The sequence below is a fragment of the Helianthus annuus genome, chromosome 1 (genome assembly GCF_002127325.2).
Source record: "Helianthus annuus cultivar XRQ/B chromosome 1, HanXRQr2.0-SUNRISE, whole genome shotgun sequence".
Taxonomy (NCBI): domain Eukaryota; kingdom Viridiplantae; phylum Streptophyta; class Magnoliopsida; order Asterales; family Asteraceae; genus Helianthus; species Helianthus annuus.
In genome coordinates, this window is record NC_035433.2 from 11,394,040 (window position 1) to 11,466,128 (window position 72,089).

The 72,089-nt window shown below is 36.7% G+C and overlaps 4 protein-coding genes and 1 long non-coding RNA gene across 6 annotated transcripts; 4 read left to right on the top strand and 1 right to left on the bottom strand.

Moving 5' to 3' along the window:
- The first annotated feature begins 3,148 nt into the window (after nt 1-3,148).
- Nucleotides 3,149-13,414, top strand: LOC110884568. Its single transcript, XM_035982210.1, has 4 exons — nt 3,149-3,343; nt 5,547-5,719; nt 12,669-12,859; nt 12,954-13,414. The coding sequence occupies exons 1-4, from the start codon at nt 3,149-3,151 to the stop codon at nt 13,247-13,249; spliced, it is 855 nt and encodes a 284-aa protein (XP_035838103.1). The 3' UTR covers nt 13,250-13,414.
- Nucleotides 13,415-17,915: 4,501 nt separating this feature from the next.
- Nucleotides 17,916-18,737, top strand: LOC110865677. 2 transcript variants are annotated; one of them, XR_004868759.1, is made up of 2 exons: nt 17,916-18,175; nt 18,377-18,737. It is a non-coding gene; the product is annotated as an uncharacterized LOC110865677 (long non-coding RNA). The 2 variants fall into 2 exon arrangements; XR_002550878.2 differs by lacking the exon at nt 17,916-18,175 and adding an exon at nt 18,182-18,282.
- A 10,275-nt stretch (nt 18,738-29,012) lies between these two features.
- On the top strand, nt 29,013-29,708 carry LOC118482708 (proteinase inhibitor-like). Its single transcript, XM_035978334.1, has 2 exons — nt 29,013-29,177; nt 29,272-29,708. The coding sequence occupies exons 1-2, from the start codon at nt 29,084-29,086 to the stop codon at nt 29,550-29,552; spliced, it is 375 nt and encodes a 124-aa protein (XP_035834227.1). The 5' UTR covers nt 29,013-29,083; the 3' UTR covers nt 29,553-29,708.
- Nucleotides 29,709-34,748: 5,040 nt separating this feature from the next.
- LOC110884499 lies at nt 34,749-35,546 on the bottom strand. Its single transcript, XM_022132240.1, has one exon. The coding sequence runs from the start codon at nt 35,544-35,546 to the stop codon at nt 34,749-34,751; it is 798 nt and encodes a 265-aa protein (XP_021987932.1).
- Nucleotides 35,547-53,353: 17,807 nt separating this feature from the next.
- Nucleotides 53,354-53,960, top strand: LOC110865666 (glu S.griseus protease inhibitor). Its single transcript, XM_022114995.2, has 2 exons — nt 53,354-53,454; nt 53,539-53,960. Exons 1-2 carry the CDS (start codon nt 53,409-53,411, stop codon nt 53,730-53,732), a joined length of 240 nt encoding a protein of 79 aa, XP_021970687.1. The 5' UTR covers nt 53,354-53,408; the 3' UTR covers nt 53,733-53,960.
- Nucleotides 53,961-72,089: the final 18,129 nt, after the last annotated feature.

Consider the following 72,089-nt stretch of genomic DNA (forward strand, 5'->3'; position numbering starts at 1 on the left):
ACGTCACCATGATAGTGACATCTAACGACCTAACAAACTATAAATACTGTTCTATACAAACTACTGACATGCAACATCTGATAAGTAACAAAATGTAAAGCTAAGGAAAACTACTACTTCACGTTCCACTATTGTAGCCTTAGTACAGATGTTGAGTCTTCAGTGCTTTCTTCAAAGGTGATCAGTCTTTGGGAGGGCAGTGCTTGAGTCTTCAGCAGTACTTAGGAAACAGCAGTAGATAGAGCAGTAGTGTTTGTCTTCAGCAGTCTTTAAGGTATCATCAGTGTTTGGTTCATCAGTTGTTGTAGTTTGAGCAGCACTTAAGATTCATCAGCTGTTAGAAAACCACTGTCAAGGGGAGAGCATAGGGTAAACTGCTGCTTATTGATGGTCCACTGATGAGATCCGGTTTTGGCTTTACATTATCTGTTCCTCTGTTAGGGTTCAATCCCAACATGCACCATCACCTACCGGCCACCGCTAACCACTACCTGCCAACACCACCCACCACCCTACTAACCATCTGCTCCTCCTCATTCGGCTACTCAACAACTGAAACCCAATAACTTCGAACACAGACAAATCAAAACCTACCTTATAATTCACCAAACATAACTCCTTTAAATTAGGAAAACAAGAAAACAAAACAGGGACATGGCTTGTATGCACAAAATAACAAGTCCCTTCAATTGTTCTTCTTCCTGCAAACCCCCATTAAACAAGAAGCAAGAACTGAATCAAAATGTGGCATTACCGCCGTCCATTTCAATTTCAAAAAGGTCATCATGAGCAACAACAACAATTCTGATATTAGTGACCCTAATTTCAAACCCTCAACAGTCGGTGATCAGAGAAAGACGCAGCAGAAAGGCCAACCCCTTGAAGACGAAATGACAAGGAGCAAAACGGAACCCTAGCCGCCGCCACTTACCCCTTTTCAGTTCTGAACCGATTTATGTTCTAGTTTGAAGATTGAAGATGAAACGAGAGAGATAAGAGGTTTGAGACAGAGGGCAAGAAAGCATACTCGGATTACGAATTGAAAAATGGTGGAAAAGTTATGGATATTATTCACACCTCTCTGTTGCAGCCTTTAATCACGCTCAATCCTGAGTTGAAAACCCCTAATTTTGGTCGAAGGAGGTGGCTGTGTTGGCGGTCATAGGAGGTTACTGTAATGGCGGTTGTAGGAGGTGGGGTGGTGATCAGTGGTCAGTGTTGGTGGTTGCTGATGGGGAAGAAAGAGATAGATTATGTACAGAGAGAAAAGAGAGTGTCTGTATTATATGTATGTGAATTTTGAAATTTTGAAATACTAATAAGTTATTAAATCTTTATATATAAAATTACTAAAACACCCTTACTTTTATACTTGAAGTTACCAAAATACCCTTTCAGATAACAGACAATTTGGATGGAGTTAGAGGCGGGGAGCAAAATAGATATAGGTTAAGGGGTTGTTTGGCAACATCTGAACCAATAAGTGCTGAATGAATAAGAGGTCTGAATGGGTAAGAGGCTCTGAACCAGTAAGTGCTGAACCAGTAAAGTGTTGTTTGGTTGCACCTCTGAATGACTGTGTAAAATGACAATTTTACCCCTCTAAACTACTTTAGGCTGAATAAAATACAAACCTGTTCATACCATCATACCATGAATCTTTTCATACAACCACTTCTCAAATAATAGCATTATTATACTTTCACAACAAAACAAAATTGAACTTAATTCCATACAAACAAACACAATCTATTTATAATAGAGTTGTTCACATCAATTGACATATGTACATATATAAAGCACAATGCATTATAATAACACAATTAAAGTTTGAATCAATATAGCAGATCACGTTCATATATATGCAATTTTCATACTTTCATGGTAGAAGATTCCACACATATTCAAATTAGGTTAAAACATATAGAATTATAAAAACAGAAATTTAAGAAAAGGCAAACAGTTCACGATTAATTACCTGTGGAGATGGAGGCTGTGGAGGGTCGGTGTGAGGAGAACGGAGGCTGTAAAAGGCGCTGCGATGGAGGACTGCTGCAACGTGGAGGACGGCAGAGTAGTGGAAGGCGGCAAAGGAGAACAAAGGATGTGTAGGGCGCTGCGATGGAGGACTGTGGCGGAGTGGTGGAGGGCGGCGGAGTGGTGGAGGAGAGGAGAGGAGAGGAGGGGAGGAGATGATGGCGTCTGTCTATTGAGGAGATGATGTGCGGTTGTTTGTATTGTTAGGTCAAGGGGCATGAGTGTCAAATATCTCATTCAGCGTATAAAAGTAGCTGAACCATTCAGCTCTGAATGGTTCCATTAAGAGGAGAACTTTTTGTGAGCCAAACAGCCCATGCCTCTGACCGATTCAGAGGTAGGCTCTGAATGAATCCATTCAGATGCAAACAAACAGGCCCTAAATAGACCAGGGAGAAAAATGACTATTTTTAAAGGTTTGGGGCAAAACCGTTAAAGTGACCAAACCACAGGGAGCAAAATGGAAGTTTACTCTAAATTGAATTTGGAAATTTATTCATTTATGTTTTTAAACGGTAACTTGTATTTGGGGGGCGTGCTTTTTTGTCTTCACATGACCCGTCTTAAACGTCTAGGGGAGGACGGTCAAGACGGAGATGGTCCGGGCGGCATGGTGATTGGGCCGACGCCGTTGCTGGACTATCCGGGGACGGTCCCCATACGCAGTAGCCTAAAAGAGTCGACCCAAGCATGACACGGTTTTAAGTGGGCATGGCACGGAACAACATGAATAAGTACATGATTCGGCGGGTTAGGGTTAAAGAATTAAACTCTAAACCCAAACCTATCAATCCGACATGACTGACACCCCTACCGCTAATGATTTCTTATAAATCCCTAATTTCAGACATTTCACTTATGGAAGTCCTGGAAGCTTCTTGAACATCTTGGCTAACATCTTCAATGCCTGAATAGGTTGATGAATCTGTAAATTTATTTTTTTTTGGATCTCAACCTCTCCGGCCTCAACCTCATCGGAACTCTCTCCTCCGACATCCACCACCTTCATAGCCTCGTCAACGTCTCCCTCGCCTCCAACAACTTCGGCGGCCCTATTCCGCCGGAGATCTCGTTCATTTCCGGTCTCATTCATGAAACAATTGTTACAGTGATGGTCACTGACGTCACCTACCTTTACTCAGTTTTGAACCAACAACAATCGATTATGAATGAATCTAAATCAACGGCTCTGATCACTCGTGATTTACTCGGTGGCGGTGGTGGTGGTTGCGATCTCGATTCGTCTAAGGAATTAGACCTTGACTTACATGTTCCTTCTGGATTTGAAAAACGTCTCGATTTTAAGGTAAATCGATAATGTCCATACACAATTCGGTTTTATGATTCTGTTTTTTCAAAGTTTTAGTTTGTTTTGTGTTTTGATTGTTGATATTTGTTATATTTATCTTGTTAATTTCACTATTTTGTATGATAATTGTGATGGAAATGATCAATTCTTCTCGCCTGATTTGTTCTTGTTCATGATGTGTGTTGAAGATGATGATGTTTTGTTGAAGATTTGGTTCAGAAGAAGATGATGGCGTGCAATGATAATTATAGTTTTATTTTTTATAAAGTCAGTAAAAGTAAAGGGGATGGGAAATTACCAATTTACCCATCATGTGCATATCATGTGACTAATAATTAACCAGGGTTTGGGGTTTAGTTAGACTCAGGGCCAAAATAGTTAGTTATAGAGACCATAGGGGCACATATGTTAAAAAATCTTATTTTTTGCTAATATAGTAAAAGTGATATAACCACAGGGGGCCAAAAACGTAATTCACTCTATTTAAAATGATATAAAAGGGATTTTGAAAGTTTTCATAGAAACGTTTTACATTTTTTTTTTTTGAAAGGCGAACTTCATAAAACACCAAAAACGACCGGAAATCTCCAAGACGGAGACACCCAAAACAAAAGTTACATTACATCAAAAGAGAAATTCTTCCAATCCATCCAACCCACCAATCCCTTTTTATACCTTCTAGAAAACCATAAGAAACCCAAAGCTTTAATGTCCGCCACAATATCAACAACGGTCTGTGTTGGAGCACTTGTGTCTGTACTTTGTCTGTATTCAGTCACGATGTAAACGATGTCCTTGTCAGTCCTGTAAGTTGACCAAGTCAACCGTCCTCCTGGTTTGACTTGGCCAAACAGTTAGAGTTATAGTTGTAATTGTCTGTCTCGAAGGATGAGAGATCGAAGGATGATGTAGATCCTTCGATCTCCTCGAAAGATATGCTTCGATTGATGGACCTCGAAAGATCATCCTTCGAGGTCCCTGTGAATCCTTCGATGGCTTTGTGATCGATAGATGATCCTTCGACCATCTATCGGATCCTTCGGACAAGACAATCTGTGCTGGGTATATATATACCCATGCATTGTGTGTTCACAAGTAAGATAAGAGATCAGATAGACAGAAGATAGATACACTCACTTGAGAGCATTCTGTCCAGGAACACACACACACTTTGAGAGTTTGCAAAACTGATTTGTAAACATTGTGCTTGTAACCGGAACCTTTCATTCGCATTAATACAAGTGGTGTTAATCGGTGAATCTTTGTGTGTTTGTGTTTGTGCTTGTTTCATTCCGGTTTGCTCACTAGCTTGGATTCCGCACTTGCTAGTGGGTTAGTATAACAAGGTTAAGGTTGAACCTCATCCTCCGAGAGGGACCTACAAGTGGTATCAGAGCCGTGGCTCTTTACCTTGTTTAAAACCGGGTTTGTTCAAGTTCTTGGTGTGTTTGAACACTTGGTTTAGATCCCATTTTTAGTGTTTTTCTTGGATTTCTTGGCATAAAAACGTGTTCTAAACCAACCGGGTGTGTTTAAAAACGGGTTGGGTAACTTAAAACTTGTTTTTAAGGAACTTGGTGATTTCCGGCCAAATTCCGGTCATAATTCCGGTGACTGGTTTCTGGATAAGGTTGTCCATTTTGGGTAATATTTTATTTGAAAATTCAAGTTGGTAGAAAGGTACATTCTGACCATACCCTTTTGCCGAAAGTTGACTTCACCAACCCATCACCTTTTCACCAACCTATTACATCAGTGTCAGTGTGTCAGAAGCATTCGAAGGATATCCTTCGACATCGAAAGACCATCTTTCGATCAAGGAAGCTTCGATAGATATACATCTTTCGACTCATCCTTCGAAGTCAGAATCTTATCCTTCGAACCAGGAATCTATTCGAAGGATATTCATTCGAAAGATAAGGACCTATATTCGAAAGATAAGGATCTTTCAAATTGTGAATCTTTCGAGTTTGTGAATCTTTCGAAATCATTGTTCGAGATTCAACAGTGATCTTTCGAACACTGTTGATCCTTCGAACAAGTGTTGATCTTTCGAACAAGCATTTATCTTTCGAAGCCTAGTCTGCTTGGATTTAACAAGTTTGTGTTTTCAGCTTGTCTTTTGATCAGGGATCCTTCGGGTGGCTGTCATCTTTCGAGATATTCATATAGAAGTCATTTTTCTTATCAAACATAAAAGATGACTCCAAGTTGGTGGGGAACTCCGGCTCCAGATAGTGGAAAGTACACATGTACAAGCTTATCTCCATCATGGGCCGAATCTCCCACACCACCTCGAATTACTGCAGAAATGTGGGCATCTGTTACAAATCAGAAGCAAAGTGAACCGAAAATGACAATTACAACAGATTGGTTTGGCAATCCAATACAAGTTCCTGTAAAGCCAGCTCCAACCACAGACTTGTATGGAAATCCATTACCCCCAGTTGGTTTACAGCACCACCGTTCTACTGTAGAACCGTCATCTCTTGATACAAAGAACAGTAGTCAGACAAAGTCGGCGTTGTATGCTAAAATTGTCAAAGATGCAAGCAATGGTGAATCCTCGGGAAATGATGACAGTTCTGAACATGACAGAAGTTCAGATGAAGATGTTTCAACTTCAGTTGAGGGTGATACAACTTCAAGTTCAAGCGAGGAGGGATCTGAATGTGAATCATCAAGGGAGGTTATTAATTCTGATGCAGAAAGGCTAACACCTGAGAATGATTCCAGTCAGGTATGTGTCGATAAACCCACTGCTGTAGATTGTGATAATTGTGCTAGATTAAGAGTTAAGTGTGCTGATCTAGAAGAAAACATGTCTGAGTTGCAAGGCAAACATGATGCTTTACAAGCTAGTTTGTTTGACTTGCAAGACAAACATGTTTCATCGAATGCCAAGTGGTGTGAATTGCAAAGCAAACACGAAGCTTTGCAAGAGAAATATGATGTGACATTTATCCACAACCAGAAGTTGACCGTGGATCTTTCAAAATGCACTGAAGCCAACATGTTTTATGAGAACCATGAAAAAGAGTTTAATTCGGTAATTGAGAACTTGAAGAAAGATAAAACCGAATTAACAAAAATGGTTTCCAGAAAACAAACTGACATAAATTTGTATATATCTCGGCTTGAGATTATGCAAAAAGAGATGGCTTGTGTGAAAACCGAAAGTGAGGCGATCCAACTTAAGCTAGACAGTTATTTGAGCTCTAGCTATGTGTTGGATCACATCATTGACGTTCAGAAAGAAAAACGGGATGTCACATGCATAGGCTACAAGAAATGTCCACCACCAGTGAGACACAATTATGATGCATTGCCTGACGAGGAGGATAGAGTGTTCTTTGAACCATCTGTTCCTCTAGATGTAAAGGAGTTTGCAACAGGACTCGGATATAAGAAAGATGTGTCATCCAATTCAGATGTATCAGCAGATACATGTGTGTCTTCTGCTGAACTGAATCAGGATTCTCCAGTCATTACTGAGGATGCTGATTCTTCTGATGATGAATCTGATGATGCTGTCCCTGCAAAGTCTGATGCGGAAGTCAAAGATGGGGACATACCTCTCGAGAATTACATTCTATGTGATCCTCCTGCAAAATCCGCTAAGACTGTTGCAATCGAGTCCTCGTCTGAACAAGAGTCGGAGGGTGTGAACTTGCTATACACTCTTGTTGGTGAAGATAAAATTTACTCAGACAAAGATTTTCCGATTAAGAATGTTAATCAATCATTAATCAGTGAAGTCTTTCAAAATTCGACAAGTAAGTTTTTGGGAAAGACAGGATCACGTGTTACAGTTACACAGTGTCCTCCTATTCCAAAGGCTGAAATTCGAAAACAATATGGCAATCAGAAATTACCAACAGAGAAGAGGCAGCCAAATCATACCAAACCTAAAAGAAAAGCACCGACTCAGGGTCAGAAGAAACAGACCCAAAAGAAAAACAAGAATGTGAACTTTGTGAAATCTAAGGGAACGGACAAAATCGAAACTTTTGAGAACAAATCTAACTTAGATTTTGTTAAACAAGCAACAGTGTTGAAAAGAAATGATCCAAACTGTTCAAAACCTAGTACCTCGGGATCACAAAGTTCATCATCGTTGGCAAGACGATCACATGATGCTTCGGGGATTGTTGAACGAAGATATTGTTTTGAATGTGGTACAATTGGACATATAATTCGAAATTGTCCATATCTTCATAAGTTGAAAGCAAAGGTTGATGATCCCCGTGAACAAAATCATGCCGCCCAAGAGAATAGAAAAGGCAAACAGGGCGAAAACAAGAAAAAGGATCGGAAGATAAATTTCGTGAAATCAAGAGGGACTGATAAAATTGATACTTTCAAAAACAAATCCAACAAGGATTCTGTTAAACAAAGTAAAATTTTGAAAAGAAACAGTCAAAACAACTATACACAACAAACAAACGGTTGTGATGTAGGACCAAGTACCTCAAGATCACGAAGTTCATCATCCAGCTATTGCAGTTATGATACTCCGAGGTTTGTTGAGCGGAGATCATGCTTTGAATGCTGTGAGTATGGACACATCATTAAAAATTGTCCATATCTCACCAAGGGAAAGTCAAAAGTTGATGCCCCCCATGGTAATAATTACCATAAACGATCTGTTTCACCAAAACAGGACCCTCGTTTTGTTAAACAACGAGAAAAGAAACAGAAAAAGAAACAAAGAAAAGAAGTTGAAAAAGTTTTAAAATCGGAGGTCATCCAAACAAAATCTGTTAAATCGGATGTTAAACATGAAAAACAGAAACAGATTTGGATACCAAAACCGGTAACTGTTTTAGGGGGAGCTGCATCAATTCCGAATCATCGGGAAATGGATGTTACAATTCTCGATGATGAAGGACGACCCAAGTCTGTGAAGGCTTGGGTCCCCCTCTCCAACTAATCTCTGAATGAGTATGCAGGATGTTCCAGGAGGAACTATTGATAGTCTTAGGATTGTTGATAGTGGAGCGTCCATGCACAAGATTGGCGACATAAGGCTCCGAAATATTGTTATATCTAGGAGAATGTTGTTGTCATTAATGGAGAGGAAGGAAAAAGAAAAGAAGACAAAAATGTCTGATGAAAGAATGTGGCTGAATGAAGTTGCAAAATTCGACCAAATGAAGAACGTGCCATAATTTGGTTGTTATGGTCTTTGATCGGGTCCTCAGGAAAGATTCCAATGAAATGTACGCACCTGCACAACGTCTGAAGTTCAAAATCAACAAAATGTACGTGTAGTATACATTTCTTCGTGGTGTGATTGAAGAAAATGTGTGACTTGGCGTGGATTGAACATCCGCACACTAATTCTCAAAGAGAAAGACAAAGGCCTTCGCTGGTACAATGTGTAAGACCAGCCGGAACCAAAGGTTTTTGATCTTGTTGCTGTGAAGAGATTTCTCAGTAGCTACAAAATCGACCTTGAAGTCCACACCGGGTGGATATCCAGTTTGGGAGAGTGCTCAGATTCCTTGCAATGCACGAAGCAGTTGCAGGATACGGTTTTTTAAAATTTCTAATCTCTCCTATACTTGTTGATTTTTAAGCTGCTTTATGAATTATATCATCTCATACAGCACTCTTTGGCCTGACACGTTGATCTCGAATATCACCTCACACGTGATTGTTTCTTTATGAATCTCGTCAATGTTGTTAAGGTCCACACCGATGACCAACGTGCCGACCTTTTTACCAAAGCCTTTGACAAATCAAGATTTGACTTTTTTTTTATTGGTAAACGGCATTAAGGTCAAGCAAGAGTAAAACCAACATCGGAAAATCATTTTTGTAAATACCTTTGTGTTTTAAATTTGTCTTAGTTTATTGATTTTAGGGGGAGTAAATCCAAAAATCTGAAAATCCAAAAACATCGAAAAATTTCAAAAACACAAAAACAATAGAAAAACAAAAATGAGTTTCCTGGCGAGCAAAAGAGAAAATGATAGTACATCAGTGGTCTATCCAAACCTCTTTTAACCTTAAATGAAAAACGATAAGCAGCTCTATATAAGATGTATCGGTAGGCTCACAATCATTTTAAAGTGTGCAGGGTGATATAAATCTTAAATAGACTGAAGACCAGGTGGGAACCATTCATTGGCATATGGTCTTAGTACCGAAATTTCGTTTGATAGATTACCGAGGTTCTGAGATATTCGGTCTTTATGTTGTTTATCATCTGTGTATCATGGTTGTATCTTTTACCGAAAAATAATGGGGACGCAAGTCTAGATCTTCCATGATACTATACTTACGTGTACATATTACATACTGCATTCGACCTCAATAAGTGATAAACAATCACATGTCCAAATCAAATAAGTGATAAAATATCACATTTATCCGGGAGTCAAGTTCGTCTCTCTGCTGTACTAAAGTACTGACCTGTTCACGGACTTGCTCCTGTGCCCTCATGCATATGAAAATCAAGTTCCTCTTCAATAAGTGATTATATCACATAGGGCTTGTTTTCAAATCAAAAATAAGTGAGAATCTCACATCATATACGGTCAAACAGATGATAATCGGTATACTCACCGGTAAGATGAATTCTCGTGCATACCTTGATACGGGAATGTGTCGTGATGTGGATGAACACCGGTCGGTAAGTATAAATCATACCTTAACGTATCCCCTCGCCATGATTACATCTGATAAGTTGAGCTTAAGTGGACAACAATACCGATAATTGTTATAGGATGCTTATCTTAATGTTAACTAACTGAACAACAAGAGCGTTTTGACGTGACCGTACACTGATATGATTCTCTTACCCTCGAAACTCGCAAAAAGAATGTCTGTATATATTTATTTACTGCTTTCAGTCTTTACAGTTCAAATATTAAAAATACCAAAAAGATTTTAGGTGTGTTTTAATATAAACTTTATAAAATACCAAAAAGATTTTATTTCTACTTTATTTTCGATCGTACGATGTTGGAACTCTAGTCTTCGTTACCTGAAACCTGAACGAAAACCGAATTGACTAAATCTTCATAAACGGTCGAAATTTGCAAATTTTGAAAGTTAGAATTTAAAATTGACAAATTTATTAAACTTTCAAACTGTCGGACGATGTTTGATTGAAACATGGTTATACGTGTGTTAGTTATTTATGTTAACTATTCCAAGCTGTTGTTCTCATTACGCGTTTAGATTTCTTGCATGTGCAGATTCTAAAGGCAAGGAGAACATAGTCGACGACAAGCTTCGGAATGAAGACACGACGTGAAGGCACTCAAAAGATGAAGATGTTCGAGTTGCCGCTGACCATCATCAACACCACAAGGATCTTAAGCTTTGAAGATCAAGTCATTCACGAGCATAACTCAAGGGGGAGCTTATGTTAAGGGGGAGTTTGTCAACACACTTCCTACATGATACGGGTAGTTTGTTGATACACTCTCTACTTTCAAGATGTGAAGACTTTGAAGATCCTCCGACATTGAAGACTTGAAAGGACATCAGAGTCTTGAAGACATGAAGATCAAAGATGATCAAGATCGAGACAAATCTGCAAACATCGAAGATCGAGACAAAGCTACAGCCAAGGGGGAGTTTGTTGGTGCACTTGTGTCTGTACTTTGTCTGTATTCAGTCACGATGTAAACGATGTCCTTGTCAGTCCTGTAAGTTGACCAAGTCAACCGTCCTCCTGGTTTGACTTGGCCAAACAGTTAGAGTTATAGTTGTAATTGTCTGTCTCGAAGGATGAAGGATGGATGAGAGATCGAAGGATGATGTAGATCCTTCGATCTCCTCGAAAGATATGCTTCGATTGATGGACCTCGAAAGATCATCCTTCGAGGTCCCTGTGAATCCTTTGATGGCCTTGTGATCGATAGATGATCCTTCGACCATCTATCGGATCCTTCGGACAAGACAATCTGTGCTGTGTATATATATACCCATGCATTGTGTGTTCACAAGTAAGATAAGAGATCAGATAGACAGAAGATAGATACACTCACTTGAGAGCATTCTGTCCAGGAACACACACACACTTTGAGAGTTTGCAAAACTGATTTGTAAACATTGTGCTTGTAACCGGAACCTTTCATTCGCATTAATACAAGTGGTGTTAATCGGTGAATCTTTGTGTGTTTGTGTTTGTGCTTGTTTCATTCCGGTTTGCTCACTAGCTTGGATTCCGCACTTGCTAGTGGGTTAGTATAACAAGGTTAAGGTTGAACCTCATCCTCCGAGAGGGACCTACAGTCCGCCTTTGGTTCTTGAATATCCTCTCATTCCTAGTCCTCCATATCCTCCAACAAGAAACGTTTTACATGCCTGATAGAAACATGTGGCTAAAAACCAATGAGAATACTGGATAACATAGGCCCCGGTGATGCTCCTCACAAACAATCTGACAATGGATTTAAAATGTTATGGAAGTGAAGTTTTTTGAAAACACATTAAACATGTGGTGTTTAAAACCCAATGAGGATCCTGGATATTATTTAAATTGCTCTAATTTTTTTTTTTTGTATACCACTATATTTTATACAAGCTAAATCCTGCATAAAACCGTTGAAATATGGAAATTCACTATTAACGACACATTTTACATGGTATATATGCTTATTAACTAACCATGGGGTGTCAGCCCAGTAGCCACCGGCACCTATCTAAAACCGGTTCAGGAGTCCAAAGTGGCGCGGGTTCGAATCCTGCTTGCAGGCTCTTCGCTCCCCTCGAACTCGGCTAGGTATTCACCGCCAGGCAGCGTTGCCAGGTCGCTAGCTTGGGAAGGAAGATCCCTTCCGCGGTCAGAGGTACCGTGCAATTACCCTTTATATGCTTAATAACTTATCATACATAGAGGTTACATTCCCTAAAACGTAAAAGCTATGCATGTTTTGCAATATTAACGATATAAAGAACGGTGCCTATTCACATACATGTGGGACTTTTATATACGCCTTGTACAGGCATGTATGTGACGTGTAGAGTTTTTTTCTCTAACCAGATACCAAAAATGAGACCCCTATATATGTCACTTACAAACCTGTACGCAACGTATAGGGTTTATGTCTATAACCAGGGGTGAAACCTAGTACAATGTCAAATCAGGCACATATACGACATATACAGGCCTGTACAAGGCTTTCTATATTCCGCTTACAGGTCTGTACAGTGCTATACTAGGCGTATCCATATACAAACCAAATATCTCATTACGATGTAGCTATGCCATGCGACGTGGAGTGAAACCATTGGTCATGTAAAGTTTTCAATTTATGTGGTTGAATAAATAAAATATAATAATTTTAATAAACCATTCAAGTCTATATATAGCACAAACCGAACCCCTTTACTTTCAACAACAATCTCCATTTTTAAAGCTTCAAGTTCTTGCAACTCTAGTGAAGAAGAAGAAGAAGATGGCATCCATCTCCACCTCCCTTCCAATCTCATCACCCTCCTTGTCTCTGCTCCAAAAGCCAACGATCACTGCCCGCAGTTCTCCAGTTCTTCGTATGTTTCAAATAAACAAATCATACATATAATGAGTCAAATATATATACATGTAGTTACACATATTTTAACGAAAGTTGTTAATCATGATCAGGATTGCCATCGATGAGCAAGATGGGTAAAGTGAGATGTTCCGTGGAAGGTAAGCCCGATGTCATATCCAACGACAGTGTACCCGATTTCATTGTACCAGGAAAGAATTCATGGCCAGAGCTTGTAGGGGAAAAAGGAGAAGTGGCAAAAGCGATAATTGAGAAAGAAAATCCACTTGTCAATGCTATCATAATATCTGGAAATTCTCCCACCACGGATATGATGTTTGTGTCCAACCGTGTGAGGGTTGTGGTGAATGCTGAGGGATTGGTGACTAAAACACCCATCATTGGTTAGTTTATTAGGTGTGCTTTTGTAGTATCAAAATTTTATAAATAAACGATGTGTACTTGTTGTATCTTAGGATTGTTGTTGTTTTAAATAATATTGTCAGGTAAGAACTGTATGTTGTTAGAATATTGTTTTAGTAAATAAAATGCAACTGTAGCATGTATATGAGTATATCTATCACTTATTTAATAATTCGCTTCTTTTATGATTTTGCGTTTTTAGATGTTAACTGGCCGGTGTAAAACAAATAACTCAAATGAGAGTGTAATTTAGCTTGGTTAGTTAAATGCGATTAAATATTCTACAACGTTAATTTATATGATATTTTTAGGTATGTGGCTCTCAAAATTGGATATCATATCAAAATTGTATGTGCAGTAAGCATATCATATCAAAATTGGATAACTAACTCATGTATTATGTACGTATGCATTGGTAAATAAAATATGTAATATTTGAGCTTCATATCTATAGTTATGTAGTGAAGCCGTTTGTGTTAACTGTTGAGATGTTCCATGTTAATTACCGTATTTTACTTGAAATTTGAGTGTTCATTAAGCTGGAGGAGTTAAATTAGATTTGGCCGTAAAATCTGGTGAAGATTGATTTGCTCGTGAAATCGGACCAGCTAATAATATCTTTGACATTAGATCCAAATGTACAGATCATGACTAACTAATGCCTTATCTGATTCGGGTTGTGTTGATCTGATCATCTTCAGTTTGGATCCTGAATCAGAAGACTGGTTTAACGCGATTGATGATGAAAGCAGGTTTTGATGGCTCGCCTATGTAGGCTATAAGGGGTTGTATGTAGCAATGCCAACTTAGTTTTGGGAATTGGGATGGATAGGTGGTGCCTCAACAAAATTAAAGTCTCATTTTTGTACCTAGTATAATTCAGTTGTTCAACTATTTCGAGGGCCAGACAAGTGACGTAAAACCACAATGACCGCCTCATTTATTAATTGTTAAATTGGGGGCTCTTTCTTAATTTGTCTTTTGATGATCACAGAACCTAAAGTTAGCAATTATAAATTACATAACCTAAACAAGTCTCACCCAAGTTAGCATTGTTGCTACCCAAATCTGCATCGGTGTGGGTGGGGGACTAGAGAAACACCAAGATCCGATTTAGGTCCCTCATCCTGTTGTTATGATGTCGGCTCCTCTTGTTAAGATGAAATACAAACAATTACGATAAAGTTTTGAAGTAGCACAATGATAATTACTTTAGTTCAAGCATAGTAACTTTAGTTATTGGTAACATACGCACGTTAAATTGTTTCTCACCCGAAATTTTAATTTTTTACTTTCCTTTAACAATTAACTTCTAAAGGTGAAATAAATTTTCTTTTGAAGTGTTTCGGCAGCTCTTCACTTTCAAAAAATTTCATTTATTAGTTCAAACCACCCAATTATAAACTCAAGGTTGTTAGCTCGGAATGAGAGATAAATAAAGGAAAGCAATTAAAAGGACACCAATGAACATAAAAGGAAGTAATTAGTTTAAATTTTTACTAAAGTCACGTGCCATTACTTATATTAACCAACGAACATAAGGCTACATGGTATGGTGCCCGTCCTTCCTTGCAGGATGATCCGCCACCTAGGCGTCACATCATAGTTCTCTCAAGGATGATCCATTCTCCGAATTAGTGGAAATGGGAGGATGATTCTAGATGATCCTACCCAATCACTTTTTTATTTTTTATTTTTTTAATCTTCCACTTTTTTTAACATTTAACAAATAAATTAAGAAAATATTTTCAATAATATTAAAAAACATTACATAAACTTAAAAAATCCTAGTAAATTAAAAAAAATAAACTTAAAAAAAATTAACCAGTTTGATGCTTCTTCATGATGTCGTTTTGTAGTTTTATCAAAGTCGAACGGTTCAGCTCGGGATAATTATCAACATCCATCGTTAATATTTCCCATTCCTTGAGCCGAATCTTTTCATCGGACAATCGAATTTTTTCTCCCGCCACGCGTAACTTATCTCCCGCTAGGCAGGACTTTTCTTCGATGGCCCGCTCCTTTTCTTTTGGGCCGTGATCTCGGTGCACGTTTTAAATTGTGTCATAAACTCGTCCATCTTCTTTGATCGTTCGGGTTGCGTCGGGTGATCGTTCGGGTTGCATCGGGTTTGGTTCGGGTTGAAAGGGTTGCGTCGGGTTGAGATGGTTGAATATTAAAAGCACCCCGCATCATCAATTGTTGTAGGGCTTGAGTTTATTGCGGTTGAGCAAAAATGTTCGGTGCGTTTTGGAACGCGGCAAAGGCGTTTGAGGAATATTGAGAGAATTGGTTCGGTTCTATCATCGGATAGTATCCCGGAACCGAGAAAACATTCGGGATGTTCGGTTGGGTTGGGTTGTTGGGGTTTTCAGGTTTTTGGGGTTGTTCGGGTTGTTCAAGGGATGGTAGAATATAATTTTATAAAAGTGGAAGATGTTTATAAAAATGAGAGAGATGAGTTGTGGTAGATGAAAAGTGAGATAATTGGTCTAAAAAATGAGGGTTTTATATAGTTTTAGGGGATATTTTGGTAAAAATTAAAAATATTACTGTCAGTTTTTAAATTGAAGAGTAAACAAACAGGCCCTAAATAGACCAGGGAGAAAAATAGGGAGAAAAATGACTATTTTTAAAGGTTTGGGGCGTTAAAGTGACCAAACCACAGGGACCAAATCGGAAGTTTACTCTAAATTGAATTTGGAAATTTATTTATTTATTTTTTTTAAACGGTAACTTGTATTTGGGGGGCGTGCTTTTTTGTCTTCACATGGCCGGTCTTAAGCGTCTAGGGGAGGACGGTCAAGACGGAGATGGTCCGGGCGGCATGGTGATTGGGCCGACGCTGTTGCTGGACTATCCGGGGACGGTCCCCATACCCAGTAGCCTAAAAGAGTCGACCTAAGCACGACACGGTTTTAAGTGGGCATGGCACGGAACAACATGAATAAGTACATGATTCGGCGGGTTAGGGTTAAAGAATTAAACTCTAAACCCAAACCTATCAATCCGACATGACTGACACCCCTACCGCTAATGATTTCTTATAAATCCCTAATTTCAGACATTTCCCCTCCCCTTCTTCCTGATTTCTTCTAAATCCCTAGAAGAAATCTTGGCTATGGAACTCCTGGTTAATTAATTTCAGACATTTCACCTATGGAAGTCCTGGAAGCTTCTTGAACATCTTGGCTAACATCTTCAATGCCTGAATAGGTTGATGAATCTGTAAATTTATTCTTTTTTGGATCTCAACCTCTCCGGCCTCAACCTCATCGGAACTCTCTCCTCCGACATCCACCACCTTCAGAGCCTCGTCAACCTCTCCCTCGCCTCCAACAACTTCGGCGGCCCTATTCCGCCGGAGATCTCGTTCATTTCCGGTCTCATTCATGAAACAATTGTTACAGTGATGGTCATCACTGACGTCACCTACCTTTACTCAGTTTTGAACCAACAACAATCGATTATGAATGAATCTAAATCAACGGCTCTGATTACTCGTGATTTACTCGGTGGCGGTGGTGGTGGTTGCGATCTCGATTCGTCTAAGGAATTAGACTTGACTTACATGTTCCTTCTGGATTTGAAAAACGTCTCGATTTTAAGGTAAATCGATAATGTCCATACACAATTCGGTTTTATGATTCTGTTTTTTCAAAGTTTTAGTTTGTTTTGTGTTTTGATTGTTGATATTTGTTATATTTATCTTGTTAATTTCACTATTTTGTATGATAATTGTAATGGAAATGATCAATTCTTCTCGCCTGATTTGTTCTTGTTCATGATGTGTGTTGAAGATGATGATGTTTTGTTGAAGATTTGGTTCAGAAGAAGGAAGATGATGGCGTGCAATGATAATTATAGTTTTATTTTTTATAAAGTCAGTAAAAGTAAAGGGGATGGGAAATTACCAATTTACCCATCATGTGCATATCATGTGACTAATAATTAACCAGGGTTTGGGGTTTAGTTAGACTCAGGGTCAAAATAGTTAGTTATAGAGACCATAGGGGCACATATGTTAAAAAATCTTATTTTTTGCTAATATAGTAAAAGTGATATAACCACAGGGGCCAAAAACGTAATTCACTCTATTTAAAATGATATAAAAGGGATTTTGAAAGTTTTCATAGAAACGTTTTACATTTTTTTTTTTTTTTGAAAGGCGAACTTCATAAAACACCAAAAACGACCGGAAATCTCCAAGACGGAGACACCCAAAACCAAAGTTACATTACATCAAAAGAGAAATTCTTCCAATCCATCCAACCCACCAATCCCTTTTTATACCTTCTAGAAAACCATAAGAAACCCAAAGCTTTAATGTCCGCCACAATATCAACAACGGTCCGCCTTTGGTTCTTGAATATCCTCTCATTCCTAGCCCTCCATATCCTCTAACAAGAAACGTTTTACATGCCTGATAGAAACATATGGCTAAAAACCAATGAGAATACTGGATAACATAGGCCCCGGTGATGGTCCTCACAAACAATCTGACAATGGATTTAAAATGTTATGGAAGTGAAGTTTTTTGAAAACACATTAAACATGTGGTGTTTAAAAACCAATGAGGATCCTGGATATTATTTAAATTGCTCTAATTTTTTTTTTTTTTTGTATACCACTATATTTTATACAAGCTAAGATCCTGCATAAAACCATTGAAATATGGAAATTCACTATTAAGGACACATTTTACATGGTATATATGCTTATTAACTAACCATGGAGTGTCAGCCCAGTAGCCACCGGCACCTATCTAAAACCGGTTCAGGAGTCCAAAGTGGTGCGGGTTCGAATCCCGCATGCATGCTCTTCGCTCCCCTCGAACTCGGCTAGGTATTCACCGCCAGGCAGCGTTGCCAGGTCGCTAGCTTGGGAAGGGAGATCCCTTCCGCGGTCAGAGGTACCGTGCAATTACCCTTTATATGCTTAATAACTTATCATACATAGAGGTTACATTCCCTAAAACGTAAAAGCCAACGATCACTGCCCGCAGTTCTCCAGTTCTTCGTATGTTTCAAATAAACAAATCATACATATAATGAGTCAAATATATATACATGTAGTTACACATATTTTAACGAAAGTTGTTAATCATGATCAGGATTGCCATCGATGAGCAAGATGGGTAAAGTGAGATGTTCCGTGGAGGTAAGCCCGATGTCATATCCAACGACAGTGTACCCGATTTCATTGTACCAGGAAAGAATTCATGGCCAGAGCTTGTAGGGGAAAAAGGAGAAGTGGCAAAAGCGATAATTGAGAAAGAAAATCCACTAGTCAATGCTATCATAATATCTGGAAATTCTCCCACCACGGATATGATGTTTGTGTCCAACCGTGTGAGGGTTGTGGTGAATGCTGAGGGATTGGTGACTAAAACACCCATCATTGGCTAGTTTATTAGGTGTGCTTTTGTAGTATCAAAATTTTATAAATAAACGATGTGTACTTGTTGTATCTTAGGATTGTTGTTGTTTTTAATAATATGGTCAGGTAAGAACTGTATGTTGTTAGAATATTGTTTTAGTAAATAAAATGCAACTGTAGCATGTATATGAGTATATCTATCACTTATTTAATAATTCGCTTTGTAGGTCCCTTTTCGCGGAGGATGACGAACCTAAACCTTGTTATACAAACCTACTAGCGAGTGCGGAATCCAAGCTAGCAAGCAAACCGAGTTAGTAGCAAGTAGAGAAACAAACACACAAAGATTCACCGATTAACACTAGTCGTATTAATGCAATGAGGGTTCGGTTACAAGCTCAATGTTTACAAATCTAACATGTAAACTCTCAAGTGTGTGTGTGTGTGAGTTCTGGACAGAATGCTCTCAACACTCTCTATCTCTCGGTGCAAAATGGCAGAACTTCAAAACTCTCAACACATGCATGGGTATATATACCCAGCTCAGCAGGTCTGCTCGAAGGATTCGACAGATGGTCCGAAGGATCATCTGTCGACCACATGTTACACGAAAGATCAGCGTGGACCTCGAAGGATCATCCTTCGAGGTCTAATGGTCGAACCATGGTCGAACCATATCTTTCGATCACCTCGAAGGATCAGGTGTATCCTTCGAGGCTATCCTTCGATCAGAACATCTTTCAAATGTTGTCCAAGTCAAACCGGAGGATGGTTGACTTGGTCAACTTACAGACTACTAAGGACATCGTTTACATACAGACCCAATACAGACAAAGTACAGACACAAGTGCACCAACAAACTCCCCCTTGGCTGTAGCTTTGTCTTTGATCTTTAAGCTTTGTCTTGTTCTTCTAAAGGTGTAGACTCGTCTTGAACTTCGACGGTCTTTGGTCTTCAGGTCTTCAAGACTCTGATGTCCTTTCAAGTCTTCAATGTCGGAGGATCTTCAAAGTCTTCACGTCTTGAAAGTAGAGAGTGTATCAACAAACTACCCGTATCATGTAGGAAGTGTGTTGACAAACTCCCCCTTAACATAAGCTCCCCCTTGAGTTATGCTCGTGAAAAGACTTTAACTTTATGAAGTAAGATCCTTGAGGTGATGATGATGGCCAGCGGCAACTCGATCATCTTCATTCATTGAGTGCCTTCGTGTCTTCATTCCAAAGCTCGTCAACGACCATGTTCTCCTAGCCTTTAGAATCTGCACATGCAAGAAAACTAAACGCGTAATGAGAACAATTGCTTGGAATATAGTATAAACAAATGACACACGAATGACCATGTCATAATCAAACACCGTCCGACAGTTTGAAAGTTTAATAAAATTTGTCAATTTTAGTTTTTAACTTTCAAAACATGCAAATTTCGACCGTTTATGAAGATTTAGTCAGTTCGGTTTTCAGTCAGGTTTCAGGTAACGAAGACTTGAGCTCCAACATCGTACGATCGAAAATAAAGCAGAAATAAAATCTTTTTGGCTTTTATAAAGTTTATATTAAAACACGCCTAAAATCTTTTTGGTATTTTTGAAATTAAAAGACAACAATTTAAAATCCTTTGAGTGTTATCAAACGACATCACCGCTAATGTCGTGCTGATATGCACCAAACGACGAAACTGTTTAAAAGAAATAATAAAAGTTAAACAGTAAATAAATAAATATATACAAACATTCTTTTTGCGAGTTTCGAGGGTAAGAGAATCATATCAGTGTACGGTCATGCCAAAACACTCTTGTTGTTCAGTTAGTTAACATTAAGATAAGCATCCTATAACAATTATCGGTATTGTTGTCCACTTAAGCTCAACTTATCAGATGTAATCATGTTTAGAGGATACGTTAAGGTATGATTTATACTTACCGACCGGTGTTCATCCACATCACGACACATTCCCGTATCAAGGTATGCACGAGAGTTCATCTTACCGGTGAGTATACCGATTATCATCTGTTTGACCGTATAAATTGTGAGATACTCACTTATTTTGATTTGAAAACAAGTCCTATGTGATATAATCACTTATTGATGAGGAACTTGATTTTCGTATGCATGAGGGCACAGGTGCAAGTCCGTGAACAGGTCAGTACTTCCGTACAGCAGAGAGACGAACTTGACACCCGGAAAAATGTGATATTTTATCACTTATTTGATTTGGACATGTGATTGTTTATCACTTATTGAGGTCGAATGCAGTATGCAATGTGTACACGTATGTATAGTATCATGGAAGATCTAGACTTGCGTCCCCGTTATTTTTCGGTAAAAGATACAACCATGATACCCAGATGATAAGCAGCATAAAGACCGAATATCTCAGAACCTCGGCAATCTATCAAACGAAATTTCGGTACTAAGACCATATGCCAATGAATGGTTCCCACCTGGTCTTCAGTCGATTAAGATTTATATCACCCTGCACACTTTAAAATGATTGTGAGCCTACCGATACATCTTATATAGAGCTGCTTATCGTTTTTCATTTAAGGTTTAAAGAGGTTTGGATAGACCACTGATGTACTATCATTTTCTCTTTTGCTCGCCAGGAAACTCATTTTTGTTTTTCTATTGTTTTTGTGTTTTTGAATTTTTCGATGTTTTTGGATTTTCCGATTTTTGGATTTACTCCCCCTAAAATCAATAAACTAAGACAAATTTAAAAAAAACAAAGGTATTTACAAAAATGATTTTCCGATGTTGGTTTACTCCTGTGCTTGACCTTAATGCCGTTTACCAAAATTAAGTTTTATCAGAAAAGATTTAACAAATTTTGGAAAAGTGAGTTGGCATGTCGGTAAGCGGTGCGGACCATGACAACATTGATGAATTTCATATTGAAACAATCACGTGTGAGGTGATATTCGAGATCAATGTGTCAGGTCAAAGAGTGCTGTTCGAGATAATAATAATTCACAAAGTAGCTTAAATATCGACAAGTATAGGAGAGATTAAGAATTTAAAGGCGTATCCTGCAACTGTTCCGTGCATTGCAAGGAATCTAAGCACTCTCCCAACTGGATATCCATCCGGTGTGGACTTCAAGGTCGAATTTGCAACTACTGAAAAATCTCTTGACAGCAACAAGCTCATAAACCTCCGGGTCCGGCTGGTCTTCCACATTTCACCAGCGAAGGTCTTTGACTTTCTCTTTCAGAAATGGTGTGCGGATGTTCAATGCACTCCAAGGCATCGACACACATTTCACTTCATTCGTCCCTGTGGACCCGATCAAAAACCATAATGACCAAATTTTTGGCACGTTCTTCATTTGGTCGAATTTTGCAACTTCATTCAGCCACATTTTCTTATCCTTTCCTCTCTCTCCATCAAAGGCAACAATTTCTTCTGTCGCCTATCTTGTGCAAGGACATTCCACTATCAACAATCTTAAGACTATCAATAGTTCCTCCTGGAACTTCCTGCACACTCACTCAGAGATTAGTTGGAGAGGGGGACCCAAGCCTTCACAGACTTGGGTCGTCCGTCATCATCGAGAATTGTAACATCCATTTCCCGATGATTCGGAATTGATGTAGCTCCCCCTGAAACAGTTACCGGTTTTGGTATCCAAATCTCTTTCTGTTTTTCATGTTTAACATCCAATTTAACAGATTTTGTTTGGATAATCTCCGGTTTTAAAATCTTTTCAACTTCTTTTCTTTGTTTCTTTTTCTGTTTCTTTGCTCGCTGTTTAACAAGACGAGGGTCCTGTTTTGATGAAACAGATCTTTTATGGTAATTGTTACCATGGGGGACATCAATTTTTGTCTTTCTATTGGTGAGATATGGACAATTCTTAATGATGTGCCCATACTCACAGCATTCAAAGCATGATCTCCGCTCAACAAACCTCGGAGTATCATAACTGCAATAGCCGGATGACGAACTTCGTGATCTTGAGGTACTTGGTCCTACATCACAACCGTTTGTGTGTTGTGTATAGTTGTTTTGACTGTTTCTTTTCAAAATTTTACTTTGTTTAACAAAATCCTTATTGGATTTGTTTTTGGAAGTATCAATTTTATCAGTCCCTCTTGATTTCACGAGGTTTATCTTCCGAACCTTTTTCTTGTTTTCGCCCTGTTTGCCTTTTCTATTCTCTTTGGCGGCATGATGTTGTTCATGGGGATCATCAACCTTTGCTTTCAACTTATGAAGATATGGACAATTCCGAATGATATGTCCAATTGTTCCACACTCAAAACAATATCTTCGTTCAATAATCCCCGAAGCATCATGTGAGCGTCTTGCCGACGCTGATGAACTTTGTGATCCCGAGGTACTAGGTTTTGAACAGTTTGGATCATTTCTTTTCAACACTGTTGCTTGTTTAACAAAATCTAAGTTAGATTTGTTCTCAAAAGTTTCGATTTTGTCCGTTCCCTTAGATTTCACAAAGTTCACATTCTTGTTTTTCTTTTGGGTCTGTTTCTTCTGACCCTGAGTCGGTGCCTTTCCTTTAGGTTTGGCGTGATTTTGCTGTTTTTGTACTGTTGGTAATTTCTTATTCCCAAATTGTTTTCGAATTTCGGCCTTTGGAATAGGAGGACACTGTGTAACTGTAACACGTGGTCCTGTCTTTCCCAAAAACTTACTTGTCGAATCTTCAAAGACTTTACTTATTAAAGATTGATTAACATTTTTAATAGGAAAATCTTTGTCAGAGTAGATTTTATCATCACCAACGAGAGTGTACAGCAAGTTCACACCCTCCGACTCTTTTGCACACAAGGACTCGATTGCAACAGTCTTAGCGGGTTTTGCAGGAGGATCACATAGGATGTAATTCTCGAGAGGTATGTCCCCATCTTTGACTTCCGCATCAGACTTTGCTGGACTGGTATCATCAGATTCATCATCAGAAGAATCAGCATCCTCAATGATGACTGGAGGATCCTGATTCAGTTCAGCAGAAGACACACATGCATCTGCTGAAGTATCTGAGTCTGGTGATACATCTTTCTTGTATCCGAGTCCTGCTGCAAACTCCTTTACATCTAGAGGAATAGATGGTTCAAAGAACACTCTATCCTCCTCGTCAGGCATCGCATCATAATTGTGTCTCACAGGTGGTGGACATTTCTTATATCCTATGCATGTGACATCCCGTTTTTCTTTCTGAACGTCAATGATGTGATCCAACACATAGCTAGAACTCAAATAGCTATCTAGTTTGAGTTGGATTGCCTCACTTTCCGTTTTTACACAGACCATTTCTTTTTGCATTGTCTCAAGACGTGAGATATACAAATTAATGTCCGTTTGTTTTCTGGAAACCATTTTAGTCAATTCAGTTTTATCTTTCTTTAATGTCTCAATCATTGACTTAAATTCCTTTTCATGGTTTTCATAAAACATATTGGCTTCTGTGCATTTTGAAAGATCCACGGTCAACTTCTGGTTATGGATAAATGTCACATCATATTTCTCTTGCAAAGCTTCGTGTTTGCTTTGCAATTCACACCACTTGGCATTCAATGAAACATGTTTGTCTTGCAAGTCAAACAAACTAGCTTGTAAAGCATCATGTTTGCCTTGCAACTCAGACATGTTTGCCTTTAATCTAGCACAATTATCACAATCTACAGCAGTTGGTTCATCAACACATACCTGACTGGAATTACTCTCAGGTGTTGGCCTTTCTGCATCAGAATCAACAATCTCCCTTGATGATTCACATTCAGATCCATCCTCACTTGAACTTGAAGTTGTATCACCCTCAACTGAAGTTGAAACATCTTCATCTGAACTTCTAACAAGTTCAGAACTGTTATCATTCCCCGAGGATCCACCCTTGCTGACATCTTTGACAATTTCAGCATACAACGCCGTTTTTGTCTGACTACTGTTCTTGGGATTAAGAAATGATGATTCTACAGTAGAATAATGGTGTTGTACGGCAACTGGGGGTAATGGATTTCCATACATGTCTGTGGTGGGAGCTGGCTTTACAGGAACTAGTTTTGGATTGCCAAAACAATCTGTGATTGTGACGTACTCCGTTTTTAATGGAGCATGTGGAACGGGTCTTGCAAACGAAGTACTGGAAGTTCCAAAATACATATCAGAATTGCATGGCACACTGGATCTTGCAGAAAACGTGCTGCTCTCTGCAGTTGACGGATTACCCCATGCTGGATTCATTTTTGATCAGAAAAATGAATACTATATCAATGTCTCGAAGGATAATAGCCACCCGAAAGATCACACAGCCGAAGGATCCTGATCGAAAGATCTGAGATCACAGAAACTTGTTAACAATAAACAGACCACAATCGAAAGACCAACTATTGTTCGAAGGATCAACAGTACTCGAAAGATTACTGTTGAATCTCGAACAATGATGTCGAAAGATTCAAGAACTCGAAGGATTCTCCTTTGAAAGATCCTTATCTTTCGAGTTAAATATCCTTATCTTTCGTATAGCTGATTTTCGAAAGATCACACTTGTTCGAATGATCAACAGTGTTCGAAAGATCACTGTTGACTTTCGAGCACTGGCTTCGAAAGACCCAAAATCTCGAAAGATTCACACTTGAAAGATCCTTATCTTTCGAGATAAAACAACTATCTTTCGAAAAGATTCCCTGATCGAAAGATATGTTTCGAACTTCGAAGGACTACTCGAAAGATGTTTATCTATCGAGCTGTCACTGATCGAAGGATTGTCTTTCGATGTCGAAGGATATCTTTCGATGTCGAAGGATATCTTTCGAATGAGCACTGACACACTGACACAGATATGACGGGTTGGTGAAAAGGTGATGGGTAGGTAAGTCAACTTTCGGCAGAATGGTATGGCAGGCTGACAACTTTCCCACCAACCAAGATTTTCAAAGATAATTTACCCAAAAAGGAAAACTTAACCCAGAAACCGGTGACCGGAACCTTAACCGGAATATTTGCCGGAATTCACCAAAACACTCAAAAACAAGTTTTCAAGTTACCCAACCCAACCTTGAACACTCCCGAAGGTTTAGGAACCGTTTTTCAGTTTAAACAAGCAAGAAAACCACCAAAAACGGGTGCTAAACCAAGTGTCCAAACACACCAAACACTTGAACAAACCCGGTTTTAAACAAGGTAAAGAGCGAGGCTCTGATACCACTTGTAGGTCCCTTTTCGCGGAGGATGACGAACCTAAACCTTGTTATACAAACCTACTAGCGAGTGCGGAATCCAAGCTAGCAAGCAAACCGAGTTAGTAGCAAGTAGAGAAACAAACACACAAAGATTCACCGATTAACACTAGTCGTATTAATGCAATGAGGGTTCGGTTACAAGCTCAATGTTTACAAATCTAACATGTAAACTCTCAAGTGTGTGTGTGTGTGAGTTCTGGACAGAATGCTCTCAACACTCTCTATCTCTCGGTGCAAAATGGCAGAACTTCAAAACTCTCAACACATGCATGGGTATATATACCCAGCTCAGCAGGTCTGCTCGAAGGATTCGACAGATGGTCCGAAGGATCATCTGTCGACCACATGTTACACGAAAGATCAGCGTGGACCTCGAAGGATCATCCTTCGAGGTCTAATGGTCGAACCATGGTCGAACCATATCTTTCGATCACCTCGAAGGATCAGGTGTATCCTTCGAGGCTATCCTTCGATCAGAACATCTTTCAAATGTTGTCCAAGTCAAACCGGAGGATGGTTGACTTGGTCAACTTACAGACTACTAAGGACATCGTTTACATACAGACCCAATACAGACAAAGTACAGACACAAGTGCACCAACACGCTTCTTTTATGATTTGCGTTTTTAGATGTTAACTGGCCGGTGTAATAACAAATAACTCAAATGAGAGTGTAATTTAGCTTGGCTAATTAAAGGCGATTAAATATTCTACAACGTTAATTTATATGATATATTTAGGTACGTGGCTCTCAAAATTGGATATCATATGTAAATTGTATGTGCAGTAAGCATATCATATCCAAATTGGATAACTAACTCATGTTTTATGTACGCATGCATTGGTAAATAAAATATGTAATATATGAGCTTCATAGCTATAGTTATGTAGTGAAGCCGTTTGTGTTAGCTGTTGAGATGTTCCATGTTAATTACCGTATTTTACTTGAAAATTGGGTGTTCATTAAGCTGGAGGGGTTAAATTAGATTTGGCCGTAAAATCTGGTGAAGATTGATTTGCTCGTGAAATCGGACCAGCTAATAATATCTTTGACATTAGATCCAAATGTACAGATCATGACTAACTAATGCCTTATCTGATTCGGGTTGTGTTGATCTTGTCATCTTCAGTTTGGATCCTGAATCAGAAGACTGGTTGAACGTGACTGATGATGAAAGCTGGTTTTGATGGCTCGCCTATATAGGCTATAAGGGGTTGTATGTAGCAATGCCTACTTAGTTTTGGGAATTGGGATGGATAGGTGGTTCCTCAACAAAATTAAAGTCTCATTTTTGTACCTAGTATAATTCAGTTGTTCAACTGTTTCGAGGGCCACAAGTGACGTAAAACCACAATGACCGCCTCATTTATTAATTGTTAAATTGGGAGCTCTTTCTTAATTTGTCTTTTGATGATCAACCAAAAGTTAGCAATTATAAATTACATAACCTAAACAAGTCTCACCCAAGTTAGCATTGTTGCTACCCAAATCTGCATCGGTGTGGGTTGGGGACTTGAGAAACACCAAGATCCGATTTAGGTCCCTCATCCTGTTGTTATGATGTCGGCTCCTCTTGTTAAGATGAAATACAAACAATTACGATAAAGTTTTGAAGTAGCACAATGATAATTACTTTAGTTCAAGCATAGTTACTTTAGTTATTTGTAACATTCGCATGTTAAACTGTTTCTCACCCGAAATTTTAATTTTTAACTTTCCTTTAACAATTAACTTCTAAAGGTGAATTAAATTCTCTTTTGAAGTGTTTCGTCAACTCTTCACTTTCAAAAATTTCGTTTATTAGTTCAAACCATCCATTTATAAACTCAAGGTTGTTAGCTCGGATGAGAGATAAATAAACAAAAGCAATTAAAAGGACAATAATGAACATAAAAGGAAGTAATTAGTTGTTTAAATTTTTACTAAAGTCATGTGCCATTACTTATATTAACAAACGAACATAAAAGGGTCGACCCAAGCATGGCACGGAACAACATGAATAAGTATATGATTTGGCGGGTTAGGGTTGAAGAATTAAACTCTACCCCTGCTGCTAATGATGTCCCTCACAAACATTCAAACAATAGATTTAAAATGATATAAAAGAGATTTCGAAAGTTTTCATAGAAACGTTTTACATGACTGATGAAACATGTGGCTAAAAACCAATGAGGATCCTGGATAACATAGGCCCCGGTGATGGTCCTCACAAACAATCTGACAATGGATTTAAGTGAAGTTTTTTAAAAACACATTAAACATGTGGTGTCTAAAAACCAATGGGGATCCTGGATATTATTTAAATTGCTCTATTTTTTTTTTCTGTATACCACTATATTTTATACAAACTAAGATCCTGCATAAAAACGTTGAAATACGGAAATTCACTATTAAGGACACATTTTACATGGTATATATTCTTATTAACTAACCACGGGGTGTCAGCCCAGTGGCCACCGGCACCCATCTAAAACCGTTTCGGGAGTTCAAAGTGGTGCGGGTTCTCCTGCTTGCAGGCTCTTCGCTCCCGTTGAACTCGACTGGGTATTCACCGCCAGACAGCATTGTCGGGTCGCTAGCTTGGGAAGGTAGATCCCTTCTGCGGTCAGGGGTACCATGCAATTACCCTTTATATGCTTATTAACTTATCATACATAGAGGTTACATTCCCTAGAACGTAAAAGCTATGCATGTTTTTGCATTATTAACTATATAAAGATGGGTGTGCATATTCACTTACCTTGTTGCCTATCTGCATACCCAAGTGGGACTTTTATATACGCCACGTACAGGCCCTGTATGTGACGTGTAGGGTTTATTTCTCTGACCAGATACCAAAAATAAGACCCCTATATACGTCACTTACAAACCTGTACGCAACGTATAGGGTTTATGTCTTCAACCATGGGTGAAACCTAGTACAGTCTCAAATCAGTCACATATACGACATGTACATGCCTGTCGAGGCTTATATATGCCGCTTACAGGCCTGTTCAGGGCTATACTAGGCGTATAAATATAGAAACCAAATATCTCATTACAATGTAGCTATGCCATGCGACGTGGAGTGAAACCATTGGTCATGTAAAGATTTCAATTTATGTGGTTGAATAAATAAAATATAATAATTTTAATAAACCATTCAAGTCTATATATAGCACAAACCGAACCCCTTTACTTTCAACAACAATCTCCATTTTTAAAGCTTCAAGTTCTTGCAACTCTAGTGAAGAAGAAGATGGCATCGATCTCCACCTCCCTTCCAATCTCATCACCCTCCTTGTCTCTGCTCCAAAAGCCAACGATCACTGCCCGCGGTTCTCCAGTTCTTAGTATGTTTCAAATAAACAAATCATACATATAATGAGTCAAGTATATATACATGTAGTTACACATATTTTAATGAAAGTTGTTAATCATGATCAGGATTGCCATCGATGAGCAAGATGGGGAAAGTGAGATGTTCCGTGGAAGGTAAGCCCAATGTCATATCCGACGATTTCTTTGTACCAGGAAAGAATTCATGGCCAGAGCTTGTAGGGGAAAAAGGAGAAGTGGCAAAAGGGATAATTGAGAAAGAAAATCCACTAGTCAATGCTATCATAATATCTGAAAATTCTGCCATGATTTCTGACCTTGTGTCCAACCGTGTGTGGGTTGTGGTGAATGCTGAGGGATTGGTGATTAAAACACCCGTCATTGGCTAGTTTATTAGGTGTGCTTTTGTAGTATCAAAATATTATAAATAAACAATGTGTACTTGTTGTATCTTAGTATTGTTGTTGTTTAAATTAATATTGTCGGGTAAGAACTGTATGTGTTAGAATATTGTTTTAGTAAATAAAATGCAAGTGTAGCATGTATGAGTATATCTATCACTTATTTAATAATTCGCTTCTTTTATGATTTGCGTTTTTAGATGTTAACTGGTGTAATAACAAATAACTCAAATGAGAGTGTAATTTAGCTTGGCTAATTAAAGGCGATTAATTAGAATTACCGGGATGATGACCCGTGTCCTGTATGTCGGAAGTGTTGCTTGGATTCTTTTGGGGAGCATGCAGTACATTGCAAAGAATTACCGGGATTTAAGTATCGACATGATTTAGTTCGAGATGTGTTGTATGATGTCCTTAAGCGAGCAGGGATCTCGGCAAAAAAGGAAGCTCCGGTGAACTTCTTGACTGATCCATTAGAAGGGAGATCTACGCTACGGCCCGCTGACATTCTTGTTTTTGGATGGGAAGGAGGGAAACACGCGTGTGTCGATTTGACAGGTGTGTCCCCCCTCGTTGGGCTAAGGGACCACGGGTTTGTGACGGGACAGGCGATAACCAAGGCAGAGGCGGGCAAAGTAGCTAAACACGAAAAAGCTTGCATCGAGAATCAGCACGTGTTCGTCCCGTTCGCTATCGATACATTCGGTGCTCTCGCCCCTGACGCGGTGCGGTTCCTAAAGCGGGTTCAACAGGTGGTAAGCAGTAACACCGCACATGTTAAGGGGCAGAATTTTGTGTTTAGCAGGGTAGGATTTGCTATTCAGAAAGGGGTAGCGGCGCAGCTTGTTGCTCGTCTACCTACCATTCGTTTGTAATCGTATTGGATCTAACACCAAAGCAATCTTGAGAGATTTAAAAGTTATAAAATGTTACTAGTTTTGGTTTATGTGAAGTTACATGACAACAATGCACGTATCTTTACAAATTTGCATTTGGTGATATACTCAAATAGTTGAACTTATCTTGAAATGGATGTTGATATGGACATCATATATTTGATAAAATGCAAGATTTTTTTTATTTGTATATATATATATCCTACAGTTTATTAGATGCAAAATTTATGACTTTTGTGACTAATTCTATACTATAATGCTCATCAGAATGTGGGGATTATTTAACCAATTAAAACATTCTGTAAAATTTTTAATTCATATTTAACTATTTTGAAGTTTGATGAGATCCAACTTATTTGGATGAGATGGGTCTCCTTCACCTAATCCTTGTCCTAGAAGATGATTCTTTCTATGGAAAACAGTTAACAATAAAACAAAATTTAATAAACATATACACATTTTCCCTTTTTTTATAAAAGGGCCATATCAAAATGCTACCATTTAAGAATAGGTGCGCCCATGCCCCCAACCCCAAGTAACATTTCAGAACATGTATATAGTTACCGATGAGAGCCTGTATGGAACGTATATTAGTTAACTAAAGTAGGCTACAAGAACCAGCAACCCATTATTCATCTAATCTTACTATGCTTAAAAATAATGAGTTAATTAAATACGTTTTTAGTCACTGGGTTGATCCAATAACCGTTTCTTCTCAGAAGTTCAAATTTGGATGGTGTTAGCATGTTTGCTAGTAACAAAAACGTGTAGTATATTTGTTTGTGAGTTGGTACAAGTGTATGGTGGCGAATCATGATGATCTTCACAAACATTCAGACAATAGATATATATTGATATGAAAGTGATTTGTAATGTTTTCATAACAACATTAAACATGTGAACCAAACATGTGGTGGGTTGAAAACTAAGGCTCTGGGGTGTGGGAGGCTTGGGTTGGGGGCATTGATCGATAAGTGGCTGCTGTGAGATCCACAAGGTGTGACGTGGCATGGTGGGGGTTGGGTTGGGTTGGGTGTGAGTTGGCGTGGCTTTAGATGGCGTGGCCAGCCACGTGTAATCTGTTAGCTTTTTTTTAACTATTTAAAATTTAATTTAACTAAAATAGAAGATTACATATAATTTTTTAAAAACTACAAATGAAATTAAGAAAAAAAAACTACATAAAATAAAAAAGATTAAAAAGGTCATGATTTATCCATGTCATATTTTTTCAAGATTTCTTGTTTCATTTGCAATGTCAATTCCAATTCTGGGCGGCTAAGTTGATCGACGGGCATGACGAAAAATTTCATATCTTCACGTTTTTCTTTTATATATGTTTTTTTATCGTATGCGGATTGGATATTTTTCCTCATCTCGATCCTTTGTTGTTGGATGAAATTGAATGTGTCCATAATATTGACTTCTACTTTGACTTTCGATTCTGACCCGTTTTGGTCTAGTTTAATGTGTGAATCAAGATTGTTATACGATCATAATATTGTATAGAATAACCCTATGAAGTTATACCATTTGATCATATCATTTGATAGGTTATTTGATAAGTCCGCATAATATGCCTTAAAAATACCCAAAACGCCCTTATGGCATAAAATGGGTTTTGAAACCAATCAAACATGTAATCTGAGTTTGAAACTGATATTACAACCATATGAAACATGTTTTGGCATTTTGGACTTGTTGTAGACCTATTCGACCACCCGATACCGCATATGCGTGTACAGTTAGTTTAAATGAAATAAAATATAACATATAAACTAGCTGAATCGGGTCAAAACCTTTCCGACTCGTTATTTAACCCATATTCAGTTCTAATCAGAATGTATCGTTATTTAACCCATATTCAGTTCTAATCTGATTCAGTCCTCGTACTTAGAAGGGTATAAACCACATTTTATCCGGTCAACGCTTAATCTAGCGAACGGTATGTATCATTTAAGTTAACCAGTCAAAGCCAAATGACTTATTTAAGACCCGTTAACATTCTAATGGATCATAGTTCTGTTCATTCCAGACTAGGAACCTCTAGTGAATTGCCCCTGTTTTAGTTGTTTTGATTAACGGTTGTGCTTAACACCTTTAATTTGTAAAGACTAGCACATGTAAATACTCTTAGCCTATTTTCCTTTTTAAGGGCTTGGGATATGGCTCAAGCCGCTTGGTCGTGTATTGAATCATTGACGAATGATATCCAAAATTTAAAAAAACCATTTTAATCCGTTTTGCTTGATAACTTAAACATTGGGGGTTAATATGACTGTGTCCTGGATATCCCGACTCATTTAATTGCAAAGGTCCACGACCTAAGCGCGGGGTGTAGGTAACACCTGACAGGCGCTAATGCTATATTTATATGATACTGAAAATGTGGTGTGTCGATTAATCATGTACCGACGTTTAGTTCCGGTCCACATATGTATTGACAAGCATGTAAAACTGGTAACAAGAAATATTACTTTATCCCAAGTTATTTAAAATGATATACCAAATGGTATCAAATAAACTTTTGAAAAGATTTTCAGAAGAGTCGGTTAATTGTATTTACCAGTGAAAACTGATGTATTTTCAAAAGACTAAGCGCATGTTATGTAGCAAGTACGATAATATGCTAGAGCTGCTCGATCGTTATATATTGGAATTTGCGACTCCATGAAAAAAAGACCCTATTAGTCTCAAGTCATATTTCATTTCATTCGGTTCGCCTGTGGATCTTTTTAGCATGAACCGTCTGTATATTATTTTGAACTTTCAACTTTCAAGTTTGTACTTTGTATAATTTATTTTAAATTCCCATCTTCCGCTATGTATTGTGATTATTGGTACCAGTCGTCACGCATATACCCCAAGTCCGGGCCCACCGGGAAATCAGGGTGTGACAGAAATTATTCGTAGAAACGTTGGTATTGTTGTTCAGAAGCTTGAAGTCAAGATCGGGTAGGGATTTTGGTGATAATCAGTAGCTATAGCTGACTAAGAATCCCTTTGAGCCAGGGTTTTTCGATTTGCTGTGGCCGAGTCGATAACTGGTATCGCTTGGTTAGCAAGGAATTGCGATTAGGTTTAGTTAGTAAAATCATAGCTGACGAGAAATCTTGAGTCGCTGGGGTTATTTCTTGATTGCTGACGAGCCAGAGGGTTGTGTTATGATCGTCGTTTTTCATAGAAGAAAGAATTATCTTCTGTTTACAATTATCACCTATTATCAAGAAAGAAATAAAGAAAGGATAACATCCTTTTTTTTTTTTTTTTTTTGAGTTTACGTGGACATGAAGGAAGCCAAGGGAAAGTTAATAAAAGGTCTTTTTTAATTTTGGGGGCTTTGTTTTCTGATGTGCGATGGAAAAAGAAAAGGATGTTATTATTTGTTTGATCAAGGTTAGTACCATTGATTAAAATCCTTAAGCTGCTAGTTTATATTTTAAATTGATTGGAGCCGCTAATGAGGTTTATTCAGTTGTTAATCGAGCTTGGGTTGCAGGCTAAGTAGGATTTATTTTCTGAGTTCGGGTTTTGACATTTATTTATCAACCGATTTTTTTTAGGAACCGGGGTTGTGATATTTCAGTGTTTTGGGTTGGATTTGTCTGCAGAAGATCAGTATGAGGTAACTGTTTACAGTTTATGTACAATTACTTGATTTATTAGTTTTGGAGGAACAAATCGGTTTGCTTGATAATGTTTAGTAGAAGAGTAGGCAAGTGTTCAAGTCTGTGCAATTGCTGTGTATGTTCACTATTTTTGATTTGTCTCATTTGTTATTGTTATAATGGAAGACGAGATGGTTTTAATTGGAATGTTCAGTTGATTAGTTTGTCAAAGAAACTTGGATGTGGTACTTGACAATGGTTGAACCAGAGAAAGTAGAACCAGAGGGTGTGTTGGTGAAGGCATAAGAGAAAACAAGTTTTTTTTTTTGGGGGTAATTCACCCTGGTAAATTTCATTGCACAACAAACCAAAAAAAAAAAAACAAGTGGATGGCGAAAATACCAACCAGTTCATATACCCGACATGCCGGGCATATGTTCAGCCACTAAACACAGCCAAAAAACAAACAAAAAACTAAACCATGAAATGCAAATTAGTAGCTAATCTGCATCACTTGCTATGCTATCATCCTTAGCCGGTCCCGTCATAAATAACGAGCCCTTTAGGCAGCTTCCAATCTCTAAGGATCTGATCCACTTGTCTCGTATTCTTGAACCTCATCGTTATTAACTTTAACCGAACAGAAGCAATGATCTCATACCTGGGTGACCGTCCTCTTTCTATCCGAGAATAACCTGCAATTTCTTTCTTGCCATCTTTCTATCCGAGAATAACCTGCAATTTCTTTCTTGCCATATGTGGTACACTATAGCAGCCACTAAAAGTCTACCGATCACAGTTTTCGCGGACTTAGATTTTGCTTTAGAAACTAGGTGATCAAGAACATTCTCCCAGTTATCCGTTAGGTGTTGCATGTCTCCTATAGCTTTAACCTTCGACCAAATTTGAGCCGCAAATACACATTCGAAAAATAAATGTGCATGGGAGTCATTACCATTCTGACATAAGGAATAACACATCAACCTAAGATTAATAAGCCCTCCAACTTCCCAATGCTTCAGCTTATCTTGCATCTTTAACTTGTTGCCAATGACTAACCACAAAAGAAACGCATGACGAGGGACACATTGAGAAAACCAAACCACATTATGCCACTCTACTCTCGGGCCACGAACATGAATAGTATTCCAAACAGCCTTCGACGAGTATTGTACCTCTTTACCTTCATTATCGATCCAGCTAATAGTGTCTAGTCTATTGGTGTTCAAATTAGGAGGTTGCCTATTGATAAGGACCGGGTAGATATCCATCCACACCACTGGCCAAAGCCGTTGACCGTCTTCAACCACATCCACAATTTTTGATTGAATCCTTAAGCCTGCTTGCTGAATCATTCTAGGCGTAATAAAATTTCTAATCGGTTCCACATCCGACCATTTATCGTACCAGGCTGAAGTCATTTTACCATCCCCAATTTTCGACCACATATGATTTCTTAATGTTGATCTAAGCTTCATAATTTTTCTCCATCCCTAGCTATTCCCTTGTTTTAGAGGAACATCCCAAAAACTTCTTTGTTTCAACTTGTATGTATGAATCCATTTCACCCATAGAGATTCTCTATTGGTAAGAATACTCTACACATGAAAAGTCATAAGCGCTTTGTTGACATCCTCGATACGTTTGATACCCAACCCGCCCTCAAGCCTTGGTTTACAAACCGTTTTCCACCCAACTTTAGCTTTTCCTTTTCCCATCGTACCACTATTCCATAGAAAATCCCTCATTTTCTTTTCAAGCTCCTTCATAATACGTTTTGGCAAAATGAAAACAAAGGCCTAATATATATGCATAGAAGAGAGAACGGACCGGATTAGTTGTAGCCTGCCCGCTAAGGATAGAAACTTGTTTCCCCAATAGGTGATTCTACACTCCATCTTTTCAACAAGCACTTTACAGTCCATATACGTTAGCCGAGAAGATAAAAGAGGGACTCCTAGATATCTCACAGGAAGAGCACCCTCCTTGAACGATAGAAGATCAAGGATATTCTGTTTCACTTGATTACTTACATTAGCAAAATAAACTGTACTTATGGGAATACTCGGAACTATCCCAGACATCTTTTTAAAGTTGTCAATGGCTTACAAGACCGGCTTCACCGACTTGACTTCTCCTCTAGTAAACAAGAGCAGGTCATCAGCAAAACATAAACTAACAATTCTTTGTTTATCACACTTGTTATGGAACCTGAAGTTGAGGGAAGACGCCACCATGTTATCTAATAGACGGGTCAGCACTTCCATCACTATAGTAAACAAGTAAGGGGATAATGGATCCCCTTGTCTTAAACCCCTTTTGCCTTTGAAAAATCCATTGAGGTTACCATTAATGCTCAACGAGAATGATGTAGTAGATACACATGTCATAATCCATTTTGTCATAAGATTGTGGAACCCGAACCCTGATAGAATATGCATTAAGAAATTTCAGTCCATAGTGTCGTATGCTTTCTGGATATCAATCTTAAAAGCACACCTGGGCAGCCCCACATTTCTATGATAATTATGCAGGGTAGGTCGTGTGAGCTATTTCCCGTTTGGATGATCTTTCGGTTATGATTTGCGTTAGCTGATCGTGTGTATGGTCATAGATCCCTTGGTACCGCTTAGGGCTGTTCATGAGCCGAGCCGAGCTAGGGCAAGCTCAGGCTCGGCTCGATTATAAACAGAGTTGGCTAGGCTCGGCTCGGATTTGAAACCGAGCTGAAAATCTAAGCTCGGGCTCGGCTTGGTTTTAAACCGAGCTGGCTCGGCTCGGCTTGATTTTAAAAATAAAAATTAATACATAGCTCTCAAAATTAAGTATTCTAAAATAAGTTCAACCTAATACATTACAAACCAAAATCAAGTTCAACAACACAAAATAAGTTTTATATTTCAAGTATATACAATATTTGTTCATTAGCATGACAATCAACCTTTAAATATGTCGTAGATATCAAACTACAAGCCTAAATACATGTAAATAATAATATTTTTTTTGTAATATATTATATGGAATAAAAATAAAATATATTATAAGTAAAATAATTCGAGATAAGCTGAGCCGAGCTACCAAGCGAGCCAAACCGAGCCAATTTGGCTCGTCATGAGCCGAGCCGAGCTAGGCTCAATTTCTAACCGAGCCTAGCCGGCTCGGCTCACTTCCAAACCGAGCCATATCGAGCGAGCTTTTTTCGAGCTAAATCCGAGTGAGCTCTGAGCCGCGAGATTTTTGGACAGCCTTAGTACCGCTTGCTTTCCAATGAAAGCTCGGCTGTTGTGATACCGATCGTCATTTAGCTGGTCTGGAACTGCGAAGCTATTCTTATTCAGTGTTGATCAGTGGTTTGACATTGTGATCATCTTTGTACTGGCACTGTGTGAAGGTTTTTCGTTGGGGAAGTACGAGTGGAGATGTGCCTCATGGAATGTTGTTTTGGCATGGGCTAGGATAACAGGGACAATGGGAGTTGGGCATAGTGGACTTGTTGGGGCTGCATTGAGGCGTGGACATCTTTTAGAATATATGCTTTTGAGAATGTGTCGAGGTTGATGCATTGGGACTCAGTGGAAGGCAGTGAAGACTCTTGTGTTCGAGATCACGGTATGCTTCATTCCATATTACCCATTGTAGTGAAGTATTGGTGAATTTGATTGAAGGCTTTGGGATGGTACGGGTTTATGTATCGCTGGAAGAACTGAACCTACTTCCAAGTAGTAAAGACTTAGCTCGCTGAATCAGGTAGAGCTAATTGGATTCATTTGACAACCATGAATCTTAGAGCCACGAGGATGTCAGCTTGAGCGTATTTGGAGGTTTAAACATGGACGGAGATTTGGTAATGGTGAGAGCGCAATGGATGTTTCGGCATAGTTATACTGTGACGTTGGGTTTTGAGATCGGAATCCCGAATGAAAATTCTCTCCTAGGTGCTTGTTTTTTGGAAAGTGTTCTATCCTCTGGAAGTCTATGGAGACAGTAGTGCGAATCAGTGGGAGACGGTTGAGATTGAGGATGAGTCTAGATTTGCCATGGCTGGGTTTGTGATGACCATGTTGGAGCGGTTGGGAGCTTCAATGGGCTTTTCAGGTTACTGATGAAAAGGGCCATTGCAACTAGGTGGATTTCTAGACAGGTTTGGAGTTTGCTTTGTTCTTTGTGAGCTGGACCTGAAGACTTCGGTTCTTGTGTGTCAAAGATTGCTAAGTACTCGATGATTGAGTTGTTGTGTGCTTGTGGCAAGTTAGAGTTTCTCGCAAGGCCTTCAAGTAGGAGAGTGTTGGGTTTGTGAAGTCCTTGGTTACTGGGCTTGTTTAATTGATGATTATAAGACTTTGATGGAAGGCCCAGTCTGACCCGTTTAGTTTTCTTGTTCACCAAGATAGAAAATCTGATTGCTTTCTATATATACCTAATCATGTATTGTGACTTTTATGTGCCTTTAAGCTTAATGAAATAAATCTAGTTGCAGCCTATGGACGTATGTCCCTCACTGGGATCAAACCACGTATAATCTTGCCTCGTGTATCATTTATTATTTTATAGTTTTTGTGGGTTAATTCGTTTGTGTCACAACTGGCACTTTTCCATGTTATCCGTACAATAATAAACAGTAATTTGTGCTTTAATAACTGTGTGTGATTGAATTAACAAGATGAATGATTTTCTGATTACTGTCAACTACATACAATGGCATTTCATGTTGCAAGATTTTTATCATTACTACATGCAACACAGCATGGTACAGTTAGCGCACGAAACAAAGTTAGCACATTTATCAGACAAACTAGAAGTACTGACGGGAGTTCAGTACTCAGACAGACATGAAGTTAAGACACAGAATAAGCCCTGAAACCAAGTGTTACACTAGAATAGTGCGTAGGAAAGTAGGGATTACAAAACTGCCTTCCTAGTGATGACTTAGGTGCCGGAAAGTGCCAGAAACACACTAAAACTGCAGAATTGTGCAGAAAACACCAAAATTCATCAATTTTTAGCTTTTTAACAACAAAATATAATGCAGAATTATAGTTTAATGGTCCAGACTACTTTCCTAAGTGTCGGGAATCGAAACTGTCATAAAAGACAACATAAAGCACACTAAACTACGCTATTTAGCACTTTAACGAACCGGTAACCAACTGAAAAACCGGACTCTACCTGAAACACCAAATATTCACTAGAAGCATTGTTTTAATGCTATGAAGCTAGTCATGATCATTATACACCATATTACTACTTAAAACATCATAACACACTCAAATATCAAAATTCACCACTTAACATTCAACTAAGTAAAGTAACTAGAATTGAAACATAACTACACCCCCCCCCCCAATAACCGGTCATGACAAGGGCCCCACCTAAGTGATTTATTTTAATTATTTTATAAGATTTGTTGATTATTTAGAGAACATTATAACCAATAGTTTATATAATGTTGGAAGGAAGTTTTATAAAAACCCATGGATAACCATTCTTTTTCATTTCATCTTCTTCACAACTTCATCCCTTCCTCTCCTTCTTCTAGCTTACGGCCCAAACACCCATACCCACTACATCCATTTTCATTCCATAAACAAGCAATCTAAGGTGATTCAAGGGTGCTAGGAACTAAGTTAAGAAGCTTGAAGGCATTGGAACTTGAAGGACCTCTACCAAGAGCTTTTATCCACCTCAAATCTTCATCCCTTTGCTTCTTGTTCTTCCTTAGCCATAGTGCTAGTAGTAAGCTTCTTTGATCCTATTTTTACTTCTTATTTTGGTGCTTAAAAGAATATGTAAGTTTGTTAAACATGAAGATCATGAAGAAACAAGGAGATGATCACTAACATAAAGCTAAATAACATGAAATCTAAGTTGATTAAGTGTATGTATGAAACTTGTTTGTGGATTTCTTATGTTTATCATGTTGATCATCATAATAACCTTGCTAGATGTTGATTAAACACATGATCTAGGAAGTATAAGGATGGATCTTGAAGAAGTTCACGACTCATAGAAGGACTTTTGGGCATACGAGATAGCAGGACGCAAACTAGTGAATTCATGTCCCCCTTTTCTCTTAACTGTTTTCGGATTTATAACTCTCGGGAGTGAAATACATGTTACGTATGTTTCAATGGTATGAATTGCTTATGAAATGAACTATTAGATCATGTGAGCATAGACTGAAACTGAAATGCCAATAACTCTCATAAGAAACATGGACAAAGGTTAGATCTAACGGGTACGGCTGAGCCCCACTCATGGTCCTTATGTGACCACTTAGAGTGATTTAGTGTCCCAGTCGAGGTGATTCGACAACGGTCAAGGGGATTTGACACAGTCAAGGTGATTTGATACGGTCAAGGGAATTTGACACAGTCAAGGTGAATTTAACATAGTCGAGGGGAATTCGACACAGTCGAGGATATTCGACAAAGACAAAAGTCTACTCTTAATGAGTACTCCCTATGTCTTCACATACATTAATGTCCTTGCAAAACATTAATTGTTCTATTCATAGACGCTTTTCATACCTGTTTTCTAAGGAGTCTCTCAAATGTTTACAAGTTTATCTGTACTCATACAAAACACATGAACTCAGTCAACTTTTGTTGATGTTTTCAAAAGTACATGTATTTCAGGAAACAAGTTGGATCTTGGGCGCTGGTGTTGTTTCGGGATGTAAATTTCAAGTTTAGATGTCATCCACTTTTTTTGGTTTGTAACTTAATCAGAGGCTGTGTTACTTAAAACTTAAAAGACTGGTGTTTGCAATATTTTAAACTTTTTGAATGGATGAACATCATTTTGATCATATAGTTGTTTATTATAATCGAATGCAATGAGAACCAATCAAGTCACACGCATACACTTCCGCAAAACTCAGGGTGTGAAATTTGTTTCCTATCGCTATGTTTCAGGTTATATGTTCGGTTCGGATATTCGATTCGGGTCAGGTCAAACAATAATAACTCCAAATAAAACTATATAATCTTCAGCCCAAATATTGTTTAACAAAAATAAAGACCAAATATTTATAATGATTCGGGATAAATGTTACCTAACTGGACGAAGAATTACAACTCAGTCCGACGATCTTTAAGATAAATGATAAGTACTTTTAACATAAAAAAGAATCCTCAACTTTATTTATATATAAAGTACTAACAAACTTTACTTAAAGTTTATAAACAATTATAAAACTTACTAATAGCCCGTTCTTTCCGTTTTTTACCTCAATACGAAAATATGTATAAATATTTTTAACAAGGGACATGGGTTTTTTAGGTAAAAAAATTGGCGGGGGAGACCTATATAATTTTAAAATTTTCGGATGAAAAATCGGAAATATTACACTCACTACGTGAAAAAAGGCTTATGGCCTCACAAAAAAAGTGTGACCATACGCCTTTTGCCACACTTTTTTTTTCAACTCAAGTATGACCAAAGCTCATATTTGGTGTAGTGACTTCTAACTAAAATATTCGAGGGGGGGGGGGGGGAGGCAACGCCATTGAAGCCAAACCTGTTTTTTTCCCATACCAAGCGACATCGGAGGCAAGTTACAGAGCCCAAACCTTTGTATTTGTACACCTATATATATGATCAAGTCAGAGGTGGGTTTTTTTTTTTTTTTTCTTCAGAACTACTCACCTTGTGAATGTATTTTCCTAGGTAGTGTCATCATGGAATTTTTTTTCACAAATAATGTGACTTCCATTTGAAATGACGATTTATCATTTTGTTGTAAGGTTTGTAAGAGTATGTAAGAGATTATGATTAGGAATGTAAGGAAACAATGATTAGGTTTTAAGAGAATACATTAAATTGCCCAAATAGCAATTTCTGACATAATCTTTGACATGATGACACATAGTGATTATTTAAATTATTGGTATATTAATTAACATATTATATGAGAACATACATTCTCACATTCTTATGTTTACTATAATACGATCGTTTTTAAAATCTAACTAAAATATCAAACCTGTTTTTTTCCCATACCAAGCGACATCGGAGGCAAGTTACAGAGCCCAAACCTTTGTATTTGTACACCTATATATATGATCAAGTCAGAGGTGGGTTTTTTTTTTTTTCTTCAGAACTACTCACCTTGTGAATGTATTTTCATAGGTAGTGTCATCATGGAATTTTTTTTCACAAATAATGTGATTTCCATTTGAAATGACGATTTATCATTTTGTTGTAAGGTTTGTAAGAGTATGTAAGAGATTATGATTAGGAATGTAAGGAAACAATGATTAGGTTTTAAGAGAATACGTTAAATTGCCCAAATAGCAATTTCTGACACAATCTTTGACATGATGACACATAGTGATTATTTAAATTATTGGTATATTAATTAACATATTATATGAGAACATACATTCTTACATTTTTATGTTTACTATAATACGATCATTTTTAAAATCTAACTAAAATATCAAACCAAGTTTTATGTAATGTCTTAAAAAACGAAGTTATATGAATTGCCTTTGAAATAAAAAACAAAATTATATGAGTTGCCTTAAAAAAACGAAGTTTTATGAATTGCCTTTAAAAAATTCTAACTTATTTGAATTGCCTTTAATAAAAATAAAGTTATATGAATTGTCTTTCAAAAAACAAAGTTAAAGACTTCTATTATCTACAACTAGAAATGCAAAGATTACTAGATTTGAAACTTAAAAGAAAATTGTTTACGTTTCAATATAGGGATGTTTTAAGCTGTTCGTTTACAATTTTAGACAAAGATTCAACTTGTTCGTCCATATTTTCATGTACTTAGGATTGGATATAATTCAATTAGATAAATTGCTTCATATATGGATGAACAAGTTAAATATGTGTCTAAAACTGAAGACGAACTACTTAAAATATTTTTATTTTGAAATAGAAACAATTTTTTTCTAAAGTTTCAATTCTAGTAATCTCTGCATTTCTAGTTGTAGAAATCGAAATCTTTAACTTCGTTTTTTGAAAGACAATTCATATAACTTGGTTTTTTAAAGGCAATTCATATAATTAAGAAAATTCGTAAAAACTTCGTTTTTTTAAAGAAAATTCATACAACTTCATTTTTTTGAAAGGCAATTCATAGAACTTCGTCTTTTTAAAGTCGATTCATAAAACTTTGTTCAATATTTTAGTTGGATTTTCAAAATAATCAAATCTATATATAATAAAAATCAAACTGAATGAACAGTGAGTGAATATTTATTATTATAACTGTTAAAAGAAACTTGTGATGAATGTAAACCAAATTTTATTTACTAATACGTTTTTTTCTACCTTTTATTTATTTTATCATATTAATTAAACATATTTTGTTTTTTTATTATAACTTTTATCAAAACTATATTTTATAATTTTTTTTGAGTATGCACGACGTGTCTATTTTTTTATCAAAACTATAGTGTTGATACCATATCCCTACCATGACTAACAAAACTGACACCGTCTTAGCAACATCAATTCCCTGTCGATTTCGACCGAACAACATTGGTACTGTATCGTTATTATTGGAACCACTATTTGTTTTTATGGTCTTCAAGCATTGTAAAACACATGTGAACATCATTTTGGTCATATCATTACTTTTATGTTTTGGTTGTATCTTTTAGTTACTATCACTACAAGAAAAACTAGCAATAGTGGCGACCTCTTTAGCGACGACTTCTGAAAAGTCGCCGCTAAAAGTCCTATCCGTGTCCTCTCCTTTTTAATCAACCCCTAGCCGTTCGATCATTAAGCAATCTAAGGGTTGGTGTTTTATTAGAGCATGTAAGGTTATCAAAACCATTGGCGGGCAGGAGATTCACACATTCCCTCCCAAATCACACCAACCCCAAACCCTAAATTGACGCCACCACCTCGCCGGACCACCTCCCTAGCGCCGCCGCATCACCTTCTCAGCACTGCCGGACCACCAGGTACTTTTCCTCTTCCTCTTTAGTGTTGAATCTATATTTTTGAACCATGCTTCAGAGCATTAGGCTTGGGTGTCAGCAGGGCGGCTCAAGGTTAAAGCTGCTAAAGCCCTAGCTTTGGGCCTCCTTTCTTCCAGGCCTCCATTTTGCGATTTACTTCATGTATACTAAATAATCTTATTAGGCTCTGTAGTTGAGACTTGGGAAAGAATAGGTGAATTTGGGGGTGGAAATAGAATCGCCAGGAACAATAAAGAGTGTAAATCGAAAAAAGTTTCAACTACAACTTGTGCTGCGTTCTTTCTCAACTAAATCGAAGTTGTTCTGTTTTGTTTTAGACCCAGTTAGTGTTTTTATTTAATGACGGGGTGACACAGCAACCCAAGTGTTAAGTTGCGAGTGGTGTGAGCCAAAGTCAAAGTTGAGAGTGCAATCGGCCAAATGATAATTGTTGGGGGTGTTTAAATCCATTAACCCAAATGTTTATCTACTTTTAGAAAGTGTGGAGGGTGAATTAAGGGGGCTTGATAGCAGCCGCGGAACCAATGTAGAATGAGCCGTAGCACGGGCTATGGCTCAACCCCGTATTCATATTCGCAGTGTAATTTTTTTCAGTATTATACATAGCATACCCAAAAAACATATACGAAGATACCCCTAAGAGAAAATTATAAAACTTGATATTATTCATTAAGTTTATTCATTAAGCCCAAAACCTGTTTAGTAATAAAGCCTAAATAATTACGACCAAATTGTAATAACAAATAAAGCCCATATAATAGAATAAGTGATCTTGCACGTCTTATGGTTGAAATGAGAACACATAGTTCTTGTCCTTTGGTTTATCGGATAGTGAAGCTAGCTTTGGTTTTACCGGTTGCAACCGCAACCATTGAAAGATGTTTTTCGAATTGAAGATTATAAAGACGGATTTACGCAAACGAATGGGCCCGTAATTTTTTAACAATGCCATGTTTGTGCGGTCGAAAAGGTTTTTTTTTCATAAAGTAAAAGACGATAATTTGATTAAACGATTTCAAGCTATGAAAAAAATAAGAGACTAAATCTATTAGGTATTTGTTTACTTTATTTATTTACTAGGTTATAACCCCGTGTATTACACGGGTTAAGTAAATAAAAAATCAAATAATTAATAACAAAGATTTAACAATTATAAAACGATATTTTAAGACGCTTTTCTGATATCCAAACAAAATTGTGTCAAGTATGATCAAAACTTGTGATGTTTGTTAAGTTTATAAATATCAAAGCAGTTGAACCATCGATTAGAAGACCAATTGTATCATCGACTTTCTCACGACGTGAACATACATTTAGTAACCCAAGTTTTATTTAAATAATAGTGGTCTTAATTTATTTGTTCTAAAAATATTGTTAAAATGTTTAGATTAGGCATATAGCAATTAGCCAATTATATAAACTTATAGCTACAAAAAAAATATTTAAATTAATTAGATAAGTATAAATTATCGGTAATTTTTAAATTATATAACTTTAAAATTTAAATATATGGATATGAGTTGCATCTTAAAAGGTGGGGAAACAAATAAATATACAAAGAGTTGAAATTGGTATAATGTATATATAAGTATATTAAATTTCAAAATTTCAACATAATAGCGTTTGTCTCATAAAATATAAAATATATTGAAGAAGCAAGATCCGAACTAAATTTGCATACTATCTTGAGGAGCTAAATTTGCAAAACATAAAACGTTGTCAGCCTCGTACATGAACAATTTCCTTCCATGACGACGTTCTAGCATGAAAATTATTAGTTCTCCGAAAAAATATGAGCAAAGAGAATGAGGTTTAATTAGATAATGCAAGTTACCATTTTTTCATGACATCACTACTATTTATAGTTTTATACCATAATGGTTACATGTCCTTTTTACAGCCAGTGTGATATCTAGTAGGGCGTAACCAACTAATGTTGACATCTCTTTTCCTATTGGTTGTCATATTCCATGCTATTTGCAAGGTTATTTATTCCTTAAATCCGTTTTTAGTGACTTCGTACGTGGCCCGATTATAATCGAATCCGGGTACATGTCTCTTCATATATGTTATAATTAAGTATAGATTATACATAGACTGTATATCCATGTCGTATGTACAGATTATATGTATATGGTGAATGCATACGTATATCTTGCGTTTATAGGTTGTATGGTGTATGCATAAATTGTAGGTTTAGGTTGCATGGATACATTGTATGTCTATGTTGTATGAAATAAATATTAAAAAGCGTGGATTTAATACAAATAAATATTAAACTGTATGATTATTTCAATTATACTTACAAAAAAAAATATTAAAATGAGCATTAGTAAATAAATAAGTACCATAAATAAATAATAATATATTTTATGAAACTTTATCCGTAATTTCTTAAATTTTTAAAATATATATTAAATTTAATAATTTTAATTAAATAATAATTATCTATAATTAAATAAGAGTAGATGGTTTAGAATAATGACAAGTATTCCTAAAGTGGTTTCTTTTATTATATAGTATAGATTGTTTTTTTTAATATTTTATGATTGCATAGTAAAAGAAAATATGGTTCCGTCACTCCTCCCATACCACGTTGGCTTGATAGGAGAAATATCGTGGTCTTAACGAGCGATAGCCACATAATAATTTATTCTATTTTTAAACCAGCTGAATGTTTATCTATTTTATGTTTTCTAAAATAAGATAATTACATATATTCATTACACACCCAGATGGTCAAAGAAAATTGCATGCAAATCGGTGTACACGTAGCATGTTGACAAGCTGTTCACAAGCCGAACCGAACCGATCTGATCTTTGCTCGTGCTTGGTTCATTTATAAATCGATCCGAACCGAACCGAGCGTTTTTTCAACCGAGTCAAAGTCGAGCGAGCGTCTTTCGAGCCGAGCATTTTTCGAACGAACGTCGAGCGAGTATCGAGCGTCGCAGAATAAATAAGGAAAGTGATGATGGGAGTGCAAGTTATTAGAATAAAGTGTAGTTTTCGTCCCTGGTGTTTCGTCCAATAGAACACAAGTAAAAATTTAACAAATAATAAGTAATACAAAAACACTCAACTAGGTTCTACCAAGATTAACTAAGCGGGAAGATAAATCGTCGACTGATTGAAACATACCCTTGTTCTATCGTAAGTTTGAAATTGAATGAATCGATTGAAGCAAATGTCACACCCGTTCATTAGCGGAAGCGCGCGGTATGAACTTGATTAGTTCTCGTAGCATACGATATAAGTAAACAACTACATGAATAAAAACATACGATGTTCATCCATTGACATAGTAAAATATTACACATCATAAGTTTGTTTAAAATGCCAAACGACATAAGTTATAAGTTTTACAAAAGACGAGTTCAACACAAGTTTAAAACATAAGGCTTTGCATCCTATATCTCATTGAAGATGAGATATATGGACCAAACCCTCCAAAAGGGATGACATCGATGACTTGTACTCCAAAAGCTTCATAGTAAACACCAGCACCCAAGTTTCATTAGTTTCCTGAAATACATGTGAGTTTGAAAACATCAACAAAAGTTGAGCGAGTTCATGTGTTTTATGTGTAATGCGCATCAAACGAATCTCAAAAACATTTGAAAGTTCAGTTTATAAGTAGGTATGTAAAGCGTCTATGAACATGTTGATCATTAATTTTTTGCAAGGACATTAATATGTGTGTCGCCATAGGAAGCACTCAACCCGGTAGACGATTTAAGTGTCGATTCACTTCGACTGGGACACAAAAGCACTCTAAGTGGCCGCACATGGACCGTGAGTGGGGCTCGCCCGTACCCGATAGATCTATCCCCTGTTCCGTGGTCCTTAAAAGGATTAATGGTGCCTAAGTTAGCGCCTATTCGCACGTGATCCAAGAATTCATTCCATAGCTTAATCATACCCTTGTTAACATGTATTTCCCCCCGAGAGTTGTAAACCGAAAACGTTAAAAGGAAAGGGGGACATGAACTCACTGTATTGCGTCCAGCAATAAGCTCTAGCAACCGTGTTCCGTAAGCGTGAGTCAACCTACAAGGGTTCTAACTCATTAGACACGTCGGTCTTTCCTAGACCTTGTACTCGTTGTTCATCTTGAACGTTTATTATTTTCATATAGTTTTTGGAACACTTGTATATTTTTAGTAATATGTTGGCACTTGTTTCATATGTACATTGGTTCATGACTTTATATTTGTTAGACAAATATAAGTGTAAAAGTGTTAAAAATATTTATTTTTAACGTCGAAATACGTTGTCGTATGTATACAACCTTAGTGAGAGAGTACACTTCAACAAGTGTATGTGTGTATATCGTCATGTACTAGAGTCCTTTATACATATACCGTATGTATACTTTTATTTGTGGGCTTTATATGTGTACGGGTACGGTATTTATACGTGTAGGTATACCGTATTATACGCGTAGGGATATCGTATAATACGTGTAGGTATACTGTATTATACGCGTGGGTATACCGTATTTATACGTGTAGGTATACCGTATTCTACATGTAGGTATACCGTATTTATAATGTACTTTCTTTTTTTTTAATATATTTATAAAACTTATACATGTATTTTACTTTGGGCTTAGCCCACGATTTAGTGTTTTGGGCTTATTTAGTGTTTATGGAATGGGCCTTTGCCCATGTATTCAAGATGTTGGGCCTAGCCCAATACGTATGTTATTTTAAGCCCATATTAGTTGTTTAGCCCAATATTTATGTTTATGCATTTTTGGTAAACTTTTACTAATTATACGAGGACTTTTATAACTATACTTAGTGTTATTTGCATTAAACTTTCCGGCTTTTCGTTGTTGGTATTGTATGTTAAGTGCCTAAAATATTTTATTTTAGACTTGTCATAACGTTTGGTTTATATAATTTTTGTGTTGAAATTGATCGTTTCGTCGATAAAGCAAAAGGTGTCATCGGATGTCCGTTGTTTGAGATTCGTCGTCCGATGTTCGTGCCTTGAGTTTTGATATCACACAAGTGTATATTTTTAGTAAGCGTGAAGGTTCGCGACCGTTGTTATATTTGCAAGTATTCGTGAGGTTTTCGTCGTGGTGTAAGTGTATATTTTGCAAGGATTATATGTATTATTTTTGGTATGTATTTCTCCTACTACTAATACATACATACATTACACAAGTAATATACACCAATAGAGTATTTAGCATATGTATATATAATTTTCCAAAAATTATATTTATTGTTTTATTTAAAAACTTTACCCACTTTTATGTTAAAAAAATATCTTTTTGTGCTTATATAAACTCTTGGATGGTTAAGACTTAACCATCGTCATTAGGGTTCGTCTAATCACGATTAAGGTCGTTAATCGAAATTAAAGTTACTAATCACGATTAACCATGCTAATCACCCCGTTAATCTCATTTTAATCGCGATTAAAGTTTTATAAAATTTCGCCATAGTTTCCCTAAACTATGGCGTTTTTCCCATGTATTTAATACATGTTTAAAAACCATTTTTAAATTTCCAAATAATCATCAATGTATTAACCTCCTCAAAATACAACTTTAAGTAAACAAATTTCTACCACTTATTTTCTTAAATCATGAGCACTTATATATATAAAGTTTCTAAAAAAAATCCTAACACTTTTATGTCTTGAAATCCAAGACTTTTGAGTGTAGTTTTCATAACCATTTATTAAATCACTTGTTTTTAGTAAAAATTCACACTTATTAGTCTTTAATCATCAAGTTTATTCCTTTAAGTCTTTAATCTTTCAAGTTTAAGCACATATATATATAAAGCTCATGAGTTTAAGGGTGATGATCTTTCTTGATTTAAACCCCTAAATGTTTAAATCATATTTTTGAGACTAATCTCACAAGATCAACACTAATCTAGTGTACTACACATAATAAACAACATGATCATCATAATCTCATGACTAAACATCCTACTCTAATATAAACTAACATGATCATACAACTTATTTAACTCTAAAACACATAATAATCACATAATACTCCATGATTAGTAAGTTGTTTAAGTTTTGTTTAGGGTTTTAAGTTAAATTTTTCTTAATCCTCAAGATGATCAACAAGTACTTTTGTAATCTATATGTAATAACAAACTTAAAAAATGATAAGTTAGTGGCTTACAACTTTGCAAGTGTCTTTAAGAGGATGATTTAGAAGAGATTAAGCTCCAAACAAGGCCCTAAGTGTTCTCCATGCATGCACCTTCCTTAGATGGTCTTGAAATGAGTCTGTGGGGTTAAAATAGTGGTTTTAATGGATCAAAGTGAAGGGTTTGGGGGGTTTGGGGGCTGCCGAAACCAAGAGGGAGGAAAGAAGGTTGTTGGTTTGTGGAAATGTTATAAGAAATGATGGAAGTTAATGTGAAAAGGTATGGTTATAATCTCATTGGTCTTCACTAGTCAAAGATCATAATCTTGAACCATACTTCCCATGTCAAATTCTAGCACAAGTATGGTGATTGTTTGTGGGCCCTTATGACCGTGAATGACGAGGCTAGGATATGGTTTGTATAATTTTTTTTTTATTATAACATGTGATGATTTATAAACTAGATAGATATTTTAGTCATTTAAACAAAGTGGGTTTAATTAGGGTGTTAATGATAGTTTATGGTTTTAAATGAACTCTACTTAGTTTACTAGTTTAGTGGGTATAGGTTTTGAATGGTAAAAATACCACTAGTTCGCTCGTCGGTTCGATATCGGGTGATATACAAAAGTTGTAGTGTAGTACCGGGAGCTAGGGTTCTAATTTACCATCAACACCATAGCGTTTATTCAAGGCGTTTGCGACGCCTAAATATCGCTAACTAGTTCACTAGCATTCTTGTTTAGGAGATTGGATGGTAGAAATATATTTGATGTGCCTATCGACTAGAACTCGGACAATGTGTGAAAGTTACGGCGTACCACCGGGAGTTTATGTTTCGAGTATCCCGTTGATATCCCTAAGCTTATTTATGATGTAAAATATTATTTACAAGTTCTACGGACATTAAAATGCTGAATTTTAGTGCCGCAGACATTTTATTTCTTTGTTATAATTTGGCGCGGTTCGAACGAATTTCAACGACACGTGTTTTGTGGAAGTTTAAAGTGTTTTAATGATTCAGTGCCCCTAATTCGGGATTTTTATTTGTATTCCATCTACCAAGTGCGTCTGTGCCCTTCGTTGCTCGTTTTGACAGTTTTCAGAACTAGCTGGCATGAATAGTGTGCTCAGGTGAATAGTGTTTTCAGCATTTTGCCAACATATTAGGACATAGTTTGCGGTTTCTCGCGACCTGGCGATTGTGTTAATATTGTTTAGCATTTTTAACCATGTCCCATGATTGCTAGAACTTATACGATCTAATCATGCAATAATTAAATCGTAACGAGAGAAATTAAACGTTAAATCAAGTGTTTAAGTTGTACGGAATTACCATTATTTTTGCCAGTTGTCAAAGCAAAACCTTGACGAGTTGGCGTCTTGGCGAGTGGAGATGGAGAAATCGAATTACGGTGGCCAATGGGGGGTTTTGATTAGGGTCTTGCACTTCTGAATCAAATGTGGCAGGTTGAGACTTGAGTATTGATCGACACTTCACATTTTATTATTTGAAATTTTGACTCAATTACTCAGATGGACATTTAAGTATTGGATAATGGACTATTGGTATTGGATTTCAATTCTAATTACTTCAATTAGCTCTATTTGGATCTTGGACCAAACATTGTTAATGTTGGTCTCTAGTCATTTCATTAAAAATGATACACACACGCACAAACTTAAATATATATATATATATATATATATAAATCGAGCTTACCGAACCGAACCGAACTGAGCGGACCTTTGCTCGTGCTCGGTTCGTCTACAAACCGAACCAATCCGAACCGAGCATTTTTTTAATCGAGCTGAATCGAACGAGCAAATTCCGAACATTTTCTGAGCGAGCATCCAACGAGCGTCTAGCGCCGAGCAATTTAAACCGCCCTATTAACAACTAAAATTGCATGCAAAGACGTAGCATGTTGACTACTCAACTGTTTCGTTTTTCTTTTTTAGTTTTTTAGTTTGGTCGTTTGATTTTTTAATTAAGGTTAAGATATGCTTTTGAATTTTCATCCTTTTACGTTATTAGTGAAAAACTCTTATACTCAACACCGATATTCGTGACAATGGTACATTGTCAAAGTTTTCATTCAAAATTGTAAGATAATGTAGAGTTCATAATATTATAAATAAGTTTAAGGAAAACAAATAAAGTTAAATTCTAATGTACGTAATTTGAATGTTAAGTATTTTGATATATGATCTATTTATAAAGTTTTAAAAACTTTATGTATTTTTGACATTTTGATATCTTTATAAAATCTTAAAAACTTTAGGTGGTTTTGACATTATTAGAAATTAATACCCGTCAAATTTGAGGTTCTCTAGAAATCCTGATCAATCACGCATTCAAATTAAAAAAATTGTGTTGGAAAATTTACCACTACTTTTTTCATCAAGAACTTGGGAAAGCCTTTAACTTGTTCATGATCTATTACAACTGTTTATACTACAAAAATGTTGTTATAACTTGTTTATTCTTTAAAAGATAGCATATGAATTTACTTTTTATCGTGTGTTCTCCCTATCATAGTGTCGGGCTATTGTCAAAATACAACGATATACACAAAGGCATATGATGCATAAACATAAGTTCTTATGAAAAATCTAAGGTCTTCCTCTGTGAAATTTCGAGTATGTTGTATTTTTTTTACCCTGATCATTTTTCTACCTAATGTTAGCCAATTTCTCCCACGTTTTAGGAAAATTTACCCTAATAATCATATTGACATGATTTTTTCCCGATATATAGACATGTAATTTAGCCTTCATCAAAGTAGTCAGACTCATTTCAACAGATATCAAAAGCTGTTGCATCAGCTTTGTCGGCTGAAACGTCGTGTATTTGGTCTCCACTTTTGACGAGATGGTTGAGATGAGATTAGATGACTAGATTTAGTCTACAATTTTTTGTGAATCGGTTGAGACAGCTAAATGCCCACACTTTTTTTTGCGAGGTGGCGGAAATGGCGAAGCGTGCACTTTTGGCGAAAGTCCCAGCTAAGACAATGCATTTGGAAGCTTAGCACCTTTCTTTGGATGCCGGCTAGACTTAAAACCCACATTTTTAGTGTGTATATTATGAAAATGTTGAAAGTCAACAAATACAGCACACTATACAGCAAATTTGACTTTTTCAACTAATGAAGGTTATCCTTTTGCCAACCCAAGTGGGAACATTTGAAAAAAACAAAACGCAGAAAGCACAATACGTAACTCAATGTACAACCAATACCCTATATAACCCCATATGCTCCATGTTCTTCAATGCACAATCAAGAATGTCATCATCAGGCTGTAAAGGTAATCTAATTGCTCTCTTCTAACTTCTTTAAGTTATTTTATATGATTTCATGAATAAAGTTTGTGCTTGGATGATTAATACAGGAAAGGATTCATGGCCCGAGCTTGTTGGGGCAAAAGGAGAAGCGGCAGCGGCTACAATTGAGAAAGAGAATCCACTGGTTAATGCTATCGTGATATTGGATGGAACTCCCACCCCTAGGAATTTTTCGTGCGAGCGTGTATGGGTGTGGGTGAATGATAAGGGAGTGGTGATTCGAACGCCTATCATTACTTGACCGAGCTAAAGGCTGGTTAATTTTAAGCATGATCGTCATATCAAAACTTTATAAATAAATATATATGGCGTGTACTCCTTATATATTTTTTGACTACTGTTGTTCAAGGTTTGTGGTGTTTCGTGGCTAAGAAATGTATGATGGCTGAATGCTTTAATAAATAAAAAGTGTGGTGTATGAGTATCAATGTATCATATCTATCACTTATTTAATTATTTGTTTGTTTTATACTTCGTTTATAGATGTCCATTATTTGTTGAAGTAGATGAGTGTAATTTAGTTGGGCTAAACCCCGTTGATATCCAACAACTCAAATAAATATAAATCATAGATGCATAAACTATTAAACCTTGTGTTTTCATATGTAAATCTATTATATAATAAATGAATAGAATTTGAGCCACGCGTGAGAGTCCAGGATCCGGCAGGTTTGAAGGAGTTTTGACCCCGAGATAACCGATTCGGTGGAATATTATTGATAAGAAATGAGTAGAAGAGAATCAACACCAAACAAGTTAATATAAACTGGTTTCCATTCAATGATTTGAAGTTACATACCGCGAAACCAGTTGGACAGCATCTCCTCTCTGGGAACCAAAGCTTATCCAAATGAGAAACCCCTCATCCCTATATATAGGCATTGTCCATCTGCGATTACAGGTTCGTGCAGATGGAGTTTAACAACGAATGAACCTTAGGGACGAATGGGCTTTTACAGACGGATCTAATGTCCATTCGCACGGATAGACTCTATCCGTACGAATGTACATTTTCATCACAAAACCTTGTCCATTTTCACACTATTCTATACACTATACAATATTCAACACACGCTCTCTCTAGCCTATTCGCACAGTGGCGGACATACGAAATATGCACAAACAGATTCCCCCTTGGCCGTCACTGTAGAATCGTGTCTTTGAAAACATAGAGCCATATTTTGAATATACTGCAGCTTCAATTAGGCATCTTGAAATCTTTGATTGATTCTCCCTTGATTGATAATCCGGACATCATTATCTTCATTATGCACAAATTCCCCCTTAAATGAATCTTCAGGTCTTTGTTTGCATAGTTCACGACTCCTCATCTGATTTGCAAAACTGCAATATTCACGAATAATCACCAACTTGAAACTAATCAATGCAGCTTCTCTGTTTCAGCTTTAACCACATCCGCGTTCGGTTTTTGATTTACCATTTCAGCACCATCGATCGCGCATTCCGCCTGCTTGATCGTTTAATGTTCAAAAACCCAACCGACAATTGATAGAAACTTCGAACACCACACTGGTTAACGTTAAATCTGTGATTACTCACGAAAATCTGAACTCCCGTTTTCCATGATCACCTTTAAGAACCATTCTGAATGATTGATCCGTGTAAACGGTATTCTCCACAATTAGCAAATCTTCATCGGATAACACATCATCTGGTAACACATTCAGATCTCAGAAACATTCATCCACGATAAGATTCACATTCTTCCTCTTCAGTCATGATAACAGATGTATAGTCTTCTCCGCTTGTTCCGGCAGCAACTTAGCCAACAAACATCATCATTCCTCGGCGGTTAGTCCGAAAAACAATTCATCTACTCGAAGATTAACCATTCTGACACTTTAGACTATCACATGCCTGTAATATCTTATAAGTATCCACAATACAGAGGCATCTCTTGATGCTAATCCTTCTGACCGGCTTGACGAAGACCCGAGACTCAAACCCTAAGACGTCAATCTGACCCTGATCTGTAGAGTCTGAACTTCCTATGATCACGAATTCACAAATCCAGATCCTATGCATCTCCAGACAATCTGAAGTCGGAACCACCCGAATGCTATTGCATTGTCACGAATTTCAAAAATGTCGGCCGAAATTACAATTTATTCTATGAAATTTTTATTCCCCCTCATTTTTGCAAATTCTGACGTCTTATCACTGCATTCCCCCTCAAATTGAGCAACTCAGTCCTCTCTAATCTCTGAAAAACTTGACTATACCAAAAATATGACATTTTTGCCCTGAAACGTTAGTTTTTCATCATTGCGGATTTTTCATTACGGCCCATTAGTAGTCTAGATAACCCAGATGATAATCATTCTGCACCAGTATCATGACTACCCCACTAATTTCCACAATCTGTGATCGCATCATCATATCTGTTCTCTAAAGTGCCAGACGGTATCCCCGAACAACCCAACTTGGTTGTTAAAAACTCGAAAAAATTTTCAATCAGCAAATTCTTTCTGGAGACTCAGCTCGTCATTGCAATCAAAAAATGCCTTTTTTAGGCATTTGCTCATTCGTACGAATAGAGTAGGTCCATCCGTGCGAATGTGCTGATTTTGGAACTAATTGGCTTTTTATACCGAATGTCCATTCATGCGAATCAAGAACCCTGATCCGTGCGAATCAAGATGTCTATCTGCGCGAATGTACACGTCCACATTCATAAGTTTTGACATATCTCCATCCGTGTGAACCTGCACATCCGCTCGAAAATGTCTGACCATCTCAAGAACATTCCCAATCACATTTTTCGATCCAAAATCTTTATTTTGCGAATTTCATGACGAAACTTCACAGGATTGTGAAAAAATCAATCACGAACATAATTATGTCTTCAATTTCAAAGTCCATCAGTGAATTGACCTTCAATTTGTTGTTTATTCAATGTTTATTGTCAAAACCTCCAAAAAATCCAAAATTCATGAGCGTAGGTGATTCAATCAACTGTTAGATCAATTAAATCGGTACCGTAGCTCTGATACCAATTGATAGTCCAGGATTCGGCAGGTTTGACGGAGTTTTGGCCCCGAGATAACCAATTCAGTGGAATATTATTGATAAGAAATGAGTAGAAGAAGAATCAACACCGAACAAGTTAATATAAACTGGTTTCTAATCAATGATTTGAAGTTACATATCCGCAAAACCAGTTGGACAACATCTCCCCTCTGGGAACCAAAGCTTATCCAAATGAGAAACCCCTCATCCCTATATATAGGTATTGTCCATCCAATGAACCTTAGGGACGAATGGGCTTTTACGGATGGATCTGATGTAACGCCCTAACATGTTTAACCTCAAAACGACGCAGCGGAAATTACGAGCCTTAAAATTTCTTTCTTTATTAATTACATTACTTACGAGAAGGCTCAGTTACAAAAAAGTCAAACTTTTACTAGAAGGAATTAACAACGTTCACATTTAAAGAACACTACAAGCGTTACATAATTCAAACTAAGTGACCATTCTTTCCGTACAATCCTTGTTTTTGACTCGATCTGTACCCGCTTATCTTCACTAGCGAAAGAGGAAATCCGTGTGGTTCCTACGGACATCATAAACAACTTAACCGTTAGCCAATGACACCACCATACAACATTATTCTATATGATTGAACATTGTATAACATTTCACAATATAAATCTGGAATCATTCAATTATCCTCTTAAACTCCTTGTCCAAGATCGGCTTCAATTCCTCATGAATCCTACAACCTCATACCTACATTACATTCCAATCTCAAGGTACATCGTTAGTGATTGTCACTACTCAAAGTATTGAAACCATTCCTACGTATATTCATAGCAACCCACCTTCGTACATGCATACGTTACTACATACGAACATACAATCATATATACCTATATTCGTGCATACACGACTACAAGCTCTCGCTTACTATTTTTTTGTTCTTATATACCCACTTAAACAAGACACATTCCCAACTGTTCATAATATAAGTTCTATGCATAATAACATACATGCTTATTCATTTCTAGACACGTTTACCTATGGGTTTCCTTTGCTAACATGAAAGTAAATCCATTATAATACTAACCAGAGACCCATAACATTCTCATAAATTCAGAAAACAACTTAAACAATAAATATGAGGCTTTGAAAACCATAGAAAACACGTTCCATAACCAAAATAAGCAAAATCAACCCATTTGCCAGCAACAAGGTCTCTCACGTGCCGCGAGAGCCTTTGCTACCTTTCTCGCTGGGCGCAACAGCCTCCACCGTAAGTTATGGTGACTGTCGTAGCCTACGGTGGTTCCCAAAAGCCTACGGTGACTTGGTACTGCCATACTGCGGAAAAGGATTGTCTAGCACCCACCGTAGCCTACGGTGGGCACCGTAAGCTACGGTGGTGCCCAGTTCCGCCTTCATTTTTGTTACTACTACTTCCATAACTCGAACATTTCTCAACCAATTCACTCGAGACTTGTTCCTATTGTCCGAAAAACATAACCTTACATTATTAGCTAACAATCTTTACCTCGAGTCCTCAATCTTTACTAGTTTCATTAACGTTACATGACTTATGCGCATTTATTCGACTTGTTCATGTTTTTATTAAAAAACTCTCTTATTTAAACTCAAAACTAGGCATTTTAACCATTAACCCGTGTCTCCGTTTCTCAGTTAGCGCATTTGTAAGAAATTCAATCCATTACCCGGTTATAATACCTTCGTCATAACTTATGCAAATGATACCGTAACGAGTTAACTCTCATTTTGACCTGTTTGGTCGACTTAGCGGAAACCTTCACTTCTACATACCCAAACCTTTCTAAACTCCAATAACATACTTAAATAACTAACACATAACCTTAGTTTAATAAACTAAGAAGTGATTCCGGAAAATCACTCACTTAATACTAATACTTGATATCATCATCAAATTCATGTTTCGACACAACTACTAACAATTATCATAAAATAATATCTTTACTACTAAAGAGGGAGTCCGAGAATTTACTTACCTTACGCATCCATATTTGCGTTCGCTTCCTCATATCCTCCTGACCCGTTAGCCCTTCATGCTTCCATCCATGTTGACATAATCCCTATACTTCCATTTCATTGCATCCACATTCTTGTTAGCATACAAAATTATACATATGAACGATCATATCAATTTACATTTCACATTCGGCTTTCATTAGTCAATTTAACAAGCATATGGTATACTCATAATACAATACTCATTCAACCATATAATCACTTAGTTACATTACTTTCATTAATCAATCATTCACTAACATGTATGTGACGTGCCCCTCGGAGGGATTATCCTTGTGTTAAATTTATAGAGTCTAACTCTCTACCAAAAATTCATAAAAAATCATTTACTAAGCAGCAATCATATTCGTCACTCTCTGACTGCAGCCCTCGGAAAAATTCATTTAAAAATCCTCGATTATCTGATTGACATAATTCCAGTTGGAGATTTTGATAACCTCCTGAAGCTCCCTACAGTAAGAATTTGATATCATAACTCAATTCCTAAATTGAGTTATAACATTCGTAATGGGCTGCAAATTCTGCCAGAAAACGTAGCCTGAACCTTCGATACGGAAAAATTCATAAAACGTTCATTTTTCGTCGAAAAAATGCAATTCCAGTTGGGTTTGAAAGGTTTTTCCTAGGAGTTCATCATAAACTCAATAAACCTCGGTTTCTTATAATATTTGATCCGGTTACAGCTGATTATAGTCGACTGTAACTTTCTGGACAGATTTAGTTTTCACTAAATCTTTTCTAAATATCTCACATTCTAACTTCACCGAGACATTTCATCGAATACCTTATGTGCATCAGTTTTAAATCAACTTAAACTCATCCTCATGAGTTTCAAATCACCTAGTGAATGGTAACATTCAAATCCTATGATTATTTACCACATCAAACATCAAATTACTCATAATCTTACATAACCTGTGTTCCATATAATACTAACCAGAGACCCATAACATTCTCATAAATTCAGAAAACAACTTAAACAATAAATATGAGGCTTTGAAAACCATAGAAAACACGTTCCATAACCAAAATAAGCAAAATCAACCCATTTGCCAGCAACAAGGTCTCTCACGTGCCGCGAGAGCCTTTGCTACCTTTCTCGCTGGGCGCAACAGCCTCCACCGTAAGTTATGGTGACTGTCGTAGCCTACGGTGGTTCCCAAAAGCCTACGGTGACTTGGTACTGCCATACTGCGGAAAAGGATTGTCTAGCACCCACCGTAGCCTACGGTGGGCACCGTAAGCTACGGTGGTGCCCAGTTCCGCCTTCATTTTTGTTACTACTACTTCCATAACTCGAACATTTCTCAACCAATTCACTCGAGACTTGTTCCTATTGTCCGAAAAACATAACCTTACATTATTAGCTAACAATCTTTACCTCGAGTCCTCAATCTTTACTAGTTTCATTAACGTTACATGACTTATGCGCATTTATTCGACTTGTTCATGTTTTTATTAAAAAACTCTCTTATTTAAACTCAAAACTAGGCATTTTAACCATTAACCCGTGTCTCCGTTTCTCAGTTAGCGCATTTGTAAGAAATTCAATCCATTACCCGGTTATAATACCTTCGTCATAACTTATGCAAATGATACCGTAACGAGTTAACTCTCATTTTGACCTGTTTGGTCGACTTAGCGGAAACCTTCACTTCTACATACCCAAACCTTTCTAAACTCCAATAACATACTTAAATAACTAACACATAACCTTAGTTTAATAAACTAAGAAGTGATTCCGGAAAATCACTCACTTAATACTAATACTTGATATCATCATCAAATTCATGTTTCGACACAACTACTAACAATTATCATAAAATAATATCTTTACTACTAAAGAGGGAGTCCGAGAATTTACTTACCTTACGCATCCATATTTGCGTTCGCTTCCTCATATCCTCCTGACCCGTTAGCCCTTCATGCTTCCATCCATGTTGACATAATCCCTATACTTCCATTTCATTGCATCCACATTCTTGTTAGCATACAAAATTATACATATGAACGATCATATCAATTTACATTTCACATTCGGCTTTCATTAGTCAATTTAACAAGCATATGGTATACTCATAATACAATACTCATTCAACCATATAATCACTTAGTTACATTACTTTCATTAATCAATCATTCACTAACATGTATGTGACGTGCCCCTCGGAGGGATTATCCTTGTGTTAAATTTATAGAGTCTAACTCTCTACCAAAAATTCATAAAAAATCATTTACTAAGCAGCAATCATATTCGTCACTCTCTGACTGCAGCCCTCGGAAAAATTCATTTAAAAATCCTCGATTATCTGATTGACATAATTCCAGTTGGAGATTTTGATAACCTCCTGAAGCTCCCTACAGTAAGAATTTGATATCATAACTCAATTCCTAAATTGAGTTATAACATTCGTAATGGGCTGCAAATTCTGCCAGAAAACGTAGCCTGAACCTTCGATACGGAAAAATTCATAAAACGTTCATTTTTCGTCGAAAAAATGCAATTCCAGTTGGGTTTGAAAGGTTTTTCCTAGGAGTTCATCATAAACTCAATAAACCTCGGTTTCTTATAATATTTGATCCGGTTACAGCTGATTATAGTCGACTGTAACTTTCTGGACAGATTTAGTTTTCACTAAATCTTTTCTAAATATCTCACATTCTAACTTCACCGAGACATTTCATCGAATACCTTATGTGCATCAGTTTTAAATCAACTTAAACTCATCCTCATGAGTTTCAAATCACCTAGTGAATGGTAACATTCAAATCCTATGATTATTTACCACATCAAACATCAAATTACTCATAATCTTACATAACCTGTGTTCCATATAATACTAACCAGAGACCCATAACATTCTCATAAATTCAGAAAACAACTTAAACAATAAATATGAGGCTTTGAAAACCATAGAAAACACGTTCCATAACCAAAATAAGCAAAATCAACCCATTTGCCAGCAACAAGGTCTCTCACGTGCCGCGAGAGCCTTTGCTACCTTTCTCGCTGGGCGCAACAGCCTCCACCGTAAGTTATGGTGACTGTCGTAGCCTACGGTGGTTCCCAAAAGCCTACGGTGACTTGGTACTGCCATACTGCGGAAAAGGATTGTCTAGCACCCACCGTAGCCTACGGTGGGCACCGTAAGCTACGGTGGTGCCCAGTTCCGCCTTCATTTTTGTTACTACTACTTCCATAACTCGAACATTTCTCAACCAATTCACTCGAGACTTGTTCCTATTGTCCGAAAAACATAACCTTACATTATTAGCTAACAATCTTTACCTCGAGTCCTCAATCTTTACTAGTTTCATTAACGTTACATGACTTATGCGCATTTATTCGACTTGTTCATGTTTTTATTAAAAAACTCTCTTATTTAAACTCAAAACTAGGCATTTTAACCATTAACCCGTGTCTCCGTTTCTCAGTTAGCGCATTTGTAAGAAATTCAATCCATTACCCGGTTATAATACCTTCGTCATAACTTATGCAAATGATACCGTAACGAGTTAACTCTCATTTTGACCTGTTTGGTCGACTTAGCGGAAACCTTCACTTCTACATACCCAAACCTTTCTAAACTCCAATAACATACTTAAATAACTAACACATAACCTTAGTTTAATAAACTAAGAAGTGATTCCGGAAAATCACTCACTTAATACTAATACTTGATATCATCATCAAATTCATGTTTCGACACAACTACTAACAATTATCATAAAATAATATCTTTACTACTAAAGAGGGAGTCCGAGAATTTACTTACCTTACGCATCCATATTTGCGTTCGCTTCCTCATATCCTCCTGACCCGTTAGCCCTTCATGCTTCCATCCATGTTGACATAATCCCTATACTTCCATTTCATTGCATCCACATTCTTGTTAGCATACAAAATTATACATATGAACGATCATATCAATTTACATTTCACATTCGGCTTTCATTAGTCAATTTAACAAGCATATGGTATACTCATAATACAATACTCATTCAACCATATAATCACTTAGTTACATTACTTTCATTAATCAATCATTCACTAACATGTATGTGACGTGCCCCTCGGAGGGATTATCCTTGTGTTAAATTTATAGAGTCTAACTCTCTACCAAAAATTCATAAAAAATCATTTACTAAGCAGCAATCATATTCGTCACTCTCTGACTGCAGCCCTCGGAAAAATTCATTTAAAAATCCTCGATTATCTGATTGACATAATTCCAGTTGGAGATTTTGATAACCTCCTGAAGCTCCCTACAGTAAGAATTTGATATCATAACTCAATTCCTAAATTGAGTTATAACATTCGTAATGGGCTGCAAATTCTGCCAGAAAACGTAGCCTGAACCTTCGATACGGAAAAATTCATAAAACGTTCATTTTTCGTCGAAAAAATGCAATTCCAGTTGGGTTTGAAAGGTTTTTCCTAGGAGTTCATCATAAACTCAATAAACCTCGGTTTCTTATAATATTTGATCCGGTTACAGCTGATTATAGTCGACTGTAACTTTCTGGACAGATTTAGTTTTCACTAAATCTTTTCTAAATATCTCACATTCTAACTTCACCGAGACATTTCATCGAATACCTTATGTGCATCAGTTTTAAATCAACTTAAACTCATCCTCATGAGTTTCAAATCACCTAGTGAATGGTAACATTCAAATCCTATGATTATTTACCACATCAAACATCAAATTACTCATAATCTTACATAACCTGTGTTCCATATAATACTAACCAGAGACCCATAACATTCTCATAAATTCAAAAAACAACTTAAACAATAAATATGAGGCTTTGAAAACCATAGAAAACACGTTCCATAACCAAAACAAGCAAAATCAACCCATTTTCCAGCAACAAGGTCTCTCACGTGCCGCGAGAGCCTTTGCTACCTTTCTCGCTGGGCGCAACAGCCTCCACCGTAAGTTATGGTGACTGTCGTAGCCTACGGTGGTTCCCAAAAGCCTACGGTGACTTGGTACTGCCATACTGCGGAAAAGGATTGTCTAGCACCCACCGTAGCCTACGGTGGGCACCGTAAGCTACGGTGGTGCCCAGTTCTGCCTTCATTTTTGTTACTACTACTTCCATAACTCGAACATTTCTCAACCAATTCACTCGAGACTTGTTCCTATTGTCCGAAAAACATAACCTTACATTATTAGCTAACAATCTTTACCTCGATTCCTCAATCTTTACTAGTTTCATTAACGTTACATGACTTATGCGCATTTATTCGACTTGTTCATGTTTTTATTAAAAAACTCTCTTATTTAAACTCAAAACTAGGCATTTTAACCATTAACCCGTGTCTCCGTTTCTCAGTTAGCGCATTTGTAAGAAATTCAATCCATTACCCGGTTATAATACCTTCGTCATAACTTATGCAAATGATACCGTAACGAGTTAACTCTCATTTTGACCTGTTTGGTCGACTTAGCGGAAACCTTCACTTCTACATACCCAAACCTTTCTAAACTCCAATATCATACTTAAATAACTAACACATAACCTTAGTTTAATAAACTAAGAAGTGATTCCGAAAAATCACTCACTTAATACTAATACTTGATATCATCATCAAATTCATGTTTCGACACAACTACTAACAATTATCATAAAATAATATCTTTACTACTAAAGAGGGAGTCCGAGAATTTACTTACCTTACGCATCCATATTTGCGTTCGCTTCCTCATATCCTCCTGACCCGTTAGCCCTTCATGCTTCCATCCATGTTGACATAATCCCTATACTTCCATTTCATTGCATCCACATTCTTGTTAGCATACAAAATTATACATATGAACGATCATATCAATTTACATTTCACATTCGGCTTTCATTAGTCAATTTAACAAGCATATGGTATACTCATAATACAATACTCATTCAACCATATAATCACTTAGTTACATTACTTTCATTAATCAATCATTCACTAACATGTATTTGACGTGCCCCTCGGAGGGATTATCCTTGTGTTAAATTTATAGAGTCTAACTCTCTACCAAAAATTCATAAAAAATCATTTACTAAGCAGCAATCATATTCGTCACTCTCTGACTGCAGCCCTCGGAAAAATTCATTTAAAAATCCTCGATTATCTGATTGACATAATTCCAGTTGGAGATTTTGATAACCTCCTGAAGCTCCCTACAGTAAGAATTTGATATCATAACTCAATTCCTAAATTGAGTTATAACATTCGTAATGGGCTGCAAATTCTGCCAGAAAACGTAGCCTGAACCTTCGATACGGAAAAATTCATAAAACGTTCATTTTTCGTCGAAAAAATGCAATTCCAGTTGGGTTTGAAAGGTTTTTCCTAGGAGTTCATCATAAACTCAATAAACCTCGGTTTCTTATAATATTTGATCCGGTTACAGCTGATTATAGTCGACTGTAACTTTCTGGACAGATTTAGTTTTCACTAAATCTTTTCTAAATATCTCACATTCTAACTTCACCGAGACATTTCATCGAATACCTTATGTGCATCAGTTTTAAATCAACTTAAACTCATCCTCATGAGTTTCAAATCACCTAGTGAATGGTAACATTCAAATCCTATGATTATTTACCACATCAAACATCAAATTACTCATAATCTTACATAACCTGTGTTCCATATAATACTAACCAGAGACCCATAACATTCTCATAAATTCAAAAAACAACTTAAACAATAAATTTGAGGCTTTGAAAACCATAGAAAACACGTTCCATAACCAAAACAAGCAAAATCAACCCATTTTCCAGCAACAAGGTCTCTCACGTGCCGCGAGAGCCTTTGCTACCTTTCTCGCTGGGCGCAACAGCCTCCACCGTAAGTTATGGTGACTGTCGTAGCCTACGGTGGTTCCCAAAAGCCTACGGTGACTTGGTACTGCCATACTGCGGAAAAGGATTGTCTAGCACCCACCGTAGCCTACGGTGGGCACCGTAAGCTACGGTGGTGCCCAGTTCTGCCTTCATTTTTGTTACTACTACTTCCATAACTCGAACATTTCTCAACCAATTCACTCGAGACTTGTTCCTATTGTCCGAAAAACATAACCTTACATTATTAGCTAACAATCTTTACCTCGATTCCTCAATCTTTACTAGTTTCATTAACGTTACATGACTTATGCGCATTTATTCGACTTGTTCATGTTTTATTAAAAAACTCTCTTATTTAAACTCAAAACTAGGCATTTTAACCATTAACCCGTGTCTCCGTTTCTCAGTTAGCGCATTTGTAAGAAATTCAATCCATTACCCGGTTATAATACCTTCGTCATAACTTATGCAAATGATACCGTAACGAGTTAACTCTCATTTTGACCTGTTTGGTCGACTTAGCGGAAACCTTCACTTCTACATACCCAAACCTTTCTAAACTCCAATATCATACTTAAATAACTAACACATAACCTTAGTTTAATAAACTAAGAAGTGATTCCGGAAAATCACTCACTTAATACTAATACTTGATATCATCATCAAATTCATGTTTCGACACAACTACTAACAATTATCATAAAATAATATCTTTACTACTAAAGAGGGAGTCCGAGAATTTACTTACCTTACGCATCCATATTTGCGTTCGCTTCCTCATATCCTCCTGACCCATTAGCCCTTCATGCTTCCATCCATGTTGACATAATCCCTATACTTCCATTTCATTGCATCCACATTCTTGTTAGCATACAAAATTATACATATGAACGATCATATCAATTTACATTTCACATTCGGCTTTCATTAGTCAATTTAACAAGCATATGGTATACTCATAATACAATACTCATTCAACCATATAATCACTTAGTTACATTACTTTCATTAATCAATCATTCACTAACATGTATTTGACGTGCCCCTCGGAGGGATTATCCTTGTGTTAAATTTATAGAGTCTAACTCTCTACCAAAAATTCATAAAAAATCATTTACTAAGCAGCAATCATATTCGTCACTCTCTGACTGCAGCCCTCGGAAAAATTCATTTAAAAATCCTCGATTATCTGATTGACATAATTCCAGTTGGAGATTTTGATAACCTCCTGAAGCTCCCTACAGTAAGAATTTGATATCATAACTCAATTCCTAAATTGAGTTATAACATTCGTAATGGGCTGCAAATTCTGCCAGAAAACGTAGCCTGAACCTTCGATACGGAAAAATTCATAAAACGTTCATTTTTCGTCGAAAAAATGCAATTCCAGTTGGGTTTGAAAGGTTTTTCCTAGGAGTTCATCATAAACTCAATAAACCTCGGTTTCTTATAATATTTGATCCGGTTACAGCTGATTATAGTCGACTGTAACTTTCTGGACAGATTTAGTTTTCACTAAATCTTTTCTAAATATCTCACATTCTAACTTCACCGAGACATTTCATCGAATACCTTATGTGCATCAGTTTTAAATCAACTTAAACTCATCCTCATGAGTTTCAAATCACCTAGTGAATGGTAACATTCAAATCCTATGATTATTTACCACATCAAACATCAAATTACTCATAATCTTACATAACCTGTGTTCCATATAATACTAACCAGAGACCCATAACATTCTCATAAATTCAAAAAACAACTTAAACAATAAATATGAGGCTTTGAAAACCATAGAAAACACGTTCCATAACCAAAACAAGCAAAATCAACCCATTTTCCAGCAACAAGGTCTCTCACGTGCCGCGAGAGCCTTTGCTACCTTTCTCGCTGGGCGCAACAGCCTCCACCGTAAGTTATGGTGACTGTCGTAGCCTACGGTGGTTCCCAAAAGCCTACGGTGACTTGGTACTGCCATACTGCGGAAAAGGATTGTCTAGCACCCACCGTAGCCTACGGTGGGCACCGTAAGCTACGGTGGTGCCCAGTTCTGCCTTCATTTTTGTTACTACTACTTCCATAACTCGAACATTTCTCAACCAATTCACTCGAGACTTGTTCCTATTGTCCGAAAAACATAACCTTACATTATTAGCTAACAATCTTTACCTCGATTCCTCAATCTTTACTAGTTTCATTAACGTTACATGACTTATGCGCATTTATTCGACTTGTTCATGTTTTTATTAAACAACTCTCTTATTTAAACTCAAAACTAGGCATTTTAACCATTAACCCGTGTCTCCGTTTCTCAGTTAGCGCATTTGTAAGAAATTCAATCCATTACCCGGTTATAATACCTTCGTCATAACTTATGCAAATGATACCGTAACGAGTTAACTCTCATTTTGACCTGTTTGGTCGACTTAGCGGAAACCTTCACTTCTACATACCCAAACCTTTCTAAACTCCAATATCATACTTAAATAACTAACACATAACCTTAGTTTAATAAACTAAGAAGTGATTCCGGAAAATCACTCACTTAATACTAATACTTAATATCATCATCAAATTCATGTTTCGACACAACTACTAACAATTATCATAAAATAATATCTTTACTACTAAAGAGGGAGTCCGGGAATTTACTTACCTTACGCATCCATATTTGCGTTCGCTTCCTCATATCCTCCTGACCCGTTAGCCCTTCATGCTTCCATCCATGTTGACATAATCCCTATACTTCCATTTCATTGCATCCACATTCTTGTTAGCATACAAAATTATACATATGAACGATCATATCAATTTACATTTCACATTCGGCTTTCATTAGTCAATTTAACAAGCATATGGTATACTCATAATACAATACTCATTCAACCATATAATCACTTAGTTACATTACTTTCATTAATCAATCATTCACTAACATGTATGTGACGTGCCCCTCAGAGGGATTATCCTTGTGTTAAATTTATAGAGTCTAACTCTCTACCAAAAATTCATAAAAAATCATTTACTAAGCAGCAATCATATTCGTCACTCTCTGACTGCAGCCCTCGGAAAAATTCATTTAAAAATCCTCGATTATCTGATTGACATAATTCAAGTTGGAGATTTTGATAACCTCCTGAAGCTCCCTACAGTAAGAATTTGATATCATAACTCAATTCCTAAATTGAGTTATAACATTCGTAATGGGCTGCAAATTCTGCCAGAAAACGTAGCCTGAACCTTCGATACGGAAAAATTCATAAAACGTTCATTTTTCGTCGAAAAAATGCAATTCCAGTTGGGTTTGAAAGGTTTTTCCTAGGAGTTCATCATAAACTCAATAAACCTTGGTTTCTTATAATATTTGATCCGGTTACAACTGATTATAGTCGACTGTAACTTTCTGGACAGATTTAGTTTTCACTAAATCTTTTCTAAATATCTCACATTCTAACTTCACCGAGACATTTCATCGAATACCTTATGTGCATCAGTTTTAAATCAACTTAAACTCATCCTCATGAGTTTCAAATCACCTAGTGAATGGTAACATTCAAATCCTATGATTATTTACCACATCAAACATCAAATTACTCATAATCTTACATAACCTGTGTTCCATATGTTGATTCTAATACGTATTCATACTAAATTTCATACTAATTCATGGATTAAACATAAACACATTTCATACAAAACACCAAATCAATATATACAACTTCCCACATGTTTACGAGTACTAGATCCTCAAGAAATCAGAAATCGGGTTCATGCATCCAATAGGATCTTGAATTGAGCTTCAATTTGGTGGATTGAACTTGAACTAGGGTTTCACCCTTGTCTTCCCCTCTTGCCGTACGCACACACACACACACACACACACACACTATATGTTTGTTGTGTCTAATTTTTTTTATATAAATCAAGTTCTCCTTTTTACAACTATGGTCCCTTAAGTTTGCCATTCATTCTTCTTGCCCCAACATTCATTCTTTATTTGTTTTGGCTAAATATTTTAACTAGGTTAAATAGTCTAATTATTATATTTCATGTTATACCCTAAGGAAACATATGGTGAATATAACATTCGAGTTTTGGGGTGTTACATCTGATGTTAATTCGCACGGATGGACTCCATCCGTATGAATGTACATTTTCATCACAAAACCTTGTTCGTTTTCACACTATTCTATACAATATTCAACACACGCTCTATCTAGCCTATTTGCATAGTGGCGGGCATATGAAATCTGCACCAACAACATCTCACCTTTATATTGCATCTTAGTTTACTTTTCCCGCCGAAAATTCAGGTCTGCTTTTTCATTTATGGATATCCATATGACTACATTACCCGATTAACAAATGAGTACACCATACATTTCAAACATTCAGAAACCCTAATCTTCCAGCCTCCATCGTCGTTCTTCCAATCAGTCAAACCTATGATTTTTTTGTTAATCATTTTCCTTTTCGATTCCTAAGAATCCCATCACAAACCCTAAATGCAAACTAACTTCTGCTCATCGATTAATCATTCTGTTTTCGATTGATTTTAACTTCACCGCTCTCTTTTGGCTAAGGCGATCCATCTTCGTTTAATACTTAGGGTTTACAGTTCCTCCTTTGCAAGGTGAGTTTATGTTATAGTTCTTTTCTTCATTTAAACTTGGTTTGTTCGCTTTCATCTTAAACATTCGTTTATTTTTCTTTATTATTTAGGATTCTCTTATAGTCTTCCATCATCTTCATACATAAGAAACGCCACTTCTAATGTCTTTCTCTCCAGGTTTCATCTAAAACCTTTCCATTCAAATCCACTGTTTCAGGAATTGACGGCTGTAAAATTAGGGTTAAGAATTGAAATTTTGTAGTTTTTTTTTTTTTGGCTTTTTACTTCACTTTTTTGGTTTATTGTTTTCTGTTTTATGTTTGTTTCGAATGCTTTAATTAACCTTTTGATATTGGTTTTTATTAGGGTTATGGAATTGGGATTATTTCATACGGTTGCTTTATGGGTTCAACTTAAAATATCTGACTCCACGTTTGCCTTCAAGAAATTTTGGTCTTGGCAGAGGCTAGGGTTTTTGATTTTGGTATGATTTACTTATGTAGGAGTTTCATGGTATTCGAGTGGGTAATTGAATGTGTTTTAAAAATTGCATATCCAGTTCCAAGTGTCAATGATTTTGGCATTTAGCTCCATATTACATATGATATATATGTTAGTTTTGTAGGTAATGGCAGAGGTAATACAACTTCTTAATATGCTATGTGAATTGCTCCATATGTTCTGTTCTGGTGGATCTTTCCAAACAATGTTTAATCAATTTCGATGCGTCTCAAGTAACTTATTTATTTATTTTTTATATGATTATTAATTAAACATATGTTACACTATATGCTATAAAGTTAGTTGTATATATATGTGTGTGTAGTTTGATATGCATATTCTTTATCAAATGGTAATGGTACCCGTTGTAGTTATTGCTTAAAGGAGAATGGTTCTTCTGTACTGGTTGCAATTAGATTCATATATCTTTTAAGACCATGGTGGTTGGCAGATTGAAGATTTGAGCACAAGAAAACTTCAGCAGTAGCAACTGGAGTTACGACTTCTGTTTGTAAACATGGAACTTATGCATTGTCTTAATAGGGTCAGGGTCAAATGGAAGAGCTCACTAGTTAAGAAGCAAAGGTTACGTGAGGTATACACTATACTATCACATTTTTCTACTTCTTTTAAAGACAGGAAATGTTTCTATTTTAGTTTTTGTTTCAATTTTGTTTATATATAGAGAATTTGAGCTCCAATTTTGTTTTGGTTCCTCTGAGGGTTTTGCTTATCCTATCCTCATTGTGGTTCCAAAAATTTATATTAGTTCTAAGATCACACCCCCAAAATAGCACATGCGGAAACCCCCGCGAGACGTGTGACGTACCAGGATCTAGCCACTAATCACATTGAACTAATAGTAATATAATAAAATGAAATTCCCATTCAATGTAAACATTGTAATTCAAAATATTCGTTTAAAACATGTTTATTGCAAAAATATCATCCTTACTGAATTTCTTTTCAAAATAACCTTTAACTATTTTTCATAGAAAGGTGTTATTCTCAAATAAAACCGGATATATTATTCATTTTTTTAAAAATAATATATTTTGTACTTTTACTCCTTTTTAATAGTAAAAGTCTCAATCGCCGATCAGGATGTAATTTCCTTATTTTTATGTGAAGTTACTATCCTTAAAAATAAATCAAAAGGAAATGGTACATGTGTCAAGGCCATATCAAACTCAAGTTCATTTTATCACAGATCAAAAATTGATTGCTAACAAATTTTCAACTACTGAGATACTCATGTTCTAATTCAGATAATTAGACACAAAATGAGTAGCCTTACTAAAAAGATTTTCATCATCTGAGATACTAAACCACTGTCATGAATTTATAAAAGCTTCAAAACTTATAATAAAAATGTGGTAAAACCTCGAACATAAATTCCTAAAAAACTGCTGATAAATTAAAATTGACAACTTGCATCTAAAATGTATTTTGTTAAGTATAGCATTCTTGCAGATCAACAGATGTTGGACATGATATTGTGTCTACACAAGACAAAATCAATCCCCTCATCTGAACAAGCAGATGCTCAAAATATTTGTCAGAAGTTTAATCACTGTTGCA

What these genes read in the sequence shown, in the direction of transcription:
- LOC110865666 (XM_022114995.2), top strand. Translation starts at nt 53,409, where the DNA reads ATGTTCTTCAATGCACAATCAAGAATGTCATCATCAGGCTGTAAAG. An exon ending in GTCATCATCAGGCTGTAAAG is followed by an intron (nt 53,455 to 53,538) that starts GTAATCTAATTG and finishes TGATTAATACAG; the next exon opens with GAAAGGATTCATGGCCCGAG.
- LOC110884568 (XM_035982210.1), top strand. Translation starts at nt 3,149, where the DNA reads ATGGTCACTGACGTCACCTACCTTTACTCAGTTTTGAACCAACAACAA. An exon ending in ATGACAATTACAACAGATTG is followed by an intron (nt 5,720 to 12,668) that starts GTTTGGCAATCC and finishes AAACCATTCAAG; the next exon opens with TCTATATATAGCACAAACCG. An exon ending in CCGCAGTTCTCCAGTTCTTC is followed by an intron (nt 12,860 to 12,953) that starts GTATGTTTCAAA and finishes AATCATGATCAG; the next exon opens with GATTGCCATCGATGAGCAAG.
- LOC110884499 (XM_022132240.1), bottom strand. Translation starts at nt 35,546, where the DNA reads ATGAAGCTTAGATCAACATTAAGAAATCATATGTGGTCGAAAATTGGG.
- LOC118482708 (XM_035978334.1), top strand. Translation starts at nt 29,084, where the DNA reads ATGGCATCGATCTCCACCTCCCTTCCAATCTCATCACCCTCCTTGTCT. An exon ending in CCGCGGTTCTCCAGTTCTTA is followed by an intron (nt 29,178 to 29,271) that starts GTATGTTTCAAA and finishes AATCATGATCAG; the next exon opens with GATTGCCATCGATGAGCAAG.